General features: G+C 42.4%; 1 protein-coding gene across 1 annotated transcript; it reads left to right on the top strand.

Annotated features, from left to right (window-relative positions):
* The first annotated feature begins 54,708 nt into the window (after positions 1–54,708).
* LRATD2 (LRAT domain containing 2) lies at positions 54,709–55,641 on the top strand. The gene has a single exon (XM_063079086.1). It carries the CDS (start codon positions 54,709–54,711, stop codon positions 55,639–55,641), a length of 933 nt encoding a protein of 310 aa, XP_062935156.1.
* Positions 55,642–72,089: the final 16,448 nt, after the last annotated feature.

The following is a 72,089-nucleotide window of genomic DNA, read 5'->3' as shown; positions in this document are numbered from 1 at the left end:
TAAACACCTTAAGAACTTGTTCATTTTTTTGTTCTCAGTTCAACACTGTGCCTAGCACATAGATAGCTCAATAAACATGCTTAAAAGAAATATATGAAGGAGAGTCAATAAAATAACATGACTTGGTGAATATGTTTGAAATGGCACTATTATATAGTCATACCTTTTGTTGCACATAGTTCTATTAGATTTCTAGAATTGCCTTATTAAATTCCAAATAGTTCTCAGGGAAAATACCTTCAGCTGTTATTAACTAATATCAAGGTGGGTGAATGCCAGCAGTGATAGAAATCCTGCAGGAATAGTTTACAGGACAGAGAGAATAGAGATAGAATGGGGTTCAAGTACAACTTCAAAAATGTAAACCTTCATATGGTCTCTAATTGCTACTTTGTATAAATTTGTGCACAAAAATAAGAAGGCATGTGATGTAAAGGGAGATGGTGTCTTACCCACTATCCACTTGATTTTAAAAGAAATTGAAACTTAAGTTCATGTAGCAACTACCATCTTTTATCCTTCTCTTTCTGTCTCACAATTGTGATCTACCTCTCATACTTCTCTCCACAAAAATCAGTCTTCCTGAGATTACTAATCTGAAATTTTCCTCTTTCCTTCCTGATTTGTTTTTTAATTAGGCAAATTCTTCTGCTCCTTTCCTAAAAGCTCCTTCAGCAACTTGTATCAAGGACAGTGACACAACTTTAAATATTTTTCTTCTCAACCCTCTAAAAGTTAAGGGTCTCATGGCCACTTGGTTTTCTTTCCAACTCTCTCAAAATGCTTTAGTCCAAAGAATATATCCATTCTTGTGGCCTCAATCATGAGGAATTATCTTTGTCTGAGTATTTATCATCAGAATCCACAAACTCACAAAGTTTAATTCTGTAAAAATATTCACTAAGGAACAATTTATAAGAATTTATATACTCTCAAGCATCTCTCCCTGCTTAACACAAATGTCTCCTAGTCCATGAAGACAAGTGAGTCAGTCATTCACTGGATATCACATGTGGACATCTATTAGAACCATGAAATACAAGAGCAAATCTATTGCAGAGTAAAATTGCACATCTTGTAAAAGATACAGGATTTCATGAGGTCAGAGCATGGTTGAAACCCATTCAAAGCCATTCACACAGAAGAATCTGGAAGAGTTACTCCAGTTACCAAATGAAGAAGACAAATTTACAAGGACATGACACAACAGTGATTTCAAAGACTTCACAGAAAATGATATGAATATCAAAAACTTGAGAGGTCCTTAGGAAAAAATATAAATCTTCAAACACAAGTATTTTTGCAAAACTTGCCATCCTTATAATTATGTTGTAAAATAGAGTACCTGAATAGTTACAACAATCTTTGAATAAGAGAACAAAATTGAAGATCTCACACCTCCCAATTTCAAGCATATAACAAAGTTAATATAATCAAACAGTGTGGTACTGGCATAAAGACAAATAGACCAACAAATAGAGAGCCCAGAAATATATTTAACCCATTATATATATAAAACCCATTTATATATAGTGAAATGACTTTTTTCAAGTGCACCAAGACCATTTAATGGGGAAAGGACAGTCTTTTCAACAAATGGTATTGAGAAAACTGGATACCTACACAAAAAAGAGTGAAGTAATATCCTCACCTTCCATCATACATGAAAATTAACTCAATATGGATCATTGACCATAAGAAATGTAAGACCTAAAACTATAACATTTTTAGATGAAAATCTACAGGAAAATCTTCACAACATTAGATTTGGCAGTGATTTCTTGGATATGACACCAGAAGTACAGGCAACAAAAGTAAAAATAGACAAACTGGATTATATCAGTTTAAAAATTTTTGTGCATCAAAGGACATAATCAACACAGTGAAAAAGCAATCTATGGAATGGGAGAAAATACTCACAAATCATATCATGATAAGGAGTCAATATCCAGAATATATAGAGAACTCCTAAAACTCAAACACAGATAAAAAAAAGATCCAATTCAAAAATGGAGAAAAGACTTGAATAGACATTTCTCCAAAGAAGATAAGAAATGGCCAATAAGCACATGAAAAGATACTCAACATCACTTATCATTAGGGAGACATTGATAAACAAATGAGATATCACTTCACACCCATTAGAATGGCTACTATTAAACAAATAAAGAAATAACAAGGGTGGCAAGGATGTGTAGAAATCAGATCATTTGTGCACTGTTGGTGGAGATGCCACTACAGGAAACACAATGAAGGTTCTTCAAAAAATTTTGAATACCATTACCATATGATTCAGCAATTCCACTTCTGGGTATTACCCAAAAGAATTGAAAACAGGGTCTTGAAGAGATATCTATACACTCACTTTCATAGCAGCATTATTCACAGTAGCCAAAAGGAAAGCAACCCAAGTGTTTATCAACAGATAGATAAACAAATGTGGTATATCCATATAGTAGAATATTATTCAGCCCTAAAAGAGAAGGAAATTCTGATACATGCTACAAAGTTACACTAAGTAAAATAAGCCAGTCACAAAAACATGAATACTATGCATTTGATTCCAGTTACAGGAGAGATCTGGAGTAGTCAAACTCACAGAAAAAGAACATACAATGGTAGTTGCCAGGGACTAAGAGAAGGAGAAAATAGTCGTTGTTCAGAGGGTATAAGTTCCAGTCTTGAAAGATGAAAAAGTTCTAAAGATTGGTTAGACAACATTGTGAATATACTTAACACTACTGAACTGTATACTTAAAAATAGTTAAGATGGTAAATTTCATGTTAGGTGTACTCTACCACAACTTTAAAAAAAGTTTAGAGGATACACTCATAAAAATATAAAACAATATTATGTTCAGATTGCTTGCTAGAAGAGTCATTAAATTTTCACTCCACTTAGAAGAGGCCGAGACTAGCTTCTTTACTACGTGTGAGGTTTGCACATGAAAGACCACAGTAAACTCTCATCAATATAACAATAATTTATTTTTTTTAAAAAAGACTTTTGGATGACAAAAGGATTAGAAAATAAACATGCACCTATATGAGTATGTTGCTGGGGTTTTTTTAAAGGAAAACCGAGTGAAGATTTTCATAACAGACTAGTGTGCAAATTTGTTGGGTATATTGCAACATTTATAAAAAAGTCAATTCATTCTTTGCCGTCTAAGAATTAGTGGTCACTTGAAATTACAATATAAACTGCTTTAAATATAAAATACAAATAATTGTTTGTAATTATTAGTTTCCTTTTAAGTTCCCATTTAACCACTTTCTTATTGTTTAATCATTTATTGTTTAATTTTGGTCTTTGTTCTGTGTGAATCTATTTAAATGATGTTTTTTCACTTTGGATCGTCTTTGAATAATAGGGAACTCCTTCAGTTATTTCTTCTATCCGGATGACTTCTCTCTGTCTTTGGAACTGAAAAATCTAAGTTTTCCAAATGCCTTGGACATTTTTACTTAAAATGTTTCTCTATTAATTCTAATTCACTGCAAAAAAAAATCAAACCTATCATTGCACCTCTAAAAATTACTTTCCTATTTCTCAGTGTCTTCATATATGCCACACCAACTAAAATGAAAATTCTCGGGTTCTTCTATTTTCATTTGCTCACCCTCCATTTAACCAATTTCAAACCCTCCTGACTTTTCTTTCTTCTAAAGTATGTCTCTCATCTGTCCCCTCTTTTCCTTTCCTTCGGTGACTCCCTTAGGCTTGTTACCATTCATGTCTGGGTGAGTACAATAACCTTCCTGCTCGTCTCCTCACTTCTGTGTCTGTTTTATTTCTATTCCAGTTCTACCTGAATAACACACCCAGGTTAATCTTTCTAAAACATAGCCCTGCTCCAGTCCAAACAGTTTACTCTTCCTTAAACCTGCCTTGCCTCCTGTCTCTTGGCCTTTTATTACCCTTTCTTCCTGGAATTCCCTTCTCCATGTCTTCTCTCTCTCCATCTCCTACTCAGATCCCAGTGCTACTCTGAAGCTCTCAAGCCCAAGTGCTGTCTACCTAGGAACACATTGTGCCTACATAGAAGAGAATTACCTGTGCATATAAATGCTACATGATTACAGCATGGGATCCAGAAGTAGGAAACCTGGATACTTAATTACATAGCCTTGAATAATGCTCTCAATGGGTGTAATGATTGCAAACAGTTGTTGTTTATTAAGTGCCTACTATTTTATCTCATTAATAACAGCTATCATTTATTGAGAATTTCTTAGGTGCCAAGTTATAAATATAATTACATGCATGAATCCACACAAAAAGCTCTGTGAGGCAGGTAGCATTATTATCCCTTTTTTTTAGATGAGGAAACTAAGGCAGAGAGAAAATTTATAACTTAACAAAGAAAGTTGCAACTAATAAGTGGCAGAACTAGGATTCAAACCCAGAAAGTCCATTCCTGAATCTGTATTCTTAACCACTACACTATATTATACTATAGCATGCCATTTAATCCTACAGTAACTCTACAATATATATACTATTTCCCCTGCTTTGAGATGAGAAAATAATGAAATTCAAAGACGTTAGAAAATACCCTAAGTCACAGATGTGGTGAATGGTGAGTAGTAATGCTAAACTTTATATCCAGGTCTGTCAGACTCCATTAAACATTATTTTTATTATGCTTGTGTTCTTGAGATTAACAAGACTACTTCAAAGGTTACTGTGGGAATTAAATAGGATCATGTGCATGCTTTATAAATGCCAACACACTGTACTAAACATTGGGTTGAATTTCCCATCAGCACATTTTTATGTTGCTGCCACCGTGCTTATTAGACAAATGGTCTCCAAACTTCAATTGCATACTTCTATTGGTCTTTTTATCTGTTTATAAATATAATAATTTACATGTAATTTAAATATAAGCATTACTGTACTAATAAACGTTGATTCTGTGACTTATTAGCTAATCAGTCTAACACTAGTTTCTTAACCTATCTGTGCCTTAGTTTCCTGATCTGTTAAATAGTGATACTAGTATATACTAATTAGGTGCTCTGAAAGTTAAAATAATATATGTTAAGCATTTAAAACAGTGCCTGTCACACAGTAAAATGTATAAAGTGCCACATATAATTACTAAGATTTTGTCTATTATAAAATATACACAATAATGAGATTTAAAGAAAATGAGTTAAATTTCTAATTTAGTTTACTGATTAATGATATAAAACTTTCTGTCTTAGATAAAAATATCAGTAGTATTGTTAATTTTAGCAAGAGAAATATGATTAAATATGCTTCATTGCTTTTGAATGTCTGGAAACAACATTTTGTGGTACAGTGCTTCAATGGCTGGGTTCTAAGTTTAAGTTAATTTTAATGACTGCCCATAGTTGAAAATATACTTCACAAAGAAACATAGGTTCGTATGGAAAAATAATATCCATATATAAATAATCATATTAGCTTTAATTTTTAAATCATGGTCCCTACTTTTGGACCCATCCACCAGTAATTCTTAGATTTAAGTTGATAGTTGTCTAATAAAGGTCCATCTTCCATAATATCGATCTTTTTTTGAAAATTAACAGAAGGTACTTAATATTTATATTTCTTACAAATTGTCTCCAAGTTAAAGGTTTCATTTGAAAGGTTTTTAAGCAGATTAGAAAATTCAGTTTCAAAGCCTTCGTACTGAAATGTAAGAATCTTATAGCTAACATACATCAGTTTTAGTATCTGAAACAAAATCATATCATGATGAAAATATTTTTAAACATTCATTTTCAAAATTCTTCTCCCAAAGCATGAGTTTTCTTCAAAAAAGCATTGTCTCATTTACTATCAAAAACATTATTTTTACCTTAAAGAGATTGATTAAACAACAATTTTGTCCAAAAAAAAAAAAAAATCTGTTAGGTAGCATATTACCGATAGCCAATGTTTTTTCTCACAATATCGCCGAAAAAAAGTCCAAACCGGGAAGAGATGGCATCTTGTTCTTCCACTACCTTGTTGTTACCTCTGCTTGAATTATTAGTATCATTTTAACCTGCAGTTTCTTTGCAGAAAATATTTTAAGTTATATGTACATTTTAAGAGGGTCAGCTCAGTTAAAATCAGTAATATACAGTCAGCCCTCAGTATCCGTAGGTTTCACATCTCCTGAATACTGTATTTTCCATCTGTGGTTGGTTGAATCCACAGATGTAAAACCCTTAGATAGGGAGGGCTGACTGCAGTGTGTAAAACCAGGAATACATAAACTGAAATATGTCACAATAAGTTCAGAGCAAATAAATGAATGACAAAGGCACTATCAACCTCTGGGTTACAGAGCCCCCATTCTTGCAGATTATTTTGCAAACCATCTAACCCACTGATTAAGTGACGGAGCCAGTATCAATCCATATACTAAACATTAGCAAAGCTTAAAATCTTTCTATAATAAGATAAAATCTAAATAGAAATTAAAGTTTTAATATTTTCTTTAGGAAACTCAACAGATATCCTTGCACATCCCTGGAATGTATACACCCTATTTTGGAGACAACAGCACTAATCTGTCTCATGCCAACAGTGCCACCATGTTGTCAGCAAAAAAGAACATGATGCATGCTTTTTCAACCTCCATTCACCCTATTAAGGGGATTCCTGCACTCACAGCTTTTCTGTTTCTTCTGGGCCTCACTGTCTTTTACTGTTAATTATACTTCAGTCAAGCTCAAGTTGGAGGGAGCAAGACTGAAGCCATGTCGAGACCTAAAACTGCCTGGGCTGCAGGAAATATTAAAAGATGCAGTTTTTTTCCTTAGCATGTATTTCTCTGAGTTCCCTCTTTTCCCATGGTTATTTGATATTATGAACCTCGGTTACAGGGCAGGATGACATTATTTACATAAACGTAAAGTTGTTTTCCAGTCAGCCTGGAGTTGCAGACTTGTAATGAGACAGGTACTCCACAGACACTGAGAAACTAAGGAAGACATCAGTAAAGCTCTGCTGACTCCACTCCTGCAGCAGGACCCTAAGGTAACACTAAGGATGGGAACAGAAACCAGATGGAGCCTTGGTGAGTCCTTGCACCTGGCTCCTTGCACAGAGCTCCCCAGCTCACCTCTCCCTCCCTCCTGCTTTTCATTTCCCATGTTCCATTCCATCAATCCCCTCTTTAAAAACCCCTCAGTAAATCTAAGCCTTTGAGATGGCTTTAGCCTGGCCATTTTCCTTCAGGTTTACTGGAGAGATGGGTCAGCCCAACATCTCTCCTCAGGTCACCAGTATTCATGAATAAAAGCTGACTTCCATATTCACCCACATTTGACTTTTGGGTTATTTGTTTTAGTTTGGGGCAGGCAGCTGGATGTGGGCCCAATATTACTCAAAGATATTAACATACACACATGCACACATACATCTTTTAAACTCCATTTCTCTCATTCCACTCTTATATCCTGATGTACATTCCTTCTCCCTGCTCCTTTTTTTCCAGGAGCTAAAAAAATTGTTCTAATCATTGTTTATAAACATATGGATAGTATTAGTCATTTGTTTACATTTGAGAAGATAGAAACTATCCATTTTGATTTAAAATTAAACACTATAAATACCAGTATTCTCAAAAGCTTTTTATAAATTTTTAGATGTTTCTTTCAGAATTAGTATTTTTCACTTAAACTTCTACTCTTCATCTTCTCCTAATTGTATCTGTTCTCCTAAATCATTAGCATTCAAAAGACATGTTTCAAACTTTTTCTTACTCAGTTTTAATATTGTTCTCTTTTAGGAGGTTTCTGCTCCTGGTAAGATGGAATAAGCACAATCCACGCTTTCTTTCCCACTGAGAGCTCCCACTGCAGCTGTGAAACCTGGACAGAATGCATAAAACAGCTACGTGGGGATGCTGAAAAGTAAATAGTACAAAGATTGGGGGAAACACCAAAATCTGAAATACCACCAAACCAGTGATTTTTTTTTCCTTCTGCTGCCCTCCAGCCTGAACCTCAGAAATGAGCATCAGCACAGAGAGTTCCAAGAGCAGCCCTGAGTTCTGTCTCAAGAAGTAAGAGAGCACCTAACCCTGAGACAAGTGCGTGCCTAAATCCCCTCTCTTTCTTCTGTTTTCTCACAACCCAGTTCCCAAGCTGTGAAATATGCATAAAACAAATGTACTTCACAGGGCCTGGTTATCCAAAGCCTTGCAGTTTCAAATATTGACCTTGCAAAGGACAGGAAATTTTCCTCAGGCTATATTGTTTCTGTTGTAAGATAAAAAATTGTAACACAGCAAGGTTGCTGGCTCAAAGACAGACAGGTTACAGATTGATATGTAAAGATACTGGGAAATTGCTGTAAGAAGAGAATGTTTGCTAAGATCAAGCTTTTGTTGGTGGAAATTGCACTATGGAATGCCTATTGTTAAACTTGTTAAACTATACTTAGCAAAAACCCCACCTATGTTCTCTTCCTAAAACTTCCTGGTCTGGAGAATAAATGTGGAAAGAGAACCCCAATTCATGGTTAATTTCCCAAATGGAAGGAATGCCTCACTCTTGAGGGTTCAGGGAGATTAAGCCCTTTTGGGGACTTCTCACTGCTCAGCAGAGATGGGCTTTGAGTAATTTTTGGTGGCTCCATCACCCAGGGGAAAAAGGGGTGACAAATCCGTGGGAGGCAAAGTAACACAAGCAATGCCATGGCAGTGGTGGTGGAGGCTCCAATGAGAGCCTACTAAAGAGGGAGAGAGCACTGGGGGCTCTTCCTCTCTGAGCAATGATGCTGTAATTCCAACAAGATGTGTCAATCTCTCTTGGTTTTCATTCTCTTTCTCTGTCCTCCCAGCAGTTGTCCCTGGACATGGATATTGTCCAAGAAAAAAAAACAGCTTTCTAGCTGAAGGAGCAAATGGGGGCTATGCAGGGAACAAGCACCTGCAGATTGAAGAGGAAGGAGATCAAGAAAGTGACCAGATAAAGTTGTTTATGAACTAGTAGGCTTACCTGCAATCTGTGTATGCACAGGTCTGATCCTAATCAGCCTACAAAATATTTGAAAACTGAACACACAAACAGGCAGCTTCCTAGGTCATAGCCCCACTCCCGAGTGAGGCACACCTGTGACCTACCTATAGCTAATGCATCATTTCTCTCTGGAGCTTTTAAGATTTTTTCTTTATATGTTAGCTTTCAACAGCTAGAACTGAAAAGCCATTAAAATCATAACTGAAGTGAAAACTACGGCCCATAGAAGGTAGGTTGGAACTTGTAGCCTGAATTTAATAAGGTCAATTGCCTGCTGAAGCAAAAATATTTATGTTTTCAATAGAATTTGAATAAGGCCAGCAGTCTTAATATAACATTCAAAATGCATGGGACACAATCCAAAATTACTTAGCATATGAAGAACCTGAGAAATCTCAACCTACATAAGAAAAGACAATCAACTAATAGTAACATCTAGACGTTACAGTGTTATGGGATGAATTGTGTCCTTTCAAAATTTGTATGTTGAAGCCCTGACCCCCAGTGGAACAGAAGGCAACCATATTTGGAGATAGAGCCTTTAAAAAGGTAATTGAGTTAAAATGAGTCCATTAGAGTAAGCCCTAATCTAATATGGCTGGTATCCTTTTAAAAAGAGGAGATTAGGACACACAAGAAGAAACACCAGGGATATACCCACAGAGAAAAGATCATGTAAGGACACAAGGTGAAGATGGCCATGCAAACCAAGGAGAGAGGTCCCAGTAGACACCAAACCTTCCAACACTTTGATCTTGGACTTCTAGCCTACAGTATTGTAAAAAGTAAATTTCTGTTGTTTAAGCCACCCAGGCTGTGGTATTTTGTTATGGCAACCTAGCAAACTAATACACACAGATATTATAATATTCTGACAGAGACTTTAAATAAGCTACTATACGAATGCTACAACAAGCAACAGCAAATATTCTTGAAACAACTGGGAAAATAGAAAATCTCAGCAAGGAAATAAAAGATATAAAGATGAATCAAATGGAAATTTTAGAAATAAAAAAATATATAATAATCAAAACATAAATAAACTTACTGGTTGAGCTCAATAGCAAATTTTGGATGACAGAGAAAATGGCCAGTGAACCTAAAGATACATCAATACAAATTATCCAATCTAAACAACAAAGAAAAAAAAATGAGCAAAAGTTAACAGAGTCTCAGGGGCCTGTAGGGCAATAAAAAAGATCTAAAATTCAGGTCACTGGAGTCCCAGGAGAGAAGAAAATAGTATGGTGCTGAAAAAATATTTCAATAAATAATGGCTGAAAACTTTCCAGATTGGCAAAAAATTAAACCTTCAAATTCAAGAAACTAAGCAAAACACAAATAGAATAAACCCAAAGAATTTGATACCTAGGCACTTCATAATCATACTGTTGAAAACTAACAATAAAGAAAAAATCTTAAAAGCATCCAGAGAGAAATGATACATTATCTATAGGGGAATAATTTGAAAGACAGATTTCTCATCAGAAATTATGGAAGTTAGAAGAACTGAAGTTCTTGGAAATGACACCAAAAGAATGATTCATAAAAGAAAAAAAAATGATAAACTGTACTTCACCAAAATTAAAAACTTTTGCTCTGTAAAAGACATCATTAAGAGATTAAAAACACAAGCTACAGACCAGGAGATATTTTCTAAATACATACCTGACAAAGAACTTGTATATGTATATATAAAGAACTCTCTAAACTCAATAATAAGAAAACAAAAGCACAATTTTTAAATGGGCAAAAAGAATAGGCACTTCCTCAAAGAAGACATAGGAATGGCAAATATGCACATCAAAAGACGGTCAACACAATTAGCCATGGGAGAAATGCAAATTAAAATCCTAAGATGACACTACATACATATTAGAACAGTTAAAATAAAAAAATGCTAGTACAATAGTCCCCCCTTATCTGTGGGAAACATGTTTCAAGACCCCTAGTGGATGCCTGAAACCTATAATGATACCAAACCCCATATACACTATATATACATACCTATGACAAAGTTTCACTCATAAATTAGGCACAGTAGGAGATTAACAATGTAACTAATGATAAAATGGAATAATTATAACAACAGACTGTGATAAAAATTACGTAAGTGTAGCCTCTCTCTCAAAATATCTTATTGTACTGTACTACATGGGTAACAGAAACCACAGAAAGTGAAAGCTCAGATAAGGGGGGACTACATCTGTACTAAGTGCCAGTGAGGATGTGGAGCAACTGAAACTCTTATGTATGTTGCTGGTGGGAATGAAAAAATGATGCAGCCATTCTGGAAAACAGCCTGGCAGTTTTTATAAAGTTGAACATTCATATATCATGACTCAACAATTGTATTCCTGGGCATCTTCCCTTGAGAAGTGAAAGCTTGTATTCACACAAAAATCTGCAGATGAATGTTTACAGTAGGTCTATTCCTAATTGTCAAGAATGGGAAACAACCTAAATGTTCTTCAGTTGGCAAGTAGATAAACAAACTTTGGTATATCTGTACAATGGAATACTACACAACGTTAAAAAGGAAAAAAAAATTTGAGACCCACAATAACTTGAATAGATCTCAAGGGAATTATGCTGAGTGAAAAAAAAAAGAAAAGCCAATCTCAAAAGACTCCATTTTATATAACATTCTTGAAGTGACAAAATTATATTGATAGAGAGTAAATCAATGGTTGCCAGAGTTTGGGATGGGGTGGGAGTGGGGGGTGTGACTTAAAAGTGGTATCACAAGTTGTTTAGAGTGCTGTAATTATTTTATATCCTGATTGTAGAGGTAATTACACAAATCATCCATGTTTTAAAATCCACAGAACTACCTACCAAAATATGTCAATTTTCCTGTATATTAACTTAAGAAAGACAATTAATAAGCAAAATATATATATATTGTTTTGTTTTATTTAGTTATTTATTTGGTAAAAGTATTACTTTCTCAAAAATTTTAATAGCTAGCTATCAGTTACATTGTTGGAGGAATAAACCATTGGCAATTAGCCTAGAAATCTAAATTCCAGCGAAAAAAATGTATTTTGAGTTTCCATCATTACTTGACAGTGAAGGATGACTTCAATCTAGAAGTCAAAGAAGCAAGCGGGGGTACAAGCTAAGACTAACATGGAGAGATCTGTGTGCAGAACATGGTTGTTGAAACAGGTACAGCCAAGCTGAGTGTGTCCTTCCAGGAAGAAAGGAAAAGAGAGACTTCTTAAGAGAGAAAACATCAGGACTGAAAAAAGTTTGAGCTGTAAATCAGTGGCTTATTTACCTAAAAGAGACAAAAAAGACTGTTTCAAAAGAAGGAGATTGATCTTTTCAGTCACCAAATTTTAGTTCGGCCATTCACCCCACCTCTAAGCATCAGTGGTTCAGGGGGTGCCAGAGCAAGATGAGGTAAATGCTAGAAATAACACTTCCTCTTTTTACCACAGATATATATATATTTATTTATTTATATTTTTGTGTATTTTATATAATTATACTTATTTATGTGCTTGTATATATATATATATAAACACAGATATTTATAGATAGATGATTGATAAAGATATTTTCTATGTAGATACAGATATTTATAGAGATTTTACATATATGTAATGTACAGATATATACATATACACAACTATTATATATAAATTTTACAAATATTTTATCTTGAATGTGGGTTGGTCTTAGTGACTTAGTGACTCACTTTCAAAAAAAAAATGTTGTGGAGGTGATGTCATGTGACTTCAGAAGTTAGGTCATAAAAAAGACTTACTTTGTGCCTGTTTCTCTTTCTCTCTCTCTCTCTCTGTCTCGCCCTCTCTTTCTCATTGCTCTGTCTGGGAGAAGACAGCCACCATGCCATGAGGACACTCAAGCAGCCCTGTGGATTGTCCCACATGGAGAGGAACTGAGGTTTCCCATTAACAGCCAGCACCAACGCGCATGGACCACGTGAGAGGGCCACCTTCAAATGGATTCTTTAGCAGCTGTCAAGACTTCAGATGACTGCAGGGCCAGCCAATATCTTATTTCCACCTCATGAGAAGTGCCAAGCCAGAACAGCCCAGCCAACCTGCTCCTGACTTCCTGGGCCAGAGAAGCTATGACAATAATACGTGGTTATTGCTGCTCTAAGCCACTAAGTTATGTAGCATTAGACCACTAACACAAAGCCTATGTTCATCAGGCTTCACACACATTATCATACCTCACTTTCATAAAACAGAACATCTCATTTTACAGGTGAGCAACCTGCTGCCTGGAATTACTGAAGAATTGGCCACATGTTCGTGGAGCTAGTTCACAGCTGAGCTGCGATTCAAACTCAGAACATGCCGTATAGGTCACATGACTGGGGGTCAGGAACTGGGGACACAGTCACAGAAGCCAGGGGTGGGAATGCTGTTCAGAGGGAGAGGCTATTGAACAAGAGAAGTCTAAATATCATCACATTCAGCTAGAAACTCTGCAGGTCAGGTTGAACTTGATGATAAGGTAGGAGATGCTGGGCAAAGAGAAAAGCAGAATGAGGTGAAAAAAAGGCAGAACTATAGAATGATTTGTATTCTTTTAATTACAAACAAGAAGGTAGCCAAGAACAAAACAGGAATCAATTGAAGCTACACTGCTTCTTCTCTATTACTGGTTGTACTGGCAGTGGGACCCTCACTTTATGGCAATGATATATGAACGAGAAAAACAAATGAAGTAACTAGTGATTTTATTGGTGCTGATGTTCATGTTTGTCTAGTTAGTTTCACCTCATCAAGAGGTCTTACTATAAATTTGGGAGGAGATTTGTCCCAGAAAAAGAATGATACCTTGAAAGAGAAGATACAGAATATGCCTCGTGGGCTTAGGCTTGGCCATACAGGAAGGTCTTCCAGCTACCACTGATGTGTTTATTTTCCTCACTACCCTGGTAGGAATCAGTGTTATATGATAAATTCTGCAATTTTTCTTGCTTGGCCCATTCTGACTTTATTGCTAAGGGGATTCTATAAGTCAGAGCCCCAGCCTGGCCAACTGCCCACTGCCCCAGGGTCCTGTGTGAGGAGTCAGAGGTGCCCTGCTTCTTGGACAGCTCTGCCTGCTTTGATTATTCTGCAGAGACTTAGGCTGCCCTGGGAGAGGGTATTAGTTTCCTAGGGTTCCTGTAACAAAGTGCCACAAACCGGGTGGCTTAAAACAACAGATATTTATTATCTCAGAGTTATGGAGGCTAGATGTCCAAAATCGAGGTATCAGCGGGGCTGTGCTCTTTGTGAAGGCTCCTGTTGGGGATCTTTCCTTGCATCTTCCTACCTTCTGGTGGCTCCAGCAATCCATGGGTTTCCTTGGTTTGCAGCTGCAGCACTTCAGTCTCTGCCTCCATTGTCATGTGGCCATCTTCTCTGTGTGTCTGTGTGTCTTCTTATAAGGACATCAACCCTATTGAATTACAGCCCACCCTAATCAGACCTCATCTTAACTTGATTACATCTGCAAAGATCTTTTTGCAAATGAATTCACATTCTGAAGTACTGGGGGTTAGGATTTCAACATAAAAATTAGGATGGGGGGAGGCAGAATTCAACCCATAGCAGAAATGGAGCAGAACCCAGACTCAGCAGAAATAGGCAAAAGAAGAAAAGACCCAAAAACCAACAGACCAGGCTGATCCACACTTTATACATATGCACCTGCACTCCTGGGACAGTTCTTCTTCCTTCAGCTCCTCACACTCTTCCAGTCCCCATGATGCCAGAGTTACTTCAAGAGACAAGGTACCTGGCTGAGAGTGTGACATCTGGGCTTGCCGTGACTCTGCTGCTGAGTGTGTGTGAACTGTCCCTGTAGCCCACCCGAGTGCCTGAGCAGCAACCTTCAAATGAGTGTCCCTTCAACACACAGCAGCTCATGGGTCACCTGTGCTTTGGTGAGGCATTCCCTCTGGTTAGGGGTTTCATCAACATAGGAGACACATCCTCTTTAGACAGGCTCTGGGTCTAAGGTGTGTCCTTTAGCTCCAGTCATCACATCTGCAACTCAACCCTCGAGAAAGAGAACAGGCAAAAGGAACATGTGAACAGGTCCACAAATACTTGGTGACGATATGGAAATAGCACATGTCTCTCCTGGTCACATTCCATGGTCCAGGACTCAGTTGCATGGTCGCATCCCAGCAGCCAGAGAGGCTGAAAAATGAGGATTCTAGCTGGGTGGCCATGTGTCCAGACAAAAATCAGGAGTTCTATGATTAAAGGTAAAAACTGAGAATGGGTATGGGTAGAAAACTCTGTTGTATACTATATATATATATTGTTATCTTTTTCAAGTGTCATAATCTTAGAAAACATTATTTTAACATTTGCATGGTTTCGACCATGTAGCTGTATAGTAACTTATATCATCATTTTCCTGTTGTTGGACTTCAATAATGCTGTTTTTCACTTTATAAATAATGCAATAAAGAATGAATACACTGATCTTTGGCATTTCTCTGATTATCTCCTTATGGTAATCTTCTAAAAGGCTTTTCTGATACCCCATGACCCAGGTCTTTGGTGCAGGGATGAAATTAACCTGAAGAACTGCTGCTCCAGATCACCTCTGAGAGAAGCAACTGTTCTATGGCTTTGGCACATTCAGAACCCCCTTAGGCCACCCTGCTTTGGTCAGATCTTCTTCCAGGCCCAGGGCTAGATATCAGTAGCAAGGAGCTTGGGAGGGAATTTTTGTTTAGCCGGAGGTGCCATTGGTAAAACCATGCCATGACTGGCTGTTTTCTGGGGGTTTGATTTGACAGTTGCCTTGAAATTGCGATTGTGTCCCACGCATCTCCAGGCAAGGAGCATGTTCTATTTTTACTCATCAACCCTATTTGCATACTGATTTACAATTTTCAAGATACTGCTGAAACATAAAGCTAATACTCCACTTCCATTGCTTAAACCCTTTGAAGTATCCAGCACACCCTCTGATTAAAGCCCAAATTTCTTAACATGATTAATAAATCTCTACTACTGCCATATCAATTAGCTTTTACTGCAAAAAAATAACACATGCACATGCTAAAAACTTAGTGGATTAAAACAAGAAAACAACAGCCATTTATTTAACTCGTGATTCTGCGGATCAGCAATTTGGGCTGGGCTCAGAGAGCTCACCCTGCCTCCATGGTCAACTGCAGGTCAGCTAGGCAACTCTGCTTCTGGGGATAGCTGATTACATGCTGGGGTGACCAAGAAACCAAGGCAAGTGTCTCTCACCATTCAGCAGGCTACCCTGGACTTATATAGACGTCAGTTTCAGGTTCCAAGAGTAGCATAAAGCTCCGTGTGCCGGCATTTTTCTAGCCTCTTCTTGCATCGTATTTGCCCATTTCTCATTGGCCAAAGCAAGTCCTATAGCCAACTCAGATTCAAGGGATGAGATGAAAAGCAGACTTCCTCTGTTGAGAGGACAAGAGTCAGTGGCCCTTTTTGCCATGTACTATGAATTCTTTCTCCAGTCTCATCTCTTTTCAACTCTACCTTCATCTCCATACCCTCTTCTCCAGCCAAACAGAACTTCTAACAGCTCCCCCACTCTGCCTTGTCCTCCCAGACTCCCAGGCTTTTGCTCCTGCTAATGCCTTGCCTGCTAGGCTTCTTTCACTATTTGTTATTCAGCTAGCAAGCTCCAGCTAGGTCCCATCCTAGAAGTTCTTTCCTTCAGAAAGCCTTCCTTCTCTCACCTCCAGACAAGGCTAGCTATTTCTCCTCTGTGATTCCCTTAGAGACCTTAACCATGCTCTGTTACAGATGTCTGTTTTCTTCTCCATCTACCCCCACAAGACTAGAAGATCATTGAGAGCAAGACTTGTTTCCTGTTGCGTACTTGGTACGTAGTGCCATGTAACAGGAGCACAATCGCTACTTGTTGGTCAGCTGATGAACTGCATATGAATGAGTGAAAGAAAACAGAGGTGGAAAAGCATTCTGCAAATCTATAACAATCAGATACATTATAACAATAGAATCTTACAGTAGGAAGAAAATTTAGTCCTCTTCTTGTCTGTGAATAAATCTTTGGAATAACATGGTTAAAAACTGCCCCCCCCCCAAAAAATAAATAAACAAATGGAATTATAGCAAACTAAATAGCTTTTGCACTGAAAGCAAACAAACAAAACAATTAACAGAGCAAGAAGACAACCTACAGAAAAGGAGAAAATATTTGTAAACTATGCATCTGACAAGAGATTAATATCCAGAATATACAAGGAACTCAAACAACTTAAAAGCAAAAAGCAAGTAACCCAATTAAAAAATAGGCAAAGGAGCTGAATAGGCGTTTCTCAAAGGAAGATATACAAATGGCCAAACAGGTACATGAAAAAATGCTCAACATCACTCAGCATCAGGGAAATGCAAATCAAAACCACATTGAAATATCATCTCACCCCAGTTAGACTGGCCATTATCAAAAAGAGAATAACAAATGCCGTCAAGGGTGCAAAGAAAGGGGAACCATCCTACACTGTTGGCGGGACAGTAAATTAGTGCAGCCATTATGGAAAATGGTATGAAGTTTCTCAACAACTTCAGGGAGAACTACCATATGATCCAGCAATCCCACTTCTGTGTATATACCCAAAGGAATGGAAATCATCATGTCAAAGGGATGCCCATGTGCATTGCAGCTCTATTTACTTACCAATTCTGTAGTAAAAAGTAGAAGAGATACTGAGGTGTGTTTCATCATGAATAGAACATAGGCTCTGGAATGAAACACACTTGTATTAGACAGCTAGTTCCCAAATGTGCTAGGTGTGTGCATTAGGATGGGGAGTTGACCTCCTCAGGGCAGGTAGATCCTCACCAGCCTCCAGAGCCACTGTTAAGATCACAGGTTAAAATTAGAGCTAACACTTGTTCAGGCTTGTCATGTGTCAAGCTGAGTGCTTGCAGACATTTTATGCATGCACCTACCTCTATTAAGAAGGTTCTATTAATATGTTCCCTATACATAAGAGGAAGTGGAGGCTCAATGTGGAAGCCATTTGCCCAGCATCACAGAGCTAGTAAGTAGTGGTCTGGGCAGTAAACCCAGGTCTCTAACTTCAGACCATGGGCACCCAGTAAACACCCCAGAAATCTTGCTACCTGTATTCCCAGCTTGAAGAGCAGAGAAATGGGTGGTTCCTGTCACTAAATGGTGGCTGATGTGAGCGGCACAGCTCAGTAGCCACAGGGCTCACACACCACTGTGATCACAGGTAAAGGCCTGGCAAGTACAATACTTCGCCAATCTCTTGGGATCTAGCAGTGTTGACCAATTTTGCTGCTATATTGGCACATTTTCCCAGAGACAGATTAGAAAGTGTGAAATTAAAAACAAGGGGGAGGTAGAAGAAAACCACCCCAATGCATTATTTTGCTAACAGCCTTAACTTGGTGATAAATAAAAACTGCAAATGGGAAGAAAATGCATAAAATGAAAACAAGCTGAATGAATCATGGCATGTGGTATGTACAGTGTATAAATACTCATGTTAAATTACCTTTTACTCCAGCTCCATGGTTCTCCTGTGTGCACTTAGGGCTGAGTGGTTTCGGTAGGCCTTAGTTACAGATACAAACGCGTGTGACTTTTGTGAGAGCCTGAGGAGTAACTAAGGACTATTAGCACAAGCCTGAATAAAGCCTAATCCCACTGAAAGCCCCAGACACTCAAGCACCCTCTCTCCGTTTGGCAAGGGAACACTAATCCATCTCGGTTTCTCCCAGTCAACAGAAACTGAGCTGAGGGAGGAAAGGGGAGAGAAAATCCTTAATCTTAGCAACAGCAGGATCTGGTATTTTAGCTGTGGAGCTTAAAAAAAAAAAAAAAAAAAAAAAAAAAAGCCGTGTTGAGGTCAACTCTAGGTAACCAGGTTCTCAAAGACTCTTTTGTGTGAGTGGGGGAGTCGGCCGTGTGGGCAAGGAGGTAGGGGTGTAGACAGGGAGTTGCTTTCCTGCCTGGCAGGAGGATCGTTCCCTTCCTGCAGGGAGGGGCATGGCTGGGTTGCTAATGGCTGGTACTGACTGTCACCGCTTGCAGTTCAGCTAGATGTGAAGGGAAGGCCAGTACAGAGACGTGTGTGTGCCCCAAGGCCCAGCTGGCTCAAGGGTCAACATTTCTCTCCTGGTTCTGCTCTAGCCTCCCAGTGACCTTGGGGTTAAACTGTAGTCAAATCCAATGGAGACAACACTTATCTTACTCCTCTGTGCAGCCTTCCCGCCACGGTAATGTTCTCAATGGGAGTTATTGGAATTTCCCTGTATCAGCACACAGAAATGTGTTGGAATCTTACTCCCTAAGCGATCCCAGCATATCCCTACCTAGGAAAGGGAACAGACAGTAAAAGTGGAGTGTGTGTGGTGTGTGGGTGACTGTGTGTGTTTATACTATGTTAGGTAATTTGCTGCATGTAAAAAAGATCTTACATAAATTGTTTCATATATCACAGCAGAATGACTTTAAAGTGTTACATTTGGCTTTCTCCTACACCTCATCAAATTCATTACATGACCATTTCTTTCAAATAAGGGTACCTAGTCCAGAAAGTTAAAACTTTCTAAGTATCACTTTGGGTGTTTGTTCCAGTTAATTCAATAAGCACTTCCTGAACACATACTAAAGGGGCAGGTATCACACTCAGAGCTAATAATACCAACATGGCTGGAGTAGAGGAAGAATGCAGATGCTCAAGTCAGACCTGGGCGAAATCCTGGCTCTGCAAGCTACAAATTGGAGACCATAGGCACAAAGCTAAAACTATTGGTGCCTCAGTTTCTCCATTCATAAGTGGGTATAGCAATGCAGATGTGAGGATACAATGAAATAGTGTATGGGAACTGTAGTGACATAGTGTCTGGCACCTGGAAGCTCTATGCAAGTGTCTGCTGGTATTTAATCTCAGATGCTACTTGCAGAGAGGGCTCGGCCTCATGGGAGCCTGTGCGCAGATGACAGCGTTGCAGTGTGATGAGTCCTTTAATAGAGGTGTGAACACAGCTCTACATAAGGATAGACGGAGGGGAAACAGGAGGGAAGAAGTGATGGTGAAGGTGGGTGGGAAGGCAGCTTTTTGGAGAGAGGATCAGGAGAGCAAACACAAGGAGATGGGAAGGTGCAGGTCATTTTCAGACAAGACGTGTCCATCCGTGGCACTTGAGTAAGGAAGAATTGAGAAATATTTCTATTTTCTGTTGGTGTTGGGTTAGCAAATTAGGGGAATTCTGTAAACTATCCCTGGCTCCCTATTATTGGTGCATTTGTGGGTGGTTTTAAAATAAAGTAAAATAAAATAAAAGTGATTTTAAGAGAGAGAACTATTTGTTGGACACCCACCAGTCTTTTGAATATACAATTTCCTTTTATTTACTTTAAATAACCCTGCGAGAAAGACATTCTTGTCTCCCCTTAACAAATGAGGAAACTGAGGCTCACAGAGAAGACCCAGGCTCTTCCTCCAAGTTCACACTGTCAATACAAGGTGGAACTGGGGGAGAAACCACCTCGACAAATGAACTCCAGGGTGTCTTGTCCCCTTTGCCATGCGACTGTCCAGTGAAGCCTTTTAACTCTGTGCGCCCCTGGCCTTCTCCATCCAGCCAGTGTCTTCCACATCCCTTGCCTTGAGGCCTACGTGGTTCTCGGTCAGAAGAGTCTTCCTCCCATCATGTTCTTCCCAGCCCTTTGTTCCCCTTGCAGTCCAGACAGGCTGCCAATACAGAAAATAGAGGTGGCAGCAGGAGAGCAGGCCACTTTCTTCATGCGATAAGACTTACCTGTTTCCTGTCATTTTTAATCTTCTGAATAACCCTGTGACGAAAGACTGAGTCTGCAGATATCAGGTAACATGACTTGTTCATGCTCACACAGAAAGTTAAGGGCAGGAGGAGGACCCTGTGGAAGGTCTGTTCATACTGAGGTCAGGAGTCAACCTGTTTCTAAAAGAGTCACCCTCTGTGGAACTGACAGCACACATCACTACGTCACACACACAGCTGCATCTTGGCACATTGAGGCCCCATTTCCTGCCCCTCCAATAACCTAAAAAAATCTTTTTTTTTTTTTGAGAAGTATTACTCTGGTGAGTAGTAGCTTAAATCACATTTTCTTCATTACGGCATGTGCGCAAACTGACAGAAATGGCAAGAAAAGATGGTACGAGTGCAGGAAGTGGAACAGGTTAGAAGAAGCATTTGCAGCACTCCTCAGGACAAGAGAAACAAAACTAATTTTTTTCTATCCCCAAAGAAGCACAAACGTGTCATTAGCTGGGTTTGTGTAGGGGCCACATGTATGACTCTCTGATATTACAGGTAGGTCCTGCCTCATGGCCTTGGCACTAAAATGTTGGCAACTCCTTTACATTTGATCTAGAAAACAGCAATACTAATAGTCATAACTAAAGTTCATTAAGTACATGGCACCAGAAACGGCTAAGCCCTTGATGTCGTCACATGATTTAATCAGCTCAGCAGCTCTGTGAACTGGCTTGTGCTAAGCTTCTCCCACAGCCATTTCCAACTTTTTCCACTTTGCTCGCTGTGCCCTGGGAGGCTGCTTTGTACAGATTATACCACCTGCTCCCATATCTTCCAACTTCTCGTTGGAGAAAGGAAGTAAAATAAGGTTGGATACCCTCCCTGTGTAAGGTCATTTCTGTTGGACTATAAGGTCATGGTTTTTTTCAAAGAGACCTTTTCTAAGCACCTATTCCCTTCCCCACCCCACAGGTTCCTATAGCTGCCCTCTCCCTTTTTACCTACTGGCTTAGGGATGATCACAGCTCTGTTGCCACTAAGCCCTGGCACCTCACTATCTTTTGTGGTTTTCTAAACCACTTCTATACTTTTATAATTTGTCCCTATTTCCTATTGGGACCCTGATACACAGGTACTATTATTGTACTCATTTTACAGATAAGTCTTAAGGAGATAAAGCAAGGTGTTCAAAGCCCCACAGCTAGTCAGTGGCAGAGCTGGATTTCAAAGCCAGATCTGTCTGAATCCAGAGCCCAAGTTCTTAGCTGCTGCAATATAGAAGCAATCAACAGTTCTGGACAATGCAGGCAAGCTGGAGACCTGGCAGGTGCAGCCTCGGGGGACTCCTCATAGAAACATGCAGTGGGCGGGACACAATGTGAGTGGTTTCCTGCCACTGCCTATACCCACCTGTCAATCTCCCTATCAGGCAGATGGGGGGAGGAGTGGAACGGGGCATCCTCTTGAGCCTGCTGTTGCCTTGTCCTGAAGTCAGCCTATGTTGTTGGGGCAGAACATCTGCTGGTGCAAAGAGACCATGAGGAGATGTCAGATCTCAGACACATTCAAGTCTTGGTTAGGCATTCCAGAGCCCCATCGGCCTTTCTCTAATCACCCTGGCTGAGTGGAGAAGGTTCCCACTGAGGCAGAACCTTATGTAAAACAACCAAATATACCAGGACTAGTAATGGTTGATTCATTATTTCAAAAGAAAAAAAAAAAAATCAGGGCTCCTTTTGCCCCTGAACATTTAATTCATTCATAAGACACCAAGACTATTCATAGCAGGAAATTACTAACAAGGCTGCTTGCATCTGAGCTAGACTGACCTCTGCATGCTGGCTTCTGGCTTCCACCTTGGGAAGCTGAATGATCTTTATTTAATACTGGCACACTGTGTTTTCCTCGGTAAAGTGAAGAATTTATCATCTCAGGCCTCAGATTAAGTGAAGAAAATATTTTAGCTAAAATAACTGCTATATATATATATATATATATATATATATATATATATATACACACATACACACACACACTACCATAATTGATTTCACTGTAAAATAGGAAGAGGTCTACTTCCTCTGCCCAAAACAAAACATTTTAAGCAAGGACTCTCAACAGTGGCAGATAGTTCTGTTACCTCTTGTGTTTATCTTAGCACTTCCTGCACTGCATTGCATTCACAGGTTGTCCCTACACTAGAAAGTGAGGTTCTTTTAGGTGGACCACATGTCTCTTTCATCTTCATGTTTCTGGTCCAGCACAGTGCCTAGCACAAAGCAGGCACTCAACACACACTGCAGTAAAAACAGACTTGTGGATGTCCTGGGAGCATCCTATGAGGGCTGCCATCAGAGAGTGCATTATGCAGTTATATGTTGACTATACATATGGCCTCATCCACAAAGGCAGACACCATATTTTATTTAATTTTTCATCCCCTGTGTTTGGAACATCATGACTGCTCAAAATATGTTTTGGAGAAAAAAATGGGAACAGAGGATGTAGCAAGAAATAAGTAAAACCAATAATTTGTTGAACTTTCAAAAAGAGAGAAAAGGACTAAGGCCAACAGAGGTGGGAAAGGGGCAGGGGGAGGGGGAATTAGCAAGAAATTGGTAAAGGACTACAAAAAATGAGTACAATGTGTAGGGTTGAATATACTAATTATCCTGATTTGAGCATCACATATTGCACTCAGGTATTGATATTCAACACTGCACCCCACAGATATGTACAATCAATTATATTTCAATTTAAAAAGAGAGGAAGGAAGGAAGGAAGGAAGGAAGGAAGGAAGGAAGGAAGGAAGGAAGGAAGGAAGGAAGGAAGGAAGGAAGGAAGGAAGGAAGGAAGGAAGGAAGGAAGGAAGGAAGGAAGGAAGGAAGGAAGGAAGGAAGGAAGGAAGGAAAAAACAAAGAAAGCTTCATTAACTATTGCCCTTTTATATTGATGGAAATATTTTGCCAGCAATTTGGGTTGGTGCCATACATAGGTTCATGCTACCATATGCCTTAATCATTCCAAAAAGAGCTGCATTTCCATCATGGAGTTGCCTCATGGAGAAGAACATGGAAAGAAGGGCCTGGTAAGAAGGATGCTAGTTGAACTAATCACAGGAGCAACAGCCTCTTCCCTCCTCCAAGTCAACTCTTAGTTAACTTTAAGATCTCAGCTCAAGTGCTCTCCTCTAGGAAAATTTCCCTGAACCTCCAAGAGAGGTCAAGTTTCTTTCCTTCAGAGCACTTCTCTCTGTAATTGTATATTCATTAGTGTGACTGTTTGGTGAGTGCCTGATTCTCCTGAAAGTTCCATCAGTTGAGATTGCATCCATTTTGCTCATAATTCTATTCCCAGGGCCAAGCATGGCATTATATAATCAGGTATTCAGTAATCAGTGCTGAATAAATGAATGAATGAATGAAAAAATCCTCAATTTCATTGGACCACATTTTCTTATTCTTGGTCCATCATTCTTCCCCTAAACCCAGCTATTTTAAATGTATGTTGTGTGGGTATGTGTCAGAAAGAGAGAAGGAATTAATTTTTTCTGTGAATCAATCCTTCTCACCTCACCCCCCATCTGTCTGCATGGGCACTATCCCTGCAGGGTAACCAGTCAAGGTCCTGGCCACTTGATAAAAGAAAGCCATGAATTCTAAACTAGCAGTTTTTAAACATTCTTTCTATAGAAAACCTCTTCTAAAAATCTGTATCTGTTGTTTGAGTTCCTTATAAATTCTGGATATTAATTAATCCCTTTCCAGATGTATACTTTGCAAATATTTTCTCTTATTCCACAGGTTGTCTTTCTACTCTGTTGATTGTTTCCTTTGCTGTACAGAAGCTTTTTAGTTTGATATAATCCCATTTGTTTATTTTTTTTCTTTTTTGGCTTGTGCTTTTAGGGTCTTATTCATAAAGTCTTTGTCCAGTCCTACTTCCTGAAGTATTTTCCCTATGTTTTCTTTCAGTAGTTTTATGGTTGCAGGACTATACTTAAGTCTTTAATACACTTTGAGTTGATTTTGATATATAGCAAAATATGCAGGTCTAGTTTCATTCTTCTGTGTATGGATGTCCAATTTTCCCAGAACCATTTACTGAAGAGACAGTCTATTCTCCAATGTATGCTCTTGTCTCTGTAAGATCAGCTGGTTATAAGTATGTGGGTTCTCTGTTCCATCCTGTTGGTCCGAATGTCTGTTTTTATGCTAGTACTATCCTGTTTTGGTTACAATAGATTTGTAGTATAATTTGAAGTCAGGTAATGTTATGCCTCCAGCTTTATTTTTTTTTATCAGGATTGCTTTGGCTGTTTGGGGCTGCCTGACTAGGCTAAGACCTGGAATCCTCACAGTGCCAATCATCTAGCTCTTAATCCTATTTGTGATGCCAATTGCAAAGCTAGGTGACCATGCCAGTTGTCAGGCTCTGATGGAGTTTGGATGTGTTGTCCCCTCCAAAACTCATGTGGAAATTTGATCTCCAATGTGGCAGTGTTGGAAACTGATTGAGTCACGGGGGCAGATCCCTCATGAATGGATTAATGCTCTCCCTGGGAGAGGGGGGATTAATGAGTGAGTTCTCGCTCTATTAGTTCCCTTGAGAGCTCGTTGCTTAAAAAGACCCTGGCACCTTCTCTCACTCTCTCTTGCTTCCTCTCACCATGTGATCTGCTTGTACCCACCGGCTGCTGCCACTTTTCGCCATGAGTAGAAGCAGCCTGAGGCCTGTGCCAGATGCAGCTGTCCCAGAATAAGCCAAATAAACCTCTTTTCCTTTATAAATTACCCAGTCTCAGGCATTTCTGTTATAGCAACACAAAATGGACTAAAACAGTCTCTTTTACCTGCTGGTACTCCTGCACCAACTGGGCCAATTGTCGAGCTAAGGCTGGGTCTAGGGCTCACAGACCCCTCAAGACCATTCACTGACTGGGTCACAAACGCTTCACACACCAGGCTGGGTCACCAGACCCCTTATACACAGGTCTATAAGCTAGGTAACTGGCCAAAAAGTTCTTGGAGCCACAAGTTGGAAAGCATGGTTGCACAGGGCAGATGCCCAAGGCCAACGCCCACCTGCCTGCTTCACCAAAACTCTCTCTCTCTGTCTTTCTTCCTCTCTCAAGAACACAAGAATAGCAACAAAACTTAAAAGATACATTGGCGCATATGCGCACTAACTCCACACACACACACACACATACACAATTTGCTTACAAAGGATGCTGAATCACACCCATCTGGACCTGAGGTGAGGGCCCTGACCGAACTGTTCTATTTTCCCAACAATCCACCCCTTCAGGGTCCTCACTGTACAATCTAGGTGTCCAGAATCTTCTGCAATGTTCCCTTAGCGAGAATAAATGACCCCTACACATTACACATTCCGTTCCAGTCCGAAAAGTCTTTAGCTTGTTGCAGCACCAACTCAAAAGTCCAAAGTCCAAAGTCTCATCTGAGACCAAAAGCAAAACTCATTCCAGCTGTGGACCTGTAAAGAGTCAAAAACAAGTTTATCTACTTCCAAGATACAGTGTGACAGACATTGGGTACACATTCTTATTCCAGAAAGGAGGAATAGAAAGGAAAACAGTCCCCAAACAAATCCAAAACCCAAACAGGGCAAATGTTAAGCACACTGGGGCACCAGGACTCCTAAAGCATTGGGCAGCCTTGCTCCTACAGCTCTGCCAGGTGCAGACCATTGAGCTGCCTGGTGCCTGCAGCTTTTCCAGGCCAGTACTGCATGTTGCCATCAGCCCCACAGTTCTCAGCTTCTGGTGGCAGTCCCGCCATCCTGGGTCCCCTAGACATCTCCTCAGTGGGGGTTTTATGGGGGCTCCAACCCCACTTTTCTGCTCCACACTGCTCCATAGATGACCCCCGCAGCAGCTCTACCCCTGCAGCAGGTCTCCACCTGAGTTCCCAGGCTTTTCCATACATCTTCAGAAATCTAGGTGGAAGCTGCCATGCCTCCACTGCTCTCACATACTGCTGGCCTGCAAACTTAACACAATGTGAAGGCCACCAAGGCTCTTTTTTTAGGCTCTTTTTCTTCAGAGGTGCTGAGACAGGATTGCTCCAGCCAGAGCAGCTGGGAGGCAGGGAGCAGTTTGCTGAGGGCAATGACACCTCAAGTCTGCCCACCAGGACAAACTCAGTTCTCCTAGGAAGGGAGGGGCACTCTCCCAAACTTCTCAAATGCTCTCAGGGTCTGTGATGGGAGGGCAACCATCCAGACTTCTCAAATTCTGTTAGGACATTTTTTCCCATTGTCTTGGCTTTTTAGCCTCTGGCTGCCTCTCACCACCAAGATAATGTCTTTAGCAAACAGTTTATCTGTTTCACCTTTGTGTTTTTTCTTTGCTATCCACTTTTACATTCTGGCTTTTGAATTACCTCAATCAGCTCAGCTTATAACTCAGTCTCAGGCAGTTCTTTGCAGCGTTTGCCCACAGCTCAAAGAGCTGCATTCGCCCAGTCCATCAAGGAGTGGCTGCCCTGCCCCTGGGCACATCTGCAGCCATTCTGCAGCTGCTGCCTCAGAGACAGGCACATAGTAATGGAGACTAACTTTTCCACCTTTTCACCAGGTGAAAACATACTTGAAATTCTGCAGCGGCACCCATCCTTGTGTCATCTGCCCATCTGCATGTGGCACTCTTTTCTCGGGTTTTACGGCACCCAGCTGGCCATCGGGTTTAAGTGGCAGCCTCTAAGCCTTTTGCCTTTGGACAAATGCAACATGCATTTACTACATAGTCTCTAGAGCACATTATACTATCCACCCCTAGGTCTCATAGTTGCAGCTGCCAGGGGCTCTCCTTGTTTCTGCTGCTTTAATATCTCCCTTTCTTGTGCACAACAGGTCATACCTGGAGACGCATGATTTTCCCCAACTCACCACTGGGTTGGTCGTCTTCCCTGGTGTGAGAGGCAGGAGTGGCCAGTTGCTGCACTGTAGAGGAGAAATTTACTTTAACATATGCCATCTGCTTCTGTACCTGTGCTTGTTAAAAAATAAATAAATAAATAAATGAAGAAGGTAGCATAACTAATGCCATTTTGAACTACTCCGCCATTTCAGGCCAAGGCTGGAAAGTCCCTACGAGGGACAGCCCAGCTATACCAGGAAGGGCATGACCGCCCAAAGTACACCCAGTTCCAGGAACTGTCTAACCAGTTCCTTATCTACGGGCCACCTGGCATAATCGTAAAAGGGGCGGGTTATTGGTCAATTCCCCAGTTCCTCGTCTGTGTACCACCCCAGTGAAAGCCACCAATAGATTTAAAAGTCACCTCAGGTGACCAATAAGCTGTGTACAACTCATCCTGTTGCCAAAGTCTGCCTACCAAACTGTATAAAAAGTGCTTGTGTTAAGAGCTCGGGGCCACTTCTGTCCTGAAGACGGAGCAACCCCAGCATGCTGGAATAAAAACCTCTTGCTTGATTGCAACGATCTCTGTCTCCTGGTCTCTCCGAGATGAGCCTTCCCAACAAGTAAGATTCACGCTTTCAGGCCAGTCTTATAGCACATCGTCCTCCAGGACATTTATCCGTGCTTCCAACAACTCTGCTTTCTGCCACAAATCTTGATCAGTTTGCAGCATAGTGAGCAATAGCCAGTCTCCCATCAGCAGAAAAGTGGCCACCGGCCACCACATGCTCAAGGATAGCCACATTTCCTCCTTCTTCCAAGGGCTTTTGGCTCCTGTACCTGCTCAGAATCCAGCCAACTACACCAATTGTCTGAATAGCCTAAAGCCTGGAATCCTCACAGCACCGACTGTCTAGCTCTTAATCCTGTTCGTGACGCCAATTGTAAAGCTAGGCGACCAAGCCAGTTGTCGGGCTCTTTTACCTCCTGGTAATCCGGCACCAACTGGGCTGATTTTAGAGCTAAGGCTGGGTCTGAAGCTCACATATCCCTTAAGCCCATTCACATACTGGGTCACAAACCTTTCACACACAACAGGCTGGGTCCCCAGACCCCTCACACACCAGGCTGGGTCACCAGACCCCTTACATGCAGGTCTATAAGCTAGGTAACCGCCCAAAAAGGTCCTTGGAGCCACAGGTTGGAAAGCATGGCTGCATGGGGCACACGCCCGAGGCCAATGCCCACCTGCCTGCTTCACCAAAACTCACTCTTTCTCTTTCTTTCTTCCTCTCTCAAGAACACAAGAATAGCAACAAAACTAAAAAGATACATTGGCGCATATGCACACTAACTCCACACACACACATACACACACAATTTGCTTACAAAGGATGCTGAACGACACCCAACTGGACCCAAGGTGAAGGCCCTGACTGAACTATCCTATTTTCCCAACAGGGGCCTTTTGTTTTTTCTATATGAGTGTTAGAAATTTTTTTTTTCTATTTCTGAGAAAAATGTCATTGGTATTTTGATGGGGATTGCACTGAATCTCTAGATTGCTTTGGGTAGTATGGACATTTCCACAATGTTAATTCTTCTGATCCAAGAGCATAGAATGTCTTTCCATCTTTTTCTGTCCTCTTTAATTTCTTTCAGTAAAAAACCCCCGAAACAATCCAATTAAAAAAATAGGCGAAGGAGCTGAGTAGACATTTTTCAAAGGAAGACGTTCAAATGGCCAACAGGTACATGAAAAAAATGCTCACTAATCATCAGGGAAATGTAAATCAAAACCACACTGAGACATCATCTCACCACTGTTAGACTGGCCATTATCAAAAAGACAGAGAATGACAAATGCTGGCATTTGTTAATAAATCTTAATAAGAGATGTAGAGAAAGGGGGAACCCTCCTACACTGTTGATGAGACTGTTAATTAGTGCAGCCACTATGGAAAAGAGTATAGAAGTTTCTCAGACAACTACAGATAGAACTACCCTATGATCCAGCAACCCCACTTCTGGGTATGTACCCAAAGGAATGGAAATCATCATGTCAGAGGGATGCCCACGTTCATTGCAGCTCTATTTACAAGAGCCAAAACACAGAACCAACCTAAATGTTCATCGATGGATGACTGGATAAGGAAAATTCGGTATATGTACACAATGGAATACTACTCAGCCATAAAAAAAAAAAAAAAAAAAAATGCAATTCTGCTATTTGCAGCAACGTGGAAGAGGTTGGAGAAAATTATGTTAAGTGAAATAAGCCAGACACAGAAAGAGAAATACCATGTCCTCACTCATAAGTAGGTGCTAAGAAAGAAAAAGAGAGAGAGAAGAAAGAGAGAAAGAGAGAAAGAAAGAGAGAAAGAAAGAAAGAAAGAAAGAAAGAAAGAAAGAAAGAGAGAGAGAGAAAGAGAGAGAGAGAGAGAGAGAGAGAAAGAAAGAGAGAGAGAGAGAGAGAAAGAAAGTACAAGACCAGAAAAATACATTGAACTTTCAGGAGAGAACAAATGTTTACGGGGGGGGGGGGGGGTGGTATTGGGAAGATAATTGATCAACGAGCACAAAGAATAATGACAAATTGTAATAATGAATATGCTAATACTAGCAATTGGATCATCACTGTTGTACACGGGTGATGGTAGTTAATGCTGTACCCCCAAAATATGTATAACTAATTATGCTTCAATAACTTTTTTAAAAAAAATCTACACCTAATACATTGTGGTACGTCATACCATGAAATATCATTCAATGGTAAAAAGCAATGAACTAGCAAGCCAGGAGGAACACTAAATGCATATTGCTAAGTGAAAAAAGCCAGCTTGAAAAGGCTACATGCTATGTAATTGCAACTATGCTATTTTCCAGAAAAGGTAAAACTATGGAGACATAAAAAGATCAGTGGTTGCCAGCGGTTTAGGGGAAAGGAGGAAGGAATGAATAGGCAGAGCACAGGCACTTTTAGAGCAGCAAAACTGTTCTGCGTCGTATTATGGGGTACTTCAAAAAGTTCATGGAAAAACAGAATTGAAAGATGACACAGATCTTTCCATGAACTTTGAAGTAGCCTTGTATAAAGGTGGATACATAGCACTGTGAGTTTGTCAAAATCCATAGAATCTACAACACAGAGTGAACCCTAATGTAAACTATAGTTTAGACTTTAGTTAATAATAATGTATCTATATTGATTTATTAATTGTAACAAATGTACCACAGTAATGCAAGATATTAGTAAGACAAAAAGGGTGTGGGGGGCATATGGGAGCTTTGTACTTTCTGCTTAATTTTTCCGTGAATCTAAAAAATTATTAATTAAAAAAAAAAAAAAAACCTACCTCTAAGCTGGTCACTCAATATATAATATAAAATATAAGAATAGAGGGTACCAGTTGAAGTAGGGATGTTGTCCTAAGTCCCCCTCTACTTTACACCCACAAACACATCTCAGATCCTGCGTTCCTCCTCTCTGGTCCTGAGACACCACTGAGCTTTATGATGACCCATAAAGCTATATCCACAGTCTGAGTCCTGCAGGGAGGAGGGAGTGTGAATTCTGTATTGAGACCAGATGGAGCCAGACTGTCTTCACATTCCTAAGTCTCACAGCCAAGACTCAATGGCCATCTTGCTGATAAACACACCCTAATTGCCAATGAAGAATCCCAGGAGAACTCAACAACCCTTGGAGGCAAATAGGAACCTGTTAACTAAAGTGGTAATGCCACAATCATTGGCAAATGCTTGCGAGGCAGAAAGGTGCCTGTGAAACGCCACAGGGCACTGAGACAGTGAGGAGCCAGTTCCACCAATTAATGCAGCGCTGGAGAGTAGCTGTGTCTAGGAGAGTTTCTGAAACAAGCCGCAGCCGAGCCAGCTCAGGCCCCTGGGAAGGGGGAGGAAACTCCCTCTCCAGCAGCCGCAGGAGCCAGGAGGCCCTGCATCGCCATGGCTACCTTGCAGCACCTGCCTCAAAGCCTTTCAGGAATCTCTGCTATTTGTGGAAACTCAGAGCATTCCCCGAAGGCTGGCATTTCTACACTCTCAGGTCCTCTCAGTTCTGCCTCTGTACTTTCGCTTGCTCCAATTAAAAAGGCAAGGATGGGCCCTGACACTCGGCCCATGCTGGGGACCCTCAATGATGCTTAGCTGGAATGCCTCTATCAGAGTCTGTGTGTGGCAGAGGCTATCCCAGCCATTTCTGTTTGCCACAAATCCCATATATCCACAGAGCACAATGTGGGACTTCGTTAGCATGCTCTTACATTCCTAACAGGATTGGAGGAAGAAACAGACCCTCCCTGATGTGAACCATGTGCCAATTAAGGCCTCAGGTCTTCCTCTGCTTTTCTGTGCTCTGTTTTCCCAGCACAATCTCAGCTGGGGGGATGAGTGACAAGATAATGTAATCACTATTGCATATTTGCCGCAAAGAACACCCAGTCAGAAGCCTTACCATCCGGGCCAGCAGTGGATGCTAGTCTGCTCCCTACCCCCTTACCCCCAAAGAAAATAAGGGAAATGTGTAGATTGGTTTAATAAGGTAATGTTTTGGAAAAAAGTATAGAAACTAGATTTAAACTGGCCTAAATTCTTATTAAAACCAGATCCTACCAACCAGCTAACAAAACAAAAGACCTCCAGAAAGAGAGTCAATGAAGTTTTCTGTTCAAATGCTCCCTGATGCTGTCTGTGCACATCTGTTTGTCTTTTCTGGCCAATATGTCTCTGTTATTTGAGAGGGACGCCATCTCATTTTTTGGTGGTAGCTCCAACTGCTCTTTCTGCACCCCCTGTCCAAACATGCAGTAGTAATTGCCAATAATAGTATCCCAATCGCTTAGCCTCAAGATGGGCATCTGGGCCATGGCAGACCAGTCAGGGTTCTTCCCAGCAACTGGGTGGGAAACTGCAAAAGCGGTTTCTAGAGCTGAGTGTAGTGTGGCTCCAGCCTTGGGGCAAGGAATGTGTCTAAAGAAATGAGGAGAATATGCAGAGAAAAGCAAAGACATGATAGGGAGAGTGCTGAAGACATCGGAGGTCTTGGTGAAAGGCATATGTGGCAGATTGGTACAGTACAGGCTCAAAAAAGTCCTGTCTCCTTGTGTATACTACCCCTCCCACACTGATTCTGAGCTCGGCCACATGACTTGGTTTGGCCAGTGGGACAACAGCAAATGTAATGAAAGTAGAGACTCAGAAAGCACTTAAGAAACTTATGATTTCTTTTGCTGCCTTTGGAGCCTTTCACCATGTCAAGTAGCCCAGGCTAGTCTGCTGGAGATAGGTGGCCCAGCCAATAGCCAGCACCAATTGCCGGACCTGAGAGTTGGACCATCATAGATCATTCAGCCACAGTTAAGGGATATGAAAAACACTAGGAGAGACTGGCAGAAGAACCATCAAGCTGATCCCAGCCCCAAATGATGACCCACAAAGCTATGAGCAAATAAATGGTGGTTGTTTATTACACCAAGTTTTGGAGTGGTTTGTTACCCAGCAACAGATAACTTGCTGCTTTCTGAGAACTTTCTGCTGCTGTTTGAAGAAGGTGACTGTAGGATAAGAAACCATGTAGAAAGAAAGGCCCACACATCCCAACCATTCCAGCCATTGGACTGAGGTCATAAACATGATACTAAGCCAGCTGACACCAAATGGAGCAGAGATGTGTCCCTCAAATGAGTCCAGGCAAAGCTATCAATGCACAGATTGATAAACAAATAGATGTTTGTTTAAACTTAAACTTTAAATGTAAAAGGTCATTAAGTTTTGGAGTGGCTTATTATACAGCAAAACTCACTCATACAATTCCTTAAAACCACCCCATTTTTACCTTTCTTATGAAGGCAATATCTTCCCCATTTGGGCCAAGATGTTTTATCAAGATTATAATGCGCATTCCTAATATCTAATCAGTCCTTCTTTCTTAACTTCAAAATTCTGATTTTGTGTAGGGAGGAAATTTACCCAACTAAATACTCACTCTATCAGTTTCCCTTGCTGTAAGATATAGTTGTGTAATACAATATTGCAAGCCGTAAAGAGGGATATGAACAATTGATAAGGTGTACCACACTCCTTCCATTTTCTATCTTGTTCCTTACTAAACACAGATATAATGACTGGAGCCACAGCAGCTATTTTAAGACCACAAGTAAAAAAGAAAATTAAAAAGAATCACAGAGATATACTGATATTGCTGAGCTGCTAAAGCAATGCCAGTGGTCATCTGACTCCAGAAATATTGTTGTACAAGAAAAACAGAAACTGGTTCCAAGATACCTGTTTAAAGAAGGTTTCTGTTACATACAGACAAATACAATCTTAAGAGAAATGAATTGAGTTAGATTTTGGTCACTTGTGACCAGACGAGTCCTTACTAATGATTTGGTCTTTCTCTTGGGTAGTCCTGTGGTCACCCCTGCACTCTATACTGGAAGGTGCACTGATCCTGCCTTCTCTCTAATCCATGTGTACACAAAGTCATTTCCCTCTCTCACTTTAGACAGATATTTTCAGAAACTGTTTTATTAAAACCCAAAGAATAACACAAAGGAAATAACTACAAGGAACATAAACAGCATGAAATTGCTCTGTTCCCATCACATTTGACCCTACAATCATCAAATAAGCTTTACGAGCCCCCACCTAATCTCTTTACTCTAAGGTGGTGGTTCTCAAAGTGCAGTCCTCTGCTCAGAAGCATCAGCATCACCTGAGAACTTCTTAGAAATGTAAACTCTTGGGTCCCACCCCAAAACTATTGAATCAGATACTCTGGGAGTGGGGGTGATTCTGATGCAGCGAATGTTTGAGAACCACTATCCTAATATATTTATTCACCCATTTAAGGTGGACAATTAAGCCCTAGTTCCTTTTCTTCTAGGCAGTGTTGGGTAATCGGTAGAGCCTAGGGTTGGAATTTTAAAAAACCTGTTGTCATATTGTGACTCTGCCTTATTAGCTGTGAGATATAGACTAGTTGGTTAGCCCAAATTACCTTGGGGTTTTAATTTCTTCATGGGTAAAAGGGGATACTACTTGATAGGATTGTTTAAAGATTAAATGAGATAAGACCTGCAAAGAACCTATCCATGACTGGCCCAGTGTAGACACTAAATAAAGTCAACTGGTTTTCCTCTTAAAGTCTGCTTCTCAGATTTTCTCAGGTTGCCCCAGCAACAAATGTCTAGTATATGCGGCTAACTCATTATCAAAATTAAAAAATAATTTCCCTAAGTCCAGTTCATATCTCCCAGTACTTCTAGATATTGCAACTTCAGCCAGGCATTAGGATGAAGAGCTCAACTTATTTCTTAACTGATTTGCTGAAATCATTGGAACTCCCCACTGCCCAGTGGCTGATTTGGACTTTTTTTGGCTTAGATTGGAAGAACTGCCTCTGTCTGCAACATTTCCATCCTCCTTGACCATAAAGGTCTTCCATTAGTCCACTTTTTTCCACTGAGCCATAAAATAGACTAACCATATCATAAACACACTAAGAGTTAATCACATTAAGAAACAATCATTTTCTCAGAGGAGCCAATTGAAAAACTTCTGAGTATAAGACAGACACCTGACATAGTTTGCTCTTTTTTTTTTTTTTTTTTTAGTTTTTCATTTTGAATAAAGAATCCATATTCATGATAAAAAGATTCAAATATTATAAAAGAGAATATTATACAAAGTTATTCTCTTTTCTACCTCTGGCACTTAGATCCCTACCCAAAGAAAACTATGCTTATCAGCTTTTTGGAGAAACTTCCAGAAATAGTCAACATACAGAAAAATCATGGGGAAAAAGCATGAATATACATACATACATATGTTATGTAATATATATATAATATATTACTCTCACTTTTTATTTTCCACAAAATATAATTAATAAATTATACACACTATCTGCACCAAGAATATGGAAAGTGGGACAGAGAGAGACTAATAAGAGACCTTATATCCTGCAAAGTTCACTGTCTGGGAAGCTCAAGAGTTCTGATAACATTATCTGCAATATAAAAGAATCTTATCCTGTGTCTCTGGCTACACTCAGATGCTAGCTTGATGATGGTGTGTGTGTATGTACGTGTGTGTACAAGCACCAGTACACACACGTCTCCCTTACTCTGAACATAAAAGTGACCACATGCATCTTTTGGAATCAATCTGTTCTCTGTCATATGAGTCTGCTCACTCACCAGTCCTGGAAGGGGCTTCTAGTCCCTGGTTGAAATATCTCTGGAAGACCCTTGCATTGGAGACTGGCTCCCCAGGGGCTCCTCTCATACTCAAGTCTGTGAAGCAACATCTAATTAACTGTGGACTCACACTTGGCTGTGGTCAAGCCTTAAAGCCCAGTTTCTGCGGCTGCACAGCTCTTCGTCCTGCACTTCTGTCATCCACTAATACCTAGCTGGTGAGATCTTAGACCATCTCATCCCCTATTTTACAGATGGGAAAAATGGGACCCAGGCATGGACTTAGGGAAGTCCCAAGAAGAACATGGACAGCAATATAACCTGGAATCAGCACTCTAGCATCAGCATGGGCAATGTGGGGTTGTGTCTAGAAGTTGGAGGTTTGAATCCTGGTTCCACTACATAAGAACTGCATTTTCTTGGTTGAGTTTCTTATTTCTGGAGCTTCAGTTCCAATATCTGTAAAGTGGGGATAATAATACTTACATTATAGAATAATTAGGAGGATAAAAAAATACATGCAAAACACCAAATAGGGTATTATATTGGATGATAATTTTCCAATTTTAAATGGCATTTCTATATTTTCCAAAGATGCTCACCCTCAGAGCTCTGGCTTTTGTTCTTATTTCTGCAAACATTATTAGCACATATGGAGTATGCTTACACATAAGAGATACAAAGATTATCAAGATACAAGGGTACTTCAAAAAGTTTGTGGAAAAATTGAATTAAAAGGTCATACAAATCTTTTCATGAACTTTTTGAAGTATGCTCATATTGCCTCTGTCCCTTAGAGGCAGAAATTGTGGCAGAGACACCCAGCAAGCCAGTTCCAGCAGCACAGTGAACTCTTCCTTCCCTGCAGATGGGATGAGAAACTATGCAACACAGAGCACTTAACTACCTGCTATTGACAATGTAGAGGGCACAACCAGATCCAGATGGGTGTGACTGTGGGACCAAGGCCAAGTGCGGGCTGAAATGGGACTATGCATTTCCTGGCTTACTTCCTCAGTCATGCCCAGGCATCACACTGTTACTCGATGCCACCACAGCTTCTCTCCCAGATTTTCCAAATACAGTACTATAGCCAATGCTGTGATCACTTCCATCTCTGAGCTTCCACACACACAGGAACATGAGTCCTCCTCCTCTGTACCCAGGCATGTCCCTCCACCTTTAACACATTAGCATCACCTCTAGCTGAAGTCTCCAAGAAATAAGCCTCTGAGGATAATTTGTCAAGCCAGCAGTTCAGCAACAGGGCAGGGAATCTTTCCTGACTTCTGCAGATAGGGGCTTACATCGCAGCATGAAATTTGTTTACCCTTATCTTAGCACACAAGAACAAATTATCCAGCCCTTGTTATAAATCCAGCAACTCTGTGTGTGGGGGTAGGTTTCCGTGTAAATCTCCAGCAAACTCTACTTGGCTGACTGTTCACTTTGGTTTGCTGCCTTTTCCTGGCTCCAGGCTCAGGAAATCATCAGTCTCAGTAGAGGACATATTGGCTTCCTTCTGCAAAGACAATGTAAAAAAAAAAGAGAGCATCCATAGTCACTGTTGCCACAGAAACCCCACCATCCAGGTGCCCATCTTCTCTCCCAGCTCAACCGCAGTGGTTCATTTTGCCAGAAAGACCCAAGGAGCCAGATGAGGTCTGTCTTCGACAGCCTGGAAACCAGAACTTCCAGAGCCTCTCATAAACACCCTATTCAGAACGGTTAGTATGAATAGATGATTCCAAGTGGGGTAAAAAACCTGTCCAAGTGGGTTTTAAACAGTGTCAGTAACCCCAATGCCAAATGACATGGAAACGCAGGCAGTGAGGTGGAAACTCATCATAAAGCTAACAGGTAACTTAACCATCAAAGTAAACATCCTTGGCCTGGATGCCTAGACCTCAAAGACAACAAAGATGGACAAGGGAAAATAAAATTAAAAAAAAAAAAAAATGTTGATCAACAACAACAACAGCAATAGCTATAGAACCCTTACCATGTGCCAGGGATGTAGAGGGCTCTCAACTACCTTCAACCTTCCAGGTACATTACCTTCAATGCTCACAATAGTCCAGAGACATGAGCGCCGTTCAAACTAGGAAACGAAGCACAGAGAGGTCAAGTGATTTGCCTGAGGTCACACAGAAGTTGGAGAAAGAGCTGGCTTAAAACAGGTGAGCAGGGCCGACCCCGTGGCGCACTTGGGAGAGTGCGGCGCTGGGAGCGCAGCAGTGCTCCCGCCGCGGGTTCGGATCCTATATAAGGATGGCCGGTGCGCCCGCGGTGCAGCCGGTCACAAAAAGACAAAAAAAAAAACAAAAAACAGGTGAGCAGACTTCAGAGGCTGTGCTCTAAATCAGTGTTTCCCGAGTGTTAACACACATACAAGAATCACCTGGGAATCTTGTTAGGGTGCAGATTCTGTTTTAGCAGGTCGGGAGTGGGGCCTGACTTCCTGCATTTTCAACAAGCTCCCAGGTGAGGACTCTGTAGCCAGCTGGAGGATCACACTTGGAGAAGGAAGATCAGTCTAACCCAGAGCTACAAACTAGAACAGGAGCACCTCCATTCATCCACCAGCTGTTACCTGTCCACAGTGAAAGAGAACAGAAATTGGGAGTGAGACTCTAGAATCATATAACAACTTGATAGATATTTTATGTCTGTTTAATCTAAAAAAGAAAAAAAAAAAACACAGAAATTCATTTCTCACAGTTCTGGTATCTGGGAAGTCCAAGATCAAGGAAGGCATTGGCAGATTTGGGGTCTGGTGAGGACCCACTTCCGGTTCATAGACGGTGCTTTCTTGTTCTGTCCTCGCATGCTGGAAGGTGCAAAGCAGCTCTCTGAAGCCTCTTTTATAAGGGCACTAATCCCCTTCATGAGGGTTCTACCCTCATGCCGTGATCACCTCCCGAAGGCCCCTCCTCCTAACACTCAACATTGGGGATTAGTTTCAACATATGAATGGGGGAGGAGGAGAGAGGGTACGAACATTCAGATCATAGCAGGAGTGTATATCATTTTATTATTATTATTTTTTACTTCATTCTAGTAATATATATGGTATTTTACAAAGTCCACAAAAACTTGTAAATTATGAACAAAACAAACAAAACAAACATCCTGGTCCTTTTCCACAAATAATATGAAAACCGCTTCTGTAATCTCACTACACCTTACTGGCTCCCTAACAGAGTCTAGGGCCATCAAGGTTGTTGGGAAAATAGAATAGTTTGGTCAGGGCCCTCGCCTCAGGTCCAGTTGGGTGCTGTTCAGCATCCTTTGCAAGCGAATTATGTGTGTGTGGGGGGGTGTGGGTGAGGAGTTAGTGTGCATGCACACCAACGTATCTTTTTAGTTTTGTTGCTAGTCTTGTGTTCTTTGGAGAGAGATGGGGGGAGAGAGAGAGAGTTTGGTGAAGCGGGTGGGTGGGCGTTGGCCTCAGGCGTCCACCCCGGAGCAGCTATGCTTGCCAAACCTAAGCTTCCAAGGACCTTTTGGCCAGTTACCTAGCCCATAGACCTGCATGAAGGGGCCTGGTGACCCAGCCTGGCACGTGAAGGGTTTATGACCCAGTCTGTGAATGGGCTTGAGGGGTCTGGGAGCTCCAGACCCTGACCTAGCTTTACAATTGGCCCATTCGGTGCAGGATTACTGGCAGGTAAAAGAGCACCACAACTAGCGTGGTCACCTAGCTTTACAATTGGCGTCAAGAACAGGATAAAGAGCTAGACAATTGGTGCTGTGAGGATTCCAGGCCTTAGCCTAGCCAGACAAATTGGCATTGTCAGCATTAGCTGTTGCAGAGAGCCACAATTTGGCATAGTCTGTGACAGGATTCTGAGCAGGTACAGCAACCAAAAGCCATTGGAAGGAGGAGGAAATGTGGCTACTTTTGAATATGCTCTTCCCTATGGCCACCTTCCTGTTGACCGGGATCTGGTTGCTGCACACTGTACTGCAAGGCAGCATAGACCAGGCACTGCAGCAGAAAACCCCTTGGGAGGGAGAGGAAATGTGGCTATCCTTGAGCATGTGGTGCCCAGTGGCCACTTTTCTGCAGACAAGAGCCTGGCTCCTGCTCACTACACTGCAAACTGATTGAGATTTGCAGCAGAAAGCAGAGTCCTTGGAAGCACAGATGATTGTCCTGGAGGACGATGTGCAGCGACTGGCCACTCCTGTATCTCACACCAGGGAAGACAACCAACCCAGCTGTGAGTTTGGGGAAATGGTGCATCTCCAGGCATGACCTGTTGTGCATGAGAAATTGAGACAGTAAAGCAGCAGAAACAGGGAGAGCCCCTGGTGGCTGCAACTATGAGACCTAGAGGTGGATGGTGTAACACGCTCTAGAGACTATGCAGTAAACGCATGTTGCATTTGTCTAAAGGCAAAAGGCTTGGAAGGTGCCACATAAACCCAATGGCCTGCCAGGTGCCGTAAAACCCAAGAAAAGAGTGCCACATGCAGATGGGCAGATGACTCGAGGATGGGTGCCCCTGCAGAATTTCAAGTAGGTTTTCATCTGGTGAAAAGGTGGAAAAGTTAGTCTCCATTATTACATGCCTGTCTCTGAGGCAGTAGATGCAGAATGGCCACAGATGTGCACAGAGGCAGGGGAGCCACCCCTTGATGGACTGGGCAAATGCAGCTCTTTGAGCTGTGGGAGAATGCTGCAAAGAACTGCCTAAGACTGAGTGAATGGCCAGTGTAAGCTGAGCTAATTGAAGTAATTCAAAAGCCAGAATTCAAAAGGGAAGCAGAGCATAAAGGTTTGGAAAATTTGCAGCCTGGCCATGCAATAGAGAAGCAGAGAGCAGGAGAAAAATGCAACAGTGAAGCAGATAAACTGTTTGCCAAAGACATTATCCTGGAGGTGAGGCAGCCAGATGCTAAGAGCCAAGATAATGGGGAAAAATGCCATAAAGGCATTTGAGAAGTCTGGATGGGTGCCCCACCCATCACAGGCCCAGAGAGCATTTGAGAAGTTTGGGAGAGTGCCCCTCCCATCCTAGAAGGACTGAGTCATCCTAGAGGACAGACTTGTGGCACAGATGCCCTTGGAAAATTGCTCCCTGCATCCCAGCCGCTTTAGCTGGAGCAATCCTTCCTCAGCACCTCTGAAGAAAAAAAGCTGAAAACCTTGGTGGCATTGACGTTGTGTTAAGTCTGCAAGCCAGCAGTACATGAGAACAATGGAGGCGTGGCAGCTTCCACCCAGATTTCAGAAGATGTATGAATAAGCTGGGGGACTCAGGCGGAGACCTGCTGCAGGGGTGGAGCTGCTGCGGAGGTCATCTAAGGAGCAATGTGGAGCAGAAAAGTGGGGCTGAAACCCCCACAGAGAGCCCCTACTGAGGAAATGTCTAGTGGAGCCAGGATAGCAGGACTGTGACCAGAATCCCAGAACCTTGGGGCTGCTGGCAATGTGCAGCGCCAGCCTGGAAAAGCCACAGGCACCAGGCAGCTCAATGGTCTGCACTTGGTGGAGCTGTAGGAGCAAGGTTGCCCAACACTTGAGGGATCCAGGTGCCCCAGTGTGCTTAATGTTTGCCCTGTTTGGGTTTTGGATTTGTTTGGGGACTGTTTTTCCTTTCTATTCCTCCCTTCTGGAATGGGAATGTGTACCCAATGTCTGTCCCACTGTATCTTGGAAGTAGATAAACTTGTTTTTGACTCTATAAAGGTCCACAGCTGGAATGCGTTTTGCTTTCGGTCTCAGATGAGACTTTGGACTATGGACTTTTGAGTTGGTGCTGCAACAAGCTAAAGACTTTTCGGACTGGAATGGAATGTGTAATGTGTAGGGGTCATTTATTCTCGCTAAGGGAACATTGAAGAAGATTCTGGACACCTAGATTGTACAGTGAGGACCCTGAATGGGTGGATTGTTGGGAAAATAGAATAGTTTGGCCAGGGCCCTCGCCTCAGGTCCAGTTGGGTGTGGTTCAGCATCCTTTGTAAGCAAATTGTGTGTGGGGGGGTGTAGTGTGGAGTTAGTGTGCATGCATGCCAATGTATCTTTTTAGTTTTGTTGCTATTCTTATGTTCTTTGGAGAGAGAGAGAAAGAAAGAGGGAGAGTGAGAGAGAGTTTGGTGAAGCACGTGGGTGAGCATCGGCCTCAGGCGTTCACCCTGGTGCAGCCCTGCTTTCCAAACCTACAGCTTCCAAGGACCTTTTGGCCAGTTACCTAGCCCATAGACCTGCGTGTAGGGGTCTGGTGACCCAGCCTGGCATGTGAAGGGTTTGTGACCCAGTCTGTGAACGGGTTTGAGGAGTGTGGGAGCTCCAGACCCTGACCTAGCTTTACAATTGGCCCATTCATCTAAGGATTACTGGGAGGTAAAAGAGCACCACAACTAACATGGTTGCTTAGCTTTACAATTGGTGTCATGAACAGGATTAAGAGCTAGACAATTGGCGCTGTGAGGATTCTAGGCCTTAGCCTAGCCAGACAAAGGTGCACACGTGTATGTCACATCTTGATTCCCATTTCCTATAGATTCCATTTCCTTATAATTTTAGGGCATTTCCTATATAAGTCCCTTCTTGCTCTATTCTCACGTGGTAGAAGATGCAAAGCAACTCTCTGAAGCCCCTTTTATAAGGGCACTAATCCCCATCAGATGATGACTGCCATTTACAAAAACCCTCAAGTAATGTGAATTCTGGTTTGTCACTTCCTGGCCAATCATTCGGCCTCTCCAAGGTTCCATTTCCTCGTCTGTAGAGTGGAGACAAAGCCCACCCACCATGTGCCACTCACGGTGTGGCAACTCAGATGAAATACAAGTCATGCAAACTGCTCAGCACAACACCTGGAACAATCACCAGCAATCAATAAAGAGCAGACACAATTATTATGATGAGGGGGAAAAAAACTATAAGAAATAAATTCACACCAGGCATTCATCAACTCCATCAACATTTTTTTTTTCTTTTTTTTTTTTTTTTGGCAGCTGGCCAGTTCAGGGAGAATCTGAACCCTTGACCTTGGTATTATCAACGCCATGCTCTAACCAATTGAACTAACCAGCCAGCCTTCTATCAGTGTTTTCAAAAAAAAGCACCTGACCCTCTGCTAGGCATGAAGAAGGCAAGAGGCTGCACTCTTCTCAGCAAAATTAGATAAATGTCCTCTTCGATTCACAACATTGAGAGCCCAAATTCTCACAAAAGTCTACAACTGTAGTGAAATTTTAATTCTAACCAATAGGCAGAATAATCCCCCCAGGCCTTGCAAAATGCCTGATCATCAAGCAAATGTTATATTTACTCTATTCTGGAAATTTAGGCAGGTAAGTAACCTAACACATTTAGAAAGATTTTCAGTAACAACAGATGCAACAAAGCAGGTTTTATTTAACCTCCAGTTAGACAGAAATCCAGATAAGTAGAGACCTTCAAGAAAGGATATTACTAGTGAGTCTCTGTTAGATTCTGCCTGTAAGTCCCTTAATAATGATTCAGGAGGCCCGAGCCCCTGGGACGTGCAGACAGTGGGAGAAACCCGGCTGAGGATGGCATTGGTAAATGCTGCTCTAAGTCCCTGAGCATTTGGGCAGAAATTTGTAAATCACTAGGAGAGGGAAAGTTGCCTGGTATTAATGGGAGTCTTTTTGACCTTGTCAAACTGGCAGACCTCTTCCTGCCCGGGTTGCAGTTGTGTTTAAGTGCCCACAGGGATATAGCGGCTGGGCACAGCACACTGAAATCCAATTTATTTATCTCTGTTGGCATGTCCCCAAAGTTCTAATGACTCAGACCCTCCCACGGTAATAAATTCATTTGTCAAATTAGAGTCCCCGAGTTATCTTCCCCCCACCTCCACCCTGTGCTATCTTTATATAGGAAGTTCAGGTTCCTTTTCCCAGTGGAGACCTCTTCTATCAGTCTGTTTCTGAAATCTGTATGGGTGTGCTAAATTCTAAGCAACCCATGTGAAACCCTAGGGCTGGCGGCTCCAGAGGAAGCATGTCCTGCTACGAGGAAGAGAAAAAGAAAAATGAAAGGCTTTGTTAATGACTGCACTTTCTTCATCAAGAAGCTCCTTCGAGCTGTTGCTTGTGACATCAGTGAGACAAACCTTGCTTGGAGGGAGACCTGCCTGGGTCTACACCCTGTTGGTTGGTTGACTTGCCAGCTCTGTGGTGGGGACAAGCCCCTTCTGGCATTTCACTTTCTCTAGCTATCAAACAGGTGTGAGGATCACAGTACTTGCCCTGTGAGGTTATAGGGAGGTTAACCAGGTAACACTATGCCTGTCACAGGGTACAACTCTCTACTGCCTGACACAAGACTTCATTTTGCTGGTTCACAGTTACACAGAATGGTTACAGCCAATCCAATTCAGGAAACTAAGTCAATATAGCTTTTATATTTAGACTTTTGGCTCAGTCCCTAAACATCCCTTACCTGGCATCCCCAAGAGCTTTTTGTGCCCTTAAGACAGAAGTCTAATTCTATGCACTTATTAATTCATTACTTCAAAAATGCTTACTGAACACCTACTCAGTATTAGTTGATGTAAGAGGGCCCTTAGCTCCTACAGGGCAGGGATCGTGTTTTAGTCCTCTTCGTACAGCAACTGAGTATGAGGCACAGCACAGAGCAGGTGTTCAGTATGGAACTGGACTGCCAGGCTTAGCTGAGCTGCAGTGTGTAATAGAAGCCATTTGGCCTTGGCCCTCACTTTAGACCAAAGGTAAGTCCTCGCCATGAAAGCAAGAACTCTGCCCCATCCTTTATTCATGCAATCCAGTCAGATCATTCATTCAACAAACTGGCAATTGTCCCCAATGCAATCAACTTTAGCAAAATCCTTTCCTGATATTTGTTCTTAATATTTGCTTTTTTTTCTATGTCTCCTCCTTCATCCATACTTTACTCTTTCATCTTCTTCCTTGATCCACTTAAATCCTTAGTTTTTTGCAAAGCTGGGCACATACTTGAAACTCAAAATCACTTTTTGAAGGAGCAGTTAGTTCTCTTAACCCTCCCAGAATAAGAATATCAGGCTCATCCAAAGAAGGATACATTTACTCAGCATCTATTGTTGTTAAGCATCCACTGTATGGAGGCCACTACACTGGACACGGGGTTGACATTGACACATTAAAGCCAGGGCTCTTAGAGAGACAAGCAATGACTAGTAAATAAGCACATAAAATCACTGTTGTGATGAGTGTATAGAGGAGACAGACAAGGGCCATGGAACGGTGAGGTGGGTACCAAGCTGGTTAGCAAAGGCCCCTCCAAGGACTTAATCTGAAGCGTAAAGAATGCAAAGATTTAGCTTTGTGAAGAGTGGGAAGAAGAGCATTCTGGGTCCAGGGAACTGTCATGTCAAGACCTGAGGCAATCACGAGCTGGGTGTGCACAGGAACCCAAGGATTGACGTGGCTGGGGCCGAGTCGGCAATTGGGAAAGAGGCAGGAGACGAGGCTGGAAGGTTGGTGAAGAGTCAGAATCATGAATGAATGCAGGGCTGCCAAGGTGGTGGCTTCATCACCCACACACAGGTCAGTGAGGAACAAGGAGAATGAAGGCAAAGGAACTCAGCCATACTGGCTAGTGTCTAACCTCTGGGTGGCCAGAGGTTACCCCTCTGCTTGGCACTCCCTTGTGTCTGACTGTTGGCTCTGCAAATCACAGGCTGTGTGGCCATGGGCAACATACTTAAATTTCCTAGGCCTCTGTTTTCTCATTTTTAAAATGAGGATTATGATAATAATGCCGACCTCATTAACGAGTGATACTTATACAAAGCTCATAGAACGGTACTGAATACAGTAAGAACTCAAAAAATGTTAGCTGCTAGTATTTATGACCATCTTTGAGAATTCCCTATCATTTGAGGTGTAATACTCAAGCTCGCAGGCTCAGAAGCCCAACTCCATCATCCCACTGAGAGTGGAGGTTCCCATTAACCCAGTCCAGAGTCAGATGCATAAAGCCAGACCAGCTTACTACGTGACAAAAAGAAATGTAATTATCAGGTAAATTTGTATTCTCTATAAGCACGTTCATACAGGCAGCCAAAGGCCCCTCAGAAGGTGGCTCAGTTGGCAGGGAGTAAAGAGCATGCTCAGTAAGTTAATGGTGGTGCGCTGGCTCTGCGACGGTCAGCTTTACTCAACTCCATTATGCTGGGACTTCCCTCTTCTCAGACCCAAAGTACAAGTTTGTGCAAGGGAGTATCTGCTTTACTTAGAAGGTGCTAAAAACAAATCGCCCTTGGAGGCTGCTTCTACCCTTTTTATTTTCATTGAGATTGACATTCTTTTTGGAGAGAGACATTTATTTTTTAACGTTTGTGTCTCCCTCCCCCATACATATGTTGAAATCCTAACCCCCAACGTGATGGTATTAGAAGATGGGGACTTCGGGAGGTGATTAGGTCATAAGGGTAGAGCCCCCATGTGTAGGACTAGTGCCCTTATAAAAGAAGCCCCAGAGATCTCTCACCCTCTTTCTGCCACGTAAGGATACAACCAGAAGATGGCAGTCTGTAACCCAGAAGGTAGCCCTCACCAGAACCCAACATGCTGGCATGCTGATCTCGGATTTCTAGTTTCCAGGACTGTGGGAAATAAATTTCTTTTTTTTTTATAAATCACCCCAGTCTCTGGTACCTTGTTATAGCAGCCCTAACTGACAAAGACTGGTATGTTAATACCTTTGAGACTTCTTGCTGTATTCTGCATATCTTTGCTCTTATTCTTACGGAAAAGACAAGGTCACTGCACCCATGCCCTCAAGAGTCCAACAGGTAACTGTACTTGAAGATAGAGATAAAAGGTAGAATGGAAATAGCTACTAGTGCTAGCCAATAGAAATTTAACACAAGCTCAAAATGCAAACCATGCACGCAATGTAAATTTTTATAGTGGCCACATTAAGACAAAAAAAACCCAAAAAACAAACCAAAAAAACAGGTGATAATAGTATAGTCCATTTAACCCAATAGATCCAAAATATTGTCATTTCAACATGTCGTCATATGAAAATAAATTAGTGAGATATTTTACTTTTCTTGGAAATTGATGTACATTTTGCATTTATGACACATTTCAGTTCAGACTAGTTACATACCAAATGCTCAACAGTCACATGTAACTAGTGGCTACCATGTTGGACAGCACAAGCTATAATTTCTTTATGAACTTAGCAGTATTACTTGGGTCCAGTTTCTTAAACTCTCTGAAAATCAAGTGCCTAGTCTACAGTCCCTGGCACATGATAGGCATTCAGAAAATTTTAGAATTAATTTTCTCATCTGTAAATTGAGAATACTACTACACCATTAAGACTGGGGTGAAGATGAACAGAGATGACCCATAAAAAACCCTCATTTATTCATTTAACTGCAATTCATTGATCCTAGCATGTGTGAAGCAGTCTTCTAGGAGCTGGGAATATCTCAGTGAACAAAACAAGGATCCTTGACTTCATAGAACTGACAGTCTAATTGGGAGAGATAATAAATTAGTAAATTAAATAGAATACTGAAAGGAGACAAGTGAGTAGAATAAGTGATCAGTAATAGAGAAGGAAAAGGGACAAGAAGTATATATAGAAGGACATCACAAATTTTAAATAGGGGTGTCAGGGAAGACTAATCAAGAAGCTAGCATCTGAGTCCAGACTTAAGGGAGCATGCCATGAAGACATGTGGGGAAAAGTACTCCAGGCAGAAGGAACAGCAAGTGCTGAGGCCTTAGGAGAGAAGCATGCCTGCCATGAGGGAGAAATAGCTAGGGGCCAGTGTGTCTGGAGGTGTGAGTGAGGGGGTGTAAGGGAGGTCATGGCGGAGGCAGGCTAAGCAGGGTCTTGAGAGTTACTGTAGGGACTTGACCCTTCTCTGAGAGAGACGTGGAGCCATGGGAGGGTTTTGAGCAGAGGAGTGGCCTGGGTTGGCTCACAGTCTCACAAGATCCCTGGGGCTGGTGTGTTGTTACTAGACTGTAGTGGGATGAATGATCCATGAGGATACTTTGGCCCCAGGCCTAGAAGTGGTTTGGGGAGGGCAGACAGGATTTGCTGAGTCTTATGCCCCAAATGCTGGATGGGTGGTCCACCTATAACCTGTCCTGCAGAAAGTCATGCTAAACAAATAAATGTTGTCTTCCTCTTTCATGGAGGCACTCTTCTTCCCCAGAAGCAAGAAGAATGCCCAAGGAAAAAAAAGGAGGTCGGGCTTGCTCTGCTGAAGCTTCTCTTATGATTGACAGCTTTGTCTCCTCTCCGAATATTTTATCCTCTTCTTCTAGCACAAGTGCAAAATAAGATTCTTAGAATTTAGATTTTTTTTTTTTTTCTTTTCGAAATCCCCACATTTGGATTTGCAGATATGCCAATATTTGGATTTGTAGAGCTATAATTTAAACCGATCTCTCCCCTGGAACTGCCTAGTGAAATGCATCTTTCATGAGGTTTCTGCAGGAGCCCAGCTACAAGCTCAGACTCCCAAGCACAAATCAAACTCTGGTTCAACATCAACAATATGATGTCAGAGGCCTCCTAAAACAGCAGGCTTCCAGAAGGGGCGGGCCTCAGTGTCAACCCACAGGTGCACCCTCTTCCAGGAAAGGATTAAAAGCTTCTTCACAGTCAACGTGGCTGCAGGATTACTGCATGGAGAGCTGATGGTTTGGGGTGGGCTACAGCTCCAGACCTCTTTCAGGACACTTCATCATCCCTCCCACAGGGCAGACTAGCTCTGGCCCAGCCTGCTAGAGAGAGCCTGCTCTGGTGATCTGAGCAAATAAAATACAGAAGCCAAGAAAAAGGATGTCACCCAGCAGTCTCTGTGCTTCCTCCTTCATCTGAAGGTCAAATAATAATTTGGCTAAAGTGTAAAACTCTTTCCACAGGTTTGAAAGCCAAAGACAGGCAGGCTGGGAGCATTCAGGAGCACAGCTACAGGCCAGCACTTCTCAAAGGTGAGACAGGCCCAGCCCTCACCTACTGTGAAGAGTCTGATTTTAAAAAAGAAGAATGAATGCCAAACGCAAGCTATAACATTTATTGTCTTGTTTATTGGCCAACCCTGTCTACGCAGCTGCTGCTGTGTGTAATAAACTCACCTGGAAAGGCGGCCCTGTAGTGAGAGTGAGTCTGGACTATAAAACACCTGATTCTCTGTGCTCCCCTCCCCTCTCCCTGCTCCATCCTGGTGGGCAATGACCAGGAAGAAAGGCACCCAGGTAGGGTGGCCAACTTTCCCAGTTTGCCTAGAATGCAGGGCTTTCAGTGCTAAAACCAGGAAAGTCCTGGCAAACCAGGACAATTTTCTGGCTGCACAAATGTATGTGTTGGTGCTCCCCAAAGTTGTTTGACCTGGTGTTGAAAACAGACTAGGGGCTAGCCAGATTTGGGTTTGAATCCAGCCTCTTCCACTTACAAGAGGCAAGATTCATGTTGATCTCCCTGGGCCTTTGTATTCTTATCTGGGAAATGTAAATAACAGGACTAGTACAGATTAGTAAGGTCATGCCCACAACAAATGGTTATCCTTTTACTCCCCATATTAAAATCATCATCTGGCCCTTATACAAGGTATAAATAATGCCTGGCATCTACACTGCCTTTAGGATTTACGAAAGGTGTTTTCACATACACGGCCTCATCTGAGGATGCGGCAAATAATATGATCAGCCCCACTTTAAAGACTGGGAAAGGAGGCCCAGGGTGGAGAAAAGACATCTCCAGAGGTCATGTAGCTCAATTCAGCTGCCACTCATCTCATAAGGTTTCGGCAAAACCCCAGCAGTGAATAACAGGTGCAGGTAAGTCTGGCACTTTCCCAGTGTGAGGGAGGTGTGGGGGAACCTGTTTTCCAGCAACTCACTCAGCTGTCTGCTGCAGCCATGAGCCTGGGGCCCAGCCTGGAATAGGCAGAGTTCCAGATTGCCTAATCAGATCATTCTGCCCTTGTGCTCCTGTTTTGTACATTCTTGGAGTGAGCCATTTAAGCCGAGATCTCTACTACACCTGCAGAGGCAGGGCCCATGCCTTGTCAGGTGGAAATGTCAATTCTCAATGATTTCCCACTGGTTCAACAGGAATTCCGTGAGTGACTAACTGGCATTCCACACAACTTGCTTTCATTGAGTGTCCCCTCCGAGGAGGTGTGTGGGATGTGGCTCTTGGGTCACTGTTGGAGGGATGAAGCTATAGTATGGCTGAGAATTCAAATCCCACTGATGTTTCTTTTTGGAATGGCTGCTCTTGCAGAGGGCGCATTCACAGGCTCTGTCCTTTGCTCACCAGGCTCCGTCTGCCTGGAAGGCCTTTCCTCTCCATGGCCTGGCCCTCTGCAAAACATGCTTCCCCTCTCGCTCCTACAGTCTAGTTTCCACAGGGCAGCCAGCGGGACAGCCTTAGACCCCAAAGCCTGCCCACCTGTCTACCTGCACCTCCTCTCACGGTCCCTCTCACTCTCTGTGCTCTAGTTACTTCTGTATTTTTACCTTTTCCTAAGCACCCCCAATTCCTTCCTACTCCTGACGTTTGCTCTTGTCTTCCCTTTGGAGGGAAAGCCAAAGCCACCTCCTGCTCAGCCTTCAAGTCTCGGCTCAAGTTCTGCTTCCTCGGGAGTCCTTCCCTGACCATCTTACCCAAAGTTGGCCACCCCCACCACTCCCTCCATAGTCACGGTTATTCGATCCCTTACCCTATTTTATTTTCTTCTTAAATCTTCTCTCTCTTGGATGTTCTTATTTATTCATTTACATATGTACTTCTTGACTCCTCCCACCAACATGTAAATGCCATTAGAACTGGGACTTTGTCTGCCATATCCACAGCTGAATCCTTGAAGCCCAGTACAACCAGACACTCAAATATTTGTTAAATATTGTAGCATCTGTCTGTCTCTATTTAAAACAAAGTAGTTAAAAGCATGAACCTGTGTGCTCTTCCCACTGGGAGAAGTCATGGCCTCTCTAAACTTTATTCTCCTTTATAAAAGAATCGAGAGCTCACTCAGTGGTAGTTATTATTAATTTTCGAGTTGTACTACCTCCACTAGTCCAAGACCCCCAATGGCAGGCACTTTGTCTTTGCATTCACATGCCTTGAAGCTTCACCCCTGCAGCATCCTCTATTTTCCTCTTACAGGACATGTCACAGTGCCCTAAAAAGTCTATTTACGAGGGTATTCAAAAAGTTCATGGAAAAATAGTATTAAAATATGAATCTTTCCATGAACTTTCTGAATTCCCCTCATATTTCTCTGTCTCCCTCACTATACTGAATTCCACAGGGACATCAATATCTACAAAATCTAGCACAGTGCCTGTTGTACTTGTGGAATGAATACATGGTGAATAAGACTAGCAGACACCTAGTATGTCTCCAAGAAATATATTTTGAGTCAAGTTCTTTCTAGAAAAGACATTGTAAATATAGGAATTAGAGAATAATACCAGAGAGTATATGATTAAGTGCCGAATTACATAATCAAGTGATAAAATGTGTAGTATAGAAACTGGATGGCAAAGGTGGCCAACAGAGACTCTCAAGGCCAGGCATGGGACCTTGGTCAGTGAGGTGGATGGGACAGGGACTGGGGCCAACTGGAGAACACATCTCACCTGCACGGCAGCCACTGCTCAGCTCCAGATCTCCGTTGCTATTCTGGAACATTGGCCCCAAATCTTTAATTTTTCAAGCAAATTGGAAATCTGAGTTTTTATATGTCTCCCAAATTATCAAATTGTTGACAACTAACTTAAATTTATTAAACAATTATCTGAGATGAGCAAAGCATGTTTGGGAGCTACTTTGTAACCTATGACCAAGGGCTCTAGGTGTCCAGATGGAGGTTGAGCCCCAGACAGGCAGTAATGGAAGAATCCACTGGAGGCCAACTATCAAAACTTCACTCACTCACTCAGTCGCTGCTTTCCCCTAAAGCATCTGTCAAGCATTTATTGAGCATCTACTAAGTGCCAGGTATTCAGATATGAAGATGACTCAGGGCCTGTTCCCTCTGAGACTTTATAGCAGGTCAGTTCAAGACATGTTGTTGAGCCACTATTGTGCACCTGAATAGAGCTCAGACACCAGGAGAAACACCCAGGCAATTAGGCATTGTTTCCTCACCCATTAGGTCACTGAACCACAGTGCTGGCAGCAAGCTGTCATAGTACAGTGTGATGCACATACTCTGTCATACTCTGTCCTCTGGATTCTCCCATCCCTAGCCAACCCACCCAGAAACACATAGGGGCAAAATGGCCTATAACATCTGACAGCAATAGAGGTATCCCAGTCTTACGGTCGTGGGATGACCAGCCATTGTACTCTCTAAGCCTAACTCTTCTATATAAAACGGGCATCTACATGAATTCACATGGTAGTGACAAATATCACCCAGGTAACAGCAGTCCCCAAAGCACGTGTTATCAAAAGGTCCGGGGGGACTCATCCACTTACATGTGCCTAAGGCCAGTCTGAAAATATTTAAATTTAATCTGTACAGCACGTACAGTCTCATTTTGGTCTAACTTATACCATGGTCTTGCACTTGCTGAAGGACTAACTTCCATCACACCCCTGCCAATATTGATTGTTTGGGCTCAAAGGTATGCAAGTAGATTGATTTTTTTTTTTCCCCCTCAAACTAAAAAGGACCACAATGGTGTTAATATATTCCTGTTTCCACTGTTTGGTATACGCACTGAATAAATAATAGCGTTACCTGGAAAAATTTACTCAAAAGAAACAGCGATGGAAAACAGGCTATAGGTCTTGAGTTGCATTCTTAAATCCACCACGAGTTCATCTGGGGTGTTTCCAGAGAGTGCCTAAGCTTGTCTATTGTAAACGGAGTTGTCAAGCCACTGCCACGACTCCGATCCATTATTTTTTAAAAATAAAAACATTTTAGTCGCCTACGCCTTACGTACAAGAAACTAAACCATCGAGGGGAGGGAGTGGGTGTCCCCTTGTGGTGAGGTTAATAGGCAATACCCGTCCCCTGTCATTTCCCTCTCTAAGTCAGCAGGAAGGAAATACATCCACTAGGGGCCTCTGCTAATTTGTTTCTAATTTAAGGGCAATTAGGCAATTCCTACATCCCCACCCCACAGAAGCAGCCAGAACCGCATGCTTTCTTTCAACATCCAACAAACTGGTAACTCTGGAAACAACAACGGCGGTTATGATATTAATTTTGTACTAACTTCTAGGGACATCTAATAAACAGATCTGCGGTCTTGGGAACCAGCCAGAAACGAAGTCTTCATTATGTTTCACAGTTTCCGTTGTGTGATTTATTTTTTTTTTCCCCTACCCCAAAGTTTCACACTACTCATTCGAGAAACACCTCTAAGCTGAAGCACTTCTGGAGCTGTCCCGGTAAAGAATCCTTTCGGGCAAGAAACAGGTTCTAGGACAGGAAAGCAGCCAATGTCCCTATTGACTGTTCCTCCCTGTCCAGGTAGTCTGGGAAAGAAGAGGCCAAAGAGAAAAGGGATCAACACCAAACTCTTCCTCTCTCTCATCTCTACACTGGCAGGTGGAGTCTGCCTTCCGACTTCTCGAAGCCGCCGCTGGGAAAAACACGAAGAAAAGCGGAGCTCTGACCGGCCCCCACACAGCGCCAGCACCAGCGCGCCGCTTGAGCCTTTGCCAGCGGACTTTAAAACGCTCGGGCGAGGGGGCGTGGCCAGGACAGAGCTCCACGGCCCGGGTGGGCGGGGCAGGGGCTGGGATCCCTGAGGCTCAGCGGCGTGTGGGAAAAAACCTGAGCTGGGGGAGAGAGCGCCTGTCTCTTTAAATGCCACGGGCTGCGATCCCGCCTGGGAGCCCGGAGCCGGATCTACAATCCTGTCCCTCCCTCTCCCGCGCTTGTTGCTCTGCCGGCCCGAGCGGGAGCTGCCGCCGCTGGGTCGCTGGGATCCCTTATCCTCCTCCTCCTCCTCCTCTTGCTCCACCTTTCCCGAGAGCTCGTTGAGACGCGTAACAGCCCCAGCAGGACGGAGGGGGCGCGGTGTGAGCAGGGATTGCCCCCGCCTTCAAGTCTTGGGGCGCTACGCAGCCGCGGGGAGAGATATGCGTCGCTGTCCCCTGCCCAACCTCGCTGTCGCCCGCGCCGGGAGAGAAAGGACTGAGGAGCCCACACCTGCAAACTCGCCCTAGAAGTCTCCGGGTGCGGCGGGGGGCCCCTCCCCACCATCTCCACCTCTCTGCGGGTGAGTTTGCGCAGGTAACCCGAGCCAGAGGGCGGGCGCGTGGGGGAGGGGCGGGCGCGCGGGCAAGAGGAAGCGCCGCAGGTGAGCCAGGTAGGGAGGGTCACCTGCCCGGGCCGCGCTCTAGGATCCTCGCTCGTTCCCCTGGGGATGGAGGCCTTGGGGGAAGACGGTTGTCTCAGGGGCTAGTTAGAGCCCAGGGGTGGGGGTGGGGAGTTAGGAAAGGGGGGTATTAGAATAAAGTTTCTCTTTACCCTCTTCTGCCCGGGCTTGGCAGGTAGGGCGCGGGCGGAAGTGGTAGGAGGTGCTGATGCAATGGGCTTCTGCCCGGCCAGGCGAAGGGCTGGGGGCGGGGGAGAGCTGGAGTCGCCCGGTCTTCTGTGATCCTAGAAGGCTCGCTACACCCGAGGCTCCCCCTAAAATGGTTCCAGGGGATCGGGCCCCACCCGTTCTTTCTCCTGCTAAGAACAAAACGGAGGGGCTCCTTCATGGCTTCCTTGCCTTCCTCTCCCAACAGGTGGCCTCAACCCTTGTCCGGGACTCTGTGCCAATGACCCTAGTGGTGGTTTCGCTTTCTCCCCTCGCGGCGGTGTGAACGTGTGTCCGCAGCGTGATGGGCAACCAGGTGGAGAAACTGACCCACCTAAGTTACAAGGAAGTTCCCACGGCCGACCCGACTGGCGTGGACCGGGACGACGGGCCCCGCATCGGTGTCTCCTACATCTTCTCCAATGACGACGAGGACGTGGAGCCGCAGCCGCCGCCCCAGGGGCCGGATGGCGGCGGCGTGCCCGACGGCGGGGACGGCCAGCCGCTGCCCCCGCCGCAGCCCTACGACCCGCGGCTACACGAGGTGGAGTGCTCCGTGTTCTACCGCGACGAGTGCATCTACCAGAAGAGCTTCGCACCGGGCTCGGCAGCGCTGAGCACCTACACGCCGGAGAACCTGCTCAACAAGTGCAAGCCTGGCGACCTGGTAGAGTTCGTGTCGCAGGCGCAGTACCCGCACTGGGCTGTGTACGTGGGCAACTTCCAGGTGGTGCATCTGCACCGGCTGGAGGTGAGCAACAGCTTCCTGACCGACGCGAGTCAGGGCCGTCGCGGCCGCGTGGTCAACGATCTGTACCGTTACAAGCCGCTGAGCCCCAGCGCCGTGGTGCGCAACGCGCTGGCGCACGTGGGCGCCAAGGAGCGCGAGCTGAGCTGGCGCAACTCGGAGAGCTTCGCCGCCTGGTGCCGCTACGGCAAGCGTGAGTTCAAGATTGGCGGCGAGCTGCGCATCGGCAAGCAGCCCTACCGGCTACAGATTCAGCTCTCGGCGCAGCGCAGCCACACGCTTGAGTTCCAAAGCCTGGAGGACCTGATCATGGAGAAGCGGCGCAACGACCAGATCGGGCGCGCGGCTGTGCTGCAGGAGCTGGCCATGCACCTGCACCCGGCTGAGCCGGACCAGGGCGACAGCAACGTGGCGCGGACTACGCCGCCTCCCGGGCGCCCCCCTGTGCCTGGCGCGGAGGAGGAGGACCGAGAGACGGTGGCGCACTAACAGGCGAGCTGAGCGCAGAGCTGCAAAAGGGATCTGTTTGCAGCAGCCTGTGTCCCCTTCCTCCCTCCCCCGCCACCTTCTGGGTCCCATCTGGAATTCCTGGCCCGTTTGGAAAATGGAGAGGTGTTGAAATGCACAGCCGGCTGTGGACTGGGGAGGGGGACAGAGGGAGCAGGTAGGAGCACTTTGGCTGGGAGCGTTTCTTTGTGGCCCCCTCAATTTATCTTCCTTTGCGCGGCAGGGCAAACTGTGGACTTGCCTGGCCCTTAATCTCTCCTAGATCTGGGTCCAAAATTAACCTTTCTTATGCAAGCGTGGCGAAAAGTTCAGGAGTACTGGTGTCTGCCATTGTCTCCTCTCTGCTTTCTCTCCTACTCTGGGCTTGGAGGGTGCCCGGTTCAAAAGACAGATCGGGTTTGTGGAGGCGTCCACCGCGGGCAAGCACGTAGAGCTGAGCCGTGTACAGGATCCGGGAGGCTGGGGAGATTTATTTTATGGGATGCCTGGGGCGCAGGGCTGGCGAAACCAGGAGAGGTCTGGGAGCAGCAGACCAAAACCAAGCAGCCTCCTATTAAGTTTAACAGTTAAGCAAACTCGGGCTACAAACAAAGACTTTCCAACCTCCCTCCTCTCCAGCACCAAGTAATCCGTCTTCAAGAGCTGGCTCTTAGCTGAGTCTCCTGTTCCACTCGCCCCTTCCCAGGTTACAAGTAAATCATTGTCAAGGGCCAGCCAGGGGAAGGATTCAATTAAGGTTCTGTTCTGCTGCCTTTGTTTCTGGCCTGCTGTTGTAGGCACTTATAGCCGTGTTATTTGTTATCAAAGGAGGGAATAGCCCTTTGTGTCTCTGATCTAATTAAACCTGCTTGGCTGTGTTCATCCACAGGTCACAGATGGGGTTTGCTTGTGCCACCCGGTAAAGTATCCAGTACAGAAGCAGCCAAACGGCTGCCCTGGAAGGAATTAGTTAAATCTCTCCTTCCATTCCCTGTCCTGCATAGTGAAGGTAACACTTTTAAAAACGAGGTTTGGGTGGTAATCCTGTGAATTCCCCACCCCCCACCCCCTCCACCCCCACTGGCCCATACCCCTCACCCTCATTTTTGTTCTGCTGGTGGTAAAAATCTTAGGCTCCAGACATAGTTTAATGGTAAGATATTTATTTTGCTAGCCATACTTGATGCAATTTCATTCAAGGTGCAAAGTCGTGTTATACTGCACCAGGCGCCTTGTTGCTTGGGGAACACCCCTTCAGAGCCCTTTCATAATTAAGAGGGTGGCATAAATCACAGATCAGTCACAGATGCCACCTGGTGTAGTCAGCACAAAATCTGGTGACAGTCCTAAAGCACAGGTTGGTAATTGTTAATCTGTTAGTGGCAGGATACTACTTGGGCCTGCTGCTGAGCTACTGTTTGCTTTACTATGAGGCTTTAAAAATTTTTTTATAACCTGTCTCCTACTCCTCTGAGCTCCTTAATGATGTGTACCCTCAGTTTGCAGAATGCTTCTTGGCTGCACATTGCCAATGATGTCTCAAAAGTTGGCTAAAGTTTGAGGTTTTCTTTTTTTTCCTTCTTGGGAGTTATTATAAACTACACTGTATAAGTCATTGTGTGACCTAATTCTTAGGAATTAGGAATAGAATCATATTGAGTGGTCTACAGCCATGGCCATTCTTGGGCCTCTTGCTTGGAGACCCTCTAAATCAAGGCAAAAAAGACTTGAAAGATTTTTTTGTACACTTTTTTTTTTTTTCAGGTGTGGAAGTTGAGGCCATAATTTTTAAAAGCCTAGACCTTTGTAGCACCTCAACCTGAAATCATAATTACAAGGGCATTAGCTATGTTCCGTTTTCACAGTGATCACCGAACAGGTCCCATTATTTTGACTATTAATGATGAGCCACACTCTAGCCCTGATCTGGGACCTTGGAGGAAAATTAGTCCCTTGCTGGGCACATAGATCTAGTTGCCATGTTTAATACTCGCACAGCTTTGTGTTTACGTTCCGTTGTTCATCGGAAAGTGAAGCGAGACAAACATGCGTAAAGACATTTAGGGGAGCCTACTATGTCTAATGGATTTGGGTATCTTTTCATGCTTTGTTTAACACAGTGGTGAAAGTTGAACGTAATGATCACTGTGCAGACACAGTAGGGAAGAACAGGATGGCACTGCCCAGCCTCTCTGGGCTGGCCGCTCTTTTTCCCTTTCTCTGCCCCCAAATGGAAAGTGAATGTCTGGTCACACTGAGGTCCAGCCGTGACTATGTTACAAATGAACTGCTCTTTCTGAAAGGTCTCAACTTGAAGGAACGGTTCTTATAAAATCCATACCAATACAGGTCAAATATCCCTAGTCTGAGAACCTGAAATAAGAAAATTTGGGATTTTCAGATTAGGGATGCTCAGCTAGTATGTACTCTGCAAATATTTCAAAAGCTGAAAAAAACCCAAAATTTGAAACACTTCTGGTCCCAAGCATTTTGGATAAGAGAAACTCAACTTGTACTAGCATTTTATCTCTAGAGAAGAGATTTTGATAACAGGGCTTGTCTATGAACTAGAATGGGAAGTACATATATCCCAGATGCTGCTTTCCCATGTAATGCAAGAGTTTCTGCAGGGTACCAGAGCTGTGAAATATGATACTTAGGAACAGTGTTTTTATTGGAAATTTTCTTAGGGTCTTGATGCTTAACATAAAGCAACAACCACCCAGTAAAGGCTCTAAGGAAATCAAATCAATTCTTGGTTCCTTCCTCAAGGTGGCAGTGTTGTGGATTAGTAAGTTTTTAATGCCCTGGCAATGGCTACATCTGGCACTTTAGACAAAATAAATATATTTAATAATTTTTGTTTCTCCTTAGGAATAAGACTTTAGAACTATTTTGTACTGTGAATTACAGATGCTCTTTGAAGGAAAGAAATATTGATTCTCATGTTCTTCAGAAGCTCTGGCAGGGATGAGCAGCACGTCGCCTGGAACGTATGCTAAGTGAAACCAGACAAATTCTATTTTCTTACCTGAGCAAATATTTTATTGAGACTGCTTGTGTATGTTAAAGGAGCCCACAACTTCAGCTACACAACTTTTTGTATTGAAAGAACTCATACTTTTTGTAGATTTTATTCCACATTTAATTTAAAATGACTTTGTAGCACTAAAATGCCTAGCAGAAGACCTTACTCCAGACCTTTAAGGAAATTTTTAATTTTTACGAAAAATGACACTTCAGTGGTTAAACTTCTCATGTCTTTGGTGCTTCTGGCGCTGATAGCACCACTGGACAACACCACAACCACGTGGAAACATATTTTTGGAAGCAAAACTTTAATTTTATATGACATATGCTATGGAGAGCTAAGAAAATTTAAGGACTGCTTGTTTTCTATTTTTTTTTTTTCTTAAAATGGAATCCACTGTGTTGAAGACTCTTGATATTATGTGCTTGTCTAACCATTTTTTATAAATTAGAATAAAATCTAGTGTGATCATGTTCATCAAATAGATTTGTTTGAAAGGTTACATTTTATTTAGTGAATGTTTTTTTAAATTAGGGTAACTGTAAACTTGACTGGTTTATTCAACTTTTTATTTTGCTGTTTTGTTCTTGGCTCTAATACTTGTGACCCATGGAAAATTACATTGACTAACCAGATAAATTCTACACGTTTTATTTCTCAATGAGTTGTATTAACTTTATTTTTGTTGGAAGTTGTATGTTAAATCAATGTTATGTTCTTATACCACTTCTTGAGAAGGAAGTTCTGATTTGAAATAGTATCATTTCCTTCAAAGTGAAGGGCAGTGCTTAGTTAAATAAAATATTGATGATATCTTTTAAGCCATCTTCTCATTACTGTGTCTTACTAATTAAAATAAAACCTATCAGGTCCTTTGGACAAATGCTGTGAGGGTTTCCAATAAACTATTTATTACAGTTAACTGAATTTATATATTTTTTACACTTACACCTTTTTTTTTTGTCCAAATTCAAGCTGCTCAACATACTACAGTTTCTGACAATATGTATCATCTTTGCATTGCTCAGTACACATTTTAATGAACTCATTTAATGACTGAAAACCCTGCATTTACTGTGTGAGAATCAATCACCCATTGCTTCTAAGTGATTAGTGTTTGTGCAAAATGTCTTATGAATTTTCAATACACATTGATTTTTCAGAATCAATCCAAAAATTGCTGGAAACCACACTCACATGGAATCTACATTGGGGAGTTTCGGTGTTCAGTAACCTCATCTGATGGGGACAGGAAGAAACACTCCAAGGGTAGAACTGTTGACTTACAGAGTAACAGCCTAATCTCCTTGAGGGCATGGACTTCGCCATTTTATACATTCCTGGTGCCTATCTCGGTTCCTAACACGTGTTACAACTTAGGTGATTTCATAGTCCCAAACAAAAAGAACATGCTTGCCACATAATTACATAAAGTGGTTGAACATGATGACGTGACACTTTTGGCATGATAAGAGATGCAGGTGCCAGGAGTTGGTAAAGAGACAGGTGTAGCAACCGACCCTGGTATGGGAGAGGCCACGAGTACTCCCTAGGCCAGCATCTGAAGCTGCTACCACAATCCTGTGAGGTTCAAATGCCTGGCCTTTGTCAACAGGCCCTTGTGGGAATTTTAAATAGGAAGAAAGTTGAATGCTGAAGGTTACAGGGAGCCCAAGCAGCAATGAGACCATTTAACCCTAGAGTGGGAGGGAGTCTTTAATTTGTCATGGTTCTCATTGCACAAGAAGGTAGGGATAGGAGAGTCTAATACATAATGTGCATTTATTCTTGGGCGATTTTGGTGGAGGCTGCTGTTAACTATTTCTCCTAAGTGGACTGAGCTTGCTTAATGTAGGAAAATGACATGTCTGGAAGTGTTTAAAAGACCTCCAAAATGAACAGGCCCAGGGTATGTGCAGAAGGGCTTTTATTTCCCTTTACTGAATTTACTGGGGAAAACTGCTTATCAAATAGAGCAATTTTATCTGCAGAGTACATGCAAGAATGGCGAGTGTTTGCATTTGCAATAAGGTACTGAGTATTTATGAAGGACTAAAGGGTGCTGCTGAGCCCTAGCCTAGGAACCAGAACATAAAGAGTTTTTTTTTAAAGAAAGAAAACTTTAGAAATAGTCCTGCCCCTGAGCTTGTTTGAAAGGGAAAATTAATTTCACTCACAGAGGACGTATAATAAAAGGTGGCCCTGTCGAGTGCTGATGGTTGGTAGGTATTCAGATAAGGCAGATGATTTAAAGTCTAATTGGAGTTAGAAACCTAGTATTAGATGACCATGTAGAGTATGTACTCCCACTGAAGAAATCAGGCCAAAAACGTGAAGGTACAAATGATGGAGAAAAGAATGTAACCAATGTAACTGATATTCACTAAGCACTTAACATGAGGCTCCTCCATTTCCAGTGCCTCATGTACAAAGATAAACCAGGTCCATAGCTACTGTCTTCATGTAACTTCCATTCTAATAGCCAAGACAGGTAACTAATTACCAAAAGGAAATTGACAGGTATTTACAGTTGTGACAGGTGCAATGAAAAAAATGCCCAAGGGGTGTGGGAGGGAATCTCCATCAATGAGTCAGACAAGTCTTCCCTGAAGAGGCATTTATGCTGAGCCTCAGAGGAAGAGACAGCCAGGTGCTTGAGAGTGGGCACTGATGACATTAATTAAGGGGGGAAGGCTGGGGAGTGAATGAATGAAACTTGAGCACTGTCAAAATGCCTTTGCTTCATGTTCCTGTTGTTTACCCTTTTCTCCTTGCAGCTCCCTTCCACAACACGTTGTCCAACTTGTTCATGTATCTCCCACGCTTAATACAAGATCAGGCAGAGACCCTCACTAAAACTCTGAGTGTATGAATTTGGGGGTCTGGCTTTGCTACTAGAAAGTCCCTGATTATCTCAAGGTGATGCTGTGACTCTGGTTGGAAGAGGATGAGCAGTGGTGTGAGCAGGGAGAGCAAGTGAGTGACTGTCCTCCCCCAGAACTAGAGGTTGTCCTGCTCATGCTATTGATTTAAATTTCCAGCCGAGTTAAGAAGTGGAGTGTGAATTCAGGCCTTTGCCTGAGGCAAGTGAGTGGACAACTGGTATTGGCCAGGCTGGATAGGTGCAGTGGTAAAACAGATGGGGAGGTTTTACAGCCTGTCTGCCACAGCCTGGGATCGTGATGGGGGAAGTGACTCTTTCATTCAGTTGGCAGGTCACTGCTATAATATGGTCACATGTGCCTTGTTGAGTGTGGCCATGAATGTCTCAAAGAATGAGCTCTCTGCTACTTTCTCTAGGAAACTTGTACAATGTAGTTAACTCTCAGAGTCTGGTTATCTTGATATGAATATCTTTGACATGAATATGTATTATTTTTAATCTCAAGACTTTGAGGATTCTCATTTATAATGCTTAATTGCAGGTAGGGGTCTGACCTAGGCACACAGTTATCAAGTGGTGGTCAAGTCTTTACAGTCAAGTACCTGCGCTTCTCTGTTCCAGCCTCTGCTTATTATTAGGCTGATAACCTTAGAAGTTATGTATTTTCTTAGAAATTTGATTTCCTCCTCTGTACAATGTGCTTGTGGCATTGGTCAATTCACTTAATTCTCTGAACTTCAGTTGTATTTGTAAAATAATACTATTAATATATAATATGTAATATAATTGGACTAGATTTACCTTAAATTGTGGTTGTGAGAACAAAATGAAACAAGGCATGTAAAGCCTGGATCAGTAACATTATGATTAAGTAGGAAAATCCGGGTACTGGACGTGTTCAAAATCTTACTCAAAATAAAGTAACCGTAGGAAAGAAGTGCTCCTTTTAGTTTTGGAGAATTTCTTAGCTATCTAGAAATTGGTAAGATAAGAAAGGGATAGCTTCAGTTAAAGTCTTGTTTAGCAGGTCCTGTAGTGTTTGAAATGTTTCTTGAGCTCTGGTCTTTAGTAGTTCAAAATGTGTAGACTTTGATTACACATTTTATTATGTTTACTCATTAATTCAAGAAATGTTTACTGAGAACTTTTAAGGCAATAGGTGCTGGTTAGCCAAAGAGGCATAAGGGATTTTGACATTAACTGTGATCGTCTTGCTCACACTGTCCTGTGTTAATCATCACTAAAGACTTTATGGACAAATTCTAATATAATATAGCTTCATTTTATAATAGAGGGAACAGGTTTAGAGAAATTAAATGATTTGTCCAAGGTCACATGCCTAACAAATGACAGCTTCTGGCCTGGAACAGGAATGCTGGTTTCCAAAGCCCCAGGCTACTGTTCCTCCACTGAAGGATCGTCGGACCATTCCCACCACTCCCTTCTCCTTACCCCATGGAGAATACATAGAACCCTCTTCTGCTCCAACATGTAACATGCAGCATTATCTGAGCAGCACTTGTATTTTCATTGTTATTGCAGCAATCCTGCAGGCATGACTCCGGGAGGCAAGAAGAGGCAGGAAAAAAGGAGAAGCAATTTGGCCAAGAGACATTTTTGATAGAGGTCAGGTCACACAGGCCTGCTTCATATCATGGCTCCAGCCCTTGACCTGCAGTATGACCTTGGGCACCTTGGCTTGTCTAAAAATTGGAACTATTAGGAAATGCCTAGTCCATAGAGCTGTTCAATGGCTTACATGAGATGATATAAGTCAAGTGCATCACAGGGCACTTGGCTGTGGCGTGGTGGCCACATTAGTTGGCTCTGCCACAGATGGCTCTGCTCTTTATATGATCTGTCACCTTGAGCAAGTCCCTTTACCATGACAGGATCTTGGTTCTGGGTTTCTATGTTTGAGCACCCAACTGCAGTAGCAGTCTGTGACAAGATTTCAGGTCTAACTTTATCCTTTGAGATGGTTATAGGTATTGGTACTTGCTGTACCTTTACTGAATACTGCTTCCTTGATTCCCCAAACCTCATTTATGTAAAAAATTTATAATGATAATTATAAAAGTATATGCAAGTTAATTATAAAATTAATAGTGATAATAATAATTGACTAAATTTCAGGAAGTGCTTTTGTTGTGAAAAGCAGGCACTATACATGAAACTTTTTTGCGTTTTTTTTTTTGTTGTTGTTGTTTTGTTTTTTTTAAAAGATGACTGACTGGTAAGGGGATCTTAACCCTTGACTTGGTGTTATCAGCACCATGCTCTCCCAAGTGAGCCACGCACGAGTCGGCCCTGTTGTTGTGTTTGAACTGGCAAATTTTGTCGTTATGTTTGATGTTAGAAACAGCCTGATCAGTGGATGCGAAAAAAAGTTGATGACAGGAATAAATTAAGTCATGTCCCCTTTGTTTGGGAAAAAGTGTTTAGAGGTTTTTTATTTGTTTTTTTAAATTTTGCTTCATTCAACACTGATTTGTTTTGTTTTGTTTTCCATACCAGAGTATATTTCTCTTTGCTACCTGGCTCTACTCTTGGCCAACATATCACAGCCTATGAAAAGAATTCTCTTGTAACTCAGGGGATATGCGTGCTGTTTTCTGCTTTAATCTAAGGAGGTCTGTTTCTTCTCATATTTCAGAAAGATCGAGTTTGTCCATAAAGCCACAAAACATTAAATGGTGGTCGTTCTTTGTATTGGCATCCATTTTGATACTTTTAAAAAAAATTAATAGATTTTATTTTTTAGGGTAGTTTTGTGTTCACAGAGTTCCCACTTCCCCCCTCCTCCCCTCCCCCCACAGCCTCCCCCTCCATCAACACCAGGCATCAGTGTGGTGCTCTTGTTACAACTGATAAGCTGAAATCAGCACATCATTATCAACTGAAGTCTGTAGTTCACATTAGGGCTCACTCTGAGTTGCACACTCTATGGGATGTATTCACCATTATAGCATCCTACAGAGTAGTTTTACACCAACCTCACTCTCCTTCACTTCATTTCCCCCAGGCTGAAAATTGACTATTTTCAGCTGTTTTTATTAAGCCTTAAGAGACATTGCTCTGCAGGCCCTTCTGCTCTCTTCACCAGGTCAAACAACACTCCTGGCTAGAACTGTGTTCATTCATTCTTTAAGTATTTACTGAGGCCCACCAGGCACTGTGCTACTGGGGCTAGAAGGAGGAATACCGCGTGGTCCAGGTGCCCGCCCACTTTCCACAGAGGAAGACAGACAGGAAAACAACAGATGTGACGCCTTGTGATAGAGTGTGATGACAGAGGACAGGCAGACACCAGGCATATGTTGCACTGAGCAGGAAGGGCCGACCCCACGTGGTGGGGTGGGGAGAGCTAAGCAAATAGAGCCAGGCAGGTCCTATCAGAGAAGGATCCCAACATAACCATGCTCCTTTCTCATCACACCTTTCTTTTAACAGCAAAACACATCTGTCCGTGTATGTGGCTGGTGGAGTGGGGGTAGGGGATGGGGCATGAGAGCAAATACTGTAAATTGCAGAGTAACTCTTTTTTTTCGTTCGTCGTGCTGATATAGACTGCAGTCAACTGGGTTACGTTCTCACAAACTCTGAAGTGATCTTAATTTTACTACAGTGAAAGTGTTCTCTCATCTTTAGCCCCATCATCAGCTGACCTTAGGAATAGCCAAGCAGTTCCAATGTGGTAAGGACCAAGGCTGGATTTCTCTATGTTTTGAAGGAGCAGAGAGGCATGGTGGGGGCGTTGGCCTGGGCTGTTACCCCAGCACCCCTCTCTTGCTCTGCCACCTGAACAGATGACCTCACCTGGCATTGGAGGCTGCAGTGTATTCATTTGTAAAGTAGGAATAATAGTGTTGCCCACCATGCAGGGTTATGGAGTTAGTGGTGACATGCATAAATCACCCAGTGCTAGTCCTGGCATGGTGTCACATGCTCAGGGATTGGTTGCTGTCATCATTCATTTTCCCTTTCTCAGTTTTGCCCAATGTTCTTGACTCAATGCCACAACCTCACAGGTGAACGTCAGATTGGAGCAGGCTCAGCCAAACAAACTTAACCAGATTTAAAATGATCAGAGATGGTACAACATTTGGATTTGTAATGGCTAAAACTATCAGCCCCAGGTGTTTGAGAAAATATAATAAATAATGTATACATACACGCCAACAAGCCAAGTGCATCATTTCACTCAAATCTTTAATTTCTCCCCAACATGACAACCTAAGAGGTGGAGCTCTGGGCATTCATTTCACCACACTGGTATGATCATTTTCTTTTTTTCTTTTTTTTTTTTTTCCTAACCTGTATGACCTCAGAAGGTGTGATCATTTTCTTACCTCTTTTACCTCTTACCTATTCACAGGCAGGGCAAGCAGAAAAAGGTATTTTTTCTGCTTGTCCTGACTATGAATATGTTTTATTATTGTGATCTTATTACTCTTTTTACATGTCAAGAATAATATGTGCTTAATATAAAAGAAGTTTAAATGCCTAGTATATAAAGTAAAAGTAAAGGTCCTGCCCAGCCACCTGCTCACACTCTATTAAGTTCGTTAATGGACTTCTAGACTTTTATTTCTATGAACATTCAGATATACTTATCTGCATATATTTCTCCCAGTTTGTTTGTTTGTTTCTTTCTTTTAATTGGTTGGCCAGTACAGACAGGGATCCAAACCTTTGACCTTGGCGTTATAACACGGCACTCTAGCCAAATGAGCTAACTGGCCAGCACCCTCAGTTGTTTTTTTACTGAAATAATATCATGCCACCCATAGTTCTCTGCCACTTTTTTTTTTTTTTTTTACTCATCAATAAATCAGGATTTCTATGTTAGTAAATAGAGTGTCTGGAACATTCCTTTTTAACAGCTGTCTAGTATATCAAAGTATAAAACCTTCTGCTTCTTATTTACCCTTTCTCTCATTGATGCTTATTTGAGCTGTCTCCATTTTTTCCTAATTATAAATGATACCACAAACATCTTGCTACACCTGCTCTTGGCATATATGTATTTCTGAAGGATATCATCATTGAAGTGAAATTTCTGAATGACAGTTCTGCACAATTTAAATTTTGATAGGAACAACCATATGGTCCTCTCTAAAGAACAGTGCCAATTTATAATAATGCTAATAACATTCTCAAGAGTTTGAAAATATTTGCCTATGTATAGGTAAAAAATAGTATATTGGTTAAGTTTCTATGTTTTATTTTTTTACCATCTAAACTAGTCTCATTTGTTTTGCCAAGAATTTAATCAGTGGTTTACCAGTTTTCTGCTGCTGCAAACATTCAAATTCTGTCCAAAGCACTCAGTGAATTCTAAACTCCAATCTACGAGTTTATACAAATAATAGAAAGGTAACGGTGAAAGGTATTCAAAATTATCTTTCTTTTAAAAATGTGAATCAGAGTGTGCCATGTACTGTGTTACACCTTCAGTGACTTCCGATAGTGCTTACAATGAAATCTAAGTCCCTTACCAGAGCCTCTTGGCCTACACTATTTGGCCTCTGTCTGTGTTGCCAACCTCACTTATTACTCTCCCTTGCAGGGTACATTCCAGCCTCACAGGTCTATGTTTATTTTCCTAAACACATCCAGGTCTTTTTTGCTTTAGAGCAGTTTTTTTCAGACTTTCTAACTAGTGACCAGCATAAGAAATACATCGTGCATCATGACTTAAATGCCTGCATACGTGTGTCTCTATGTATCTGGAACAAAAATTTTGCCAATTTTTACTTGTACTATAATATACTCTAATACCATCTATTCTGATTTACTCTATTCTGCTTCATTTAGGGAAGAGAAAACAAAAATTTGTTACACATTGAGTTGATTTTACAACTAACTAGTGTGAGATCCAATGTCTGCAACACAAGAATCCTGAAGCATGTCCAGGTTCCCTCCCCCTGGATGGCAGAGGCCTGGGCTTCCCTTCACGTCTTTTATGTCTCAGAATAAATATTACCCTCCTTTGCTGTTCTATCTCACCTTGTTATTCTATCACAACACCCTATTTCCTTTATACCCAACTTCTTAAAATTGTAATTATCTATTCACATGTTTTATCCCTTTATTTTACATCTCTTCCCACTGCAATAAGGACAAAGACCTTGTTTGCTTTCATCACCACCGTACATACCCAGTGCTTAAGACAGTGCTTGAAAAGTAAGTGCTCAATAAATACTTATGAGTGAATAAAGAGATGCCTGTTTTCTTACACTGAGATTTTATTTCTCCTCTGTTCCACATAGCCCAACACATTCCATATGCCCTGCTGCTTTTGATCATAAAAAATTTTCTCAATACATTTTTCAATCAGGAGCTCCCTGGTTCTCTTTTTAAATAAGGTATCAAAAGGTCACAGTGTATGTTCTCTCTCTGAACACAGTTTTGTGGCAGTTAAGAGTAGGGACTGCAAGGCAGACTGCTTGGAGAGCATTACCCACCTCTTCATCCCAGAATGACCAGAATGAAATGAAAAATAAAGGAAGTATGCAAGCTGTCTGTGTCAAGAAAAAATCACAACCAATTTCTAAATAGAACTTCACATTTCTCCCAACAATTTTACATACGTCTTAACATTACAACAATCCTGTTGAAAAAGGTAGAAGACCTGAGATCATAATAACGCCAACTGTTTGGTGAGGGCTCTCTGGGTGCCAGGTCCTATTGATTCATTTTCATTTCCCTCACAATAGCCCTGCAAGGCAACTATTGTCCCCATTTTGAAGGTGCTACTGAAGGAGGTTAAGTAAGCAGGTAGCACAGCTGCTATGAGGTGAGATTGAGATTCCAAGGCCATTTTTTTTGCCTTCCAATCATGTAGTAAGATGATGTGGTAGGTAGAATAATGCCCGCCTCCAAAGATGTCCACATTCTAATGCCTGCAACCTTAGATGGCAAACGGGACTTTGGAGATGAGACTAGATTAAGGATCTTGAGATGGAGACATTATCTTGTATTATCCAGGTGGGCCCAATGTCATCTCAAATGTCCTTATAAGAGGGAGGCAGGAAGATGAAAGTCCTGGCTGCTTTCACTTAGCGTAATGTTTTCTAGGTTTATCCAAATTATAGCATGTATCAGTATTTTACTACTTACTGATTCATGGATCAGTATTTCACTGCTGCTGGCTTTGACAATGGAGGAAGGAGCCATGAGCCAAGAAATGCAGAAGTGCTAGAACCTGGAAGAAGCAAGGAAATGGATTTTCCTCTAGAGCCTCCGGAAGGAATGCAGAAACACCTTGATTTTAGCCCACTGAGACCCAAGTCAGATTCCTGACCTCCAGAAGTGTAAGATAAACTGTTTATGTTGTTTACATCCATTGGTTTGGGTAATTTGTTGCAGGAGCCCTAGGAAGTTAATACAGCTGCTGTATACCTTGTTTGCTCCTAAAGCTATAGAAGTGATTATCCAGTCCACAGACACCTGTTGAGCACATATTATGTACATAAATGGCTCACAAGTATTAGGAGCCTACAATACGCTTACAAATATCTACTAATCCTTAAAATAGGGATATCATTAAACCTGATTTATACATGAAAATAATTGTGGCAAGAGGAGTTGTATTGCTGCAATTGTATTGCTACGCTAATTGTCTGACTAGCTGATTATGCCAATGGTATGGCTAAGGCAATTCATAACTAAAGCCAAAATGTTTCATTATTTTAGTTATACTAAGATTGTCAGGGCTAAGGCCGACAGACCCTTCAAATCCATTGTATAGACTGGGTCACAGAGCCCTCACAGGCCCGGCTGGGTCACCAGACCCCTCACATGCAGGTCCATGAGCTAGGTAATTGAGAAAGATCCTGGGAGCCACTGGCAGCTGACACTAGCTCAGTCATCAGCTTTCTCAGTAGCAGCTCACAGGTGCAGGTGCAGCAGCGGCGGCAACAGCAGTGTGGCCTCCTGGAGGATCCCAGGGCCCCCAGCAGCAACAGTCTCCAGCAGCGGTAGCAGCCTCTCTGGGGCATCCTGGGGAGGAGGGGTGGTGCCATGGATCAGAGCCATTTGTCCTTTATACTTAAGTCCATAACCCAGGACACCTGGGTGCACATTTGCTTCTATATCACACAGTAGTCAAGGAACACCGGGGTGCACGTGCATACCTACATCAAATGCTCGGCAAGACTCCAAACTCTTGAGGGACCCTGACCATTTATATTTACTTTCCCTACAGTTAACTGCAGTAAGTCTACCCACTACTGTAAATTGGTGCTACACAGTAGAGGGATCAGTACAGACAAGTGCTGGTCACAATTAAACTTCAGATCTTAACTGTGCACCTGAGGTAAGTCATGTGGTACAGAAGAGGTAAAGTAATACTTCATTCTCTTGGTTCTTTGGGGGACTCATATCTAAATAACTGAAGCTCAACCTTTCCAATTCCAAATATTTATTTTTATCATTATTTTAAATTGAGATAAAATACATGTAATATAAAATTTACCATTTTAACTACTTTAAAATGTCCAATTCAATAACATTAAGTATATTCACAGTGTTGTGCAATCGTCATCACTACCTAGTTCTAGAACTTTTTCATCACCACAAAAGGAAAACCCATACACATTAAACAGTCAGTCCCCATTCTTCCCTCTCCCCAGCCCTGGAAACCACTAATGTACTTTCTGTCTCTATGGATTTCCCTACTGGATATTTTATATAAATAGAATTCTATAACATGTGGCCTTTTGTGTCTGGCTGCTTTCACTTAGCACATAACATTTTCAAGGTTCATCCATGTTGTGGCATGTATCAGTACTTCACTCCTTTCTATGGCTGAATAATATTTCATTGTATGTATATAACATATTTTGTTTATCCATTCATTCATTTGCAGGTATTTGGGTTGTTTCCGCCTTTTGGCTGTTGGGTATAATGATGCTATGAAGATCGGCCTACAAGTGTCTGAGTTTCAGTTTCTAGGTCTTTTGGGAATATACCTATGTATTGTTGGGCTAGGGCCCACACACCCTTCAAACCCATTATATAAGTTGGGTCGCCAGACCCCTCACATGCCAGGCTGGGTCACCAGATGCCTCACATGCAGGACCGCAAGCTGGGTAATTGGGAAAGATCCTGGGAGCCATTGGGAGATGACTGGAGCTCAGAGCTCAGTCCTCAGCTTCTTCAGCAGCAGCAGCAGCAGTTTACAGATCCAGCAATAGCATCAGTGGTGGCCTACTCGGGGCATCCTGGGGGTCCTGGCAGCAACAGCTTCCAACAGCAGTAATGGCCTTCCCATGGCCCCTCACTCCCCCCAGGGGCATCCGGGGGGGGGGGCACTGTGGATCAGAGCCACTCGTCCTTTGTACTTAGGTCTGATAACTCAGGACACCTGGGTGCGAGTCAGACAACCCAGGAACATCTGGGTGCACATGCACAATTACATTGGACAATAACCAAGGAACGCCTGGGCACATGGGCATATTTGCATCAAATGCTTGGCAAGACTCTGACCCCTGAGGGACCCTGACCATTTATCTTCACATTCCCTACAATCTAGAAGTAGAATTGCCAGGTCATATGGTAATTCCATATTTAACTTTTTGAAGAACTGCCGATCTAGTTTTCACAGTGGCTACACCATTATTCTTACCGATTTTTGATTAAATATTTCTAATATGTAATGCTTCCTGCTTTCTCAAACTGAAGACACTGTAATATAATTTTAGCATTTTCTTGGCAACTCTGGATGATCAATATTATTTAAGGTCAATAAGAGCAGAATTTTGTTAACTTTTTTATTTGAGAGAAGGTGAGAATAGTGATGACATTAATGATAATTGAAAAGTTCACCCTTATATAGAACATAAATGCAAGGCCTGTTGTAAGCAGTTTCTACATGTAAACAGTTTTAATCCTGAAGAGAACTGTAAAAAGTAGGTTGAGGTATTTATTATACCTCTTTATCTTACAGTTAGCAGGATAGAAACACAGAGAGGTCATATAACTTGCTAAACTCACATGAAATTAATTCTTTTCCTGTTTTCTAAGACAATTGTTCTCAAATTATAATTGTTCTCAATAGTGCCTCCTGTACCAAGCATATCAACAATAGGCTCTCTTCAGACCTACTGAATCAGAAACTCTGGGGTGGGGCCCAGCCATCCCATTTAACAAGCCCTCCAGGTGATCCTTATGCAGCTAAAGTTGAGAGGCATTGCCCTAAGAGACTTTCTTATGCAGCTAAGTTAGGGTTGCATGATAAAATATTCATACAGGACATCCAGTACAATTTGAATTTCATATAAGCAACAGATAATTTTTTTAGTACAAGTATGTCCCAGACACTGCATCCTGTATTTTCACTTGCTAAATCTGCTAATGCTAATGTGCAGTTTCATTGCAAGGATTTGGCAACTGTTTTAAGTGATCCATGTGTTCCAATTTATTTGCAAATGATTGAAATAGTCAACTAACAGTCAATGACTGCATGAGGGTTCTCAATGCACTTCAGAAATTATAAAGCCCATGGCAAGGGTGGGAGGGTGAACTCAG

The sequence above is a fragment of the Cynocephalus volans genome, chromosome 15 (assembly GCF_027409185.1).
Source record: "Cynocephalus volans isolate mCynVol1 chromosome 15, mCynVol1.pri, whole genome shotgun sequence".
Lineage (NCBI taxonomy): Eukaryota > Metazoa > Chordata > Mammalia > Dermoptera > Cynocephalidae > Cynocephalus > Cynocephalus volans.
This window is presented reverse-complemented; position numbering and strand designations above follow the sequence as displayed.

What these genes read in the sequence shown, in the direction of transcription:
- LRATD2 (XM_063079086.1), top strand. Translation starts at nt 54,709, where the DNA reads ATGGGCAACCAGGTGGAGAAACTGACCCACCTAAGTTACAAGGAAGTT.